Source organism: Brachycentrus maculatus, unplaced genomic scaffold (genome assembly GCF_059751285.1).
Source record: "Brachycentrus maculatus isolate JH-2025_06_01 unplaced genomic scaffold, ASM5975128v1 h1tg000284l, whole genome shotgun sequence".
Lineage (NCBI taxonomy): Eukaryota > Metazoa > Arthropoda > Insecta > Trichoptera > Brachycentridae > Brachycentrus > Brachycentrus maculatus.
The window spans coordinates 148,661-220,749 of record NW_028281035.1 but is presented as its reverse complement, the minus strand read 5'-3'; the positions used below and the strand labels follow the sequence as shown (position 1 = coordinate 220,749).

General features: G+C 31.6%; 4 protein-coding genes across 7 annotated transcripts; 2 read left to right on the top strand and 2 right to left on the bottom strand.

Moving 5' to 3' along the window:
- Window positions 1-27,011: 27,011 nt before the first annotated feature.
- Window positions 27,012-31,560, bottom strand: FRG1 (FSHD region gene 1). 3 transcript variants are annotated; one of them, XM_088267128.1, is made up of 5 exons: window positions 31,319-31,560; window positions 31,136-31,242; window positions 29,811-30,190; window positions 28,080-28,278; window positions 27,012-27,187 (listed from the first exon to the last, which is right to left on the bottom strand). In XM_088267128.1, exons 2-5 carry the CDS (start codon window positions 31,192-31,194, stop codon window positions 27,040-27,042), a joined length of 786 nt encoding a protein of 261 aa, XP_088123254.1. In that variant the 5' UTR covers window positions 31,195-31,242; window positions 31,319-31,560; the 3' UTR covers window positions 27,012-27,039. The 3 variants fall into 3 exon arrangements, with proteins under 3 accessions (XP_088123254.1, XP_088123253.1, XP_088123252.1); XM_088267127.1 differs by having other exon boundaries at window positions 31,385-31,560; XM_088267126.1 differs by having other exon boundaries at window positions 31,512-31,560.
- A 160-nt stretch (window positions 31,561-31,720) lies between these two features.
- LOC148305160 (THAP domain-containing protein 1-like) lies at window positions 31,721-35,120 on the top strand. The gene is made up of 3 exons (XM_088267129.1): window positions 31,721-31,917; window positions 32,651-32,834; window positions 33,544-35,120. Exons 1-3 carry the CDS (start codon window positions 31,841-31,843, stop codon window positions 33,814-33,816), a joined length of 534 nt encoding a protein of 177 aa, XP_088123255.1. The 5' UTR covers window positions 31,721-31,840; the 3' UTR covers window positions 33,817-35,120.
- A 67-nt stretch (window positions 35,121-35,187) lies between these two features.
- Window positions 35,188-41,687, bottom strand: LOC148305159 (uncharacterized). The gene is made up of 4 exons (XM_088267125.1): window positions 41,530-41,687; window positions 41,173-41,389; window positions 38,603-38,719; window positions 35,188-37,366 (listed from the first exon to the last, which is right to left on the bottom strand). Exons 1-4 carry the CDS (start codon window positions 41,598-41,600, stop codon window positions 36,881-36,883), a joined length of 891 nt encoding a protein of 296 aa, XP_088123251.1. The 5' UTR covers window positions 41,601-41,687; the 3' UTR covers window positions 35,188-36,880.
- Window positions 38,588-43,787, top strand: LOC148305158 (uncharacterized). 2 transcript variants are annotated; one of them, XM_088267124.1, is made up of 2 exons: window positions 38,588-38,690; window positions 42,279-43,787. In XM_088267124.1, the coding sequence occupies exon 2, from the start codon at window positions 42,312-42,314 to the stop codon at window positions 43,164-43,166; it is 855 nt and encodes a 284-aa protein (XP_088123250.1). In that variant the 5' UTR covers window positions 38,588-38,690; window positions 42,279-42,311; the 3' UTR covers window positions 43,167-43,787. The 2 variants fall into 2 exon arrangements, with proteins under 2 accessions (XP_088123250.1, XP_088123249.1); XM_088267123.1 differs by lacking the exon at window positions 38,588-38,690 and adding an exon at window positions 41,983-42,121.
- Window positions 43,788-72,089: the final 28,302 nt, after the last annotated feature.

The following is a 72,089-nucleotide window of genomic DNA, read 5'->3' as shown; positions in this document are numbered from 1 at the left end:
CATGTTTCCTTGTGTTAGTGACTGCTCGAGCTGATTTATTACAAGATAAGCATTCTTTACAGCTTGTAAAATTAAAAATTAAAACTCTTAAAACAGTTTAATGTAATATTTAATATATTTTATGTTCTTTCTTCTTTGTGGGGTATAATAATATTACTCCCTTAAACTATTAAGTCTTAAGTCTTAAGCTATCTTAAGTGTAAGTTCGTGCGAGTGTAAAGTTATGGCGGTTTCTTCACGTTCCTTGCATGTCGGTTCTCAGCTTAAGCCGAACACGTTTGATCAGCAGTAAGCGTGGCGGGAAATCTCATTACTTGTTCATAAATCTTTAAGCTTCCCTAACACAAATATGCGTACGTGTGTGCATAGTGCGCGTATTTCCAAAATATGCAGTGTCAGACCGCATGCGATAGTTGCGATCGAATTAACACTGTGAAGTTAAAAAACGGCAATGAGGGTAGCCTGTAATGACTGATTGTGATCGGTAGTCTGGAGAGGAAAAGAGAGAGAGGAAGATCCCCACATGATGGACCGATCAAATTAAGGCAGCAGCAGGCACCTCGGTAGTTAAAGCGCCACGTGCAGTGCAGTCAAGGGATAACTGGAGAAGAGTTATTGCGGTTGTCAATCATGGGTAGAATTGGTGAATGTTTCTCGTGTGTAAAGTGATCACTTAAACCAGTCTATGACCACATTCTTCTTCATCTATGTTGATATGTAAAAAAATACATTTCGTTGTACATTGTATAGTTCACAGTGCTACAATACTTGAGCGCGTTCTAAGCTCGTATATTTTGGAAATACTTGTACTGTACAGCAATATCAGCGTGTCCTACCCTCCGTGCTTAGCGCTTATTGTCAGCCGCTGTCACTGCCGTCGGTTCCATTATAACGACGGGACGCGTTTTTTAATTCCAACTAAGGACAAAAAAGTTTCAATTGGACAGCATCATTTATGTATCCGAGGAAGGAGAGAGAAAAAAGTTTCAAGGAAGTGTCAAACATTTTAAGAGATTTTTACTTTCTTTCATTTCGCAGCTTAGAACGATATTCGTGAAAATTTATCCACAAATTATTTTGCGGATCTGAGTTTCATTTTTTGACAGGTACTTCTATGAATATCTTACAGTAAAGTTAAATAAAACAATTAATTTTTTTTAAACATTGCAAAATTTGTGATTTAAAATGAAGATTGGTTTTTAACGCTTATAGTCTGGCGATACAGTGAGTAATTTATACATTTTTTAAATTGAGGAAAAATCTTCGTTGTTCAAGTGCACTGACTTGGATTCTTTTCGTATGTTAGTCGTTATTTTGGGAATCTTAATTTATGCTCTCAAACCTTTCGTATGAAAACGATAAATGCCTTTTCTACAGTTGAGACACCTTTAATATACATATATTAATGTACTTATTTTTTTGTATTTATTAAAAGTAAAATACTGTTGGTTATTTGGTAGTAACAATAACTATACCAAGACATTTACAATAGGGGCTTTGGCAGTAACGAAAAGGGTTATTTACTAATCTTAGACGAATATTTTTTTTATTCCTTTCACTCATATTTGCACTGTCACGTGTATAAGAAAAATCAAAGCATATAGCTGTTGCAATTTTGCTCTTTTATCGTAAACCAAAAATCAGTAAATCAGTCCTGTCCTGGTATAAAATAGCGTTGTGAACAAATGCTTTCTTATTCATCTAACCAGACTGAGCCACAGCAATACTTGGCCGAAGACAGCTAGTAAAACTATAAGTGATAAAAGTGGACAATTCGCTTGGGGCACATATGCGTATGTCGTGTACGGTACAACAAGTGTATGTGTGTGAATATTGTGTACGAGAAAACATGCTTAGTTGTTTAGATACTTTGAGTATGTTTTACCCAGTTACAAATGCTATGAGTTTTTGGTTCAAGTATGTTTTATGTACGCACAAACGTGGTTTGTTTAATTGTAACTAAAGGTGGTTTGGTATTTGTAATTAACCTACAAATTCATGTGTATATTATAACATTGTACTACATATGTTGGAAAATCCCAGTAAACTCTAGTTTGTACTAATTAAACCTTTTCCGACCTAAATGATCTCTAGGATGTATTGCTTAAAACGATTCTAATTTCTCACTTTCTACTTTTATAATAATAAGTACATATTGGATAGGTCCGATGTTTTCATTACACGGTTAACTTACGTTTAAACTCATAGAGATTAAAAATATTTTTCATATTCTAGGAAACAACTATGGAAGTTATTTATTAGATTTTTGTTTTGTACTGGCTTATCATAGTGAAACTGTATTTTATGTAATAAAACAACAACTCCGTAGCTTTCTTTTGTTTTATTCATTATTTAAACAAGGATAGGTTTATCGTTACCGATATCATGAATTTTTTAGGAGACTAGACATAATTCTGTGTTTAATATTTTACATAAACAGGTAGGGTTTAAAATTAGGTCTAAAAAAATTAAAATAAAGGTTGAGTTTTAAATAGGATATGATGTAAATTATATTACAGAAATGGTTTTTTACAACTGAATTTAAATAATATACGAATATGCAATGAAAATAGGAAGCCGCTGGTTAATATAACAGTTCTCTCTACCGCGCTATACTTTTTTTAATCAATCCAGTGTACTCTAAAATTTAAATGTGTTAATGTACCAACTTTGTGCCTATTAAATATTAAGAGTACTTGAATTGAGATGCAGTGACCTGGGATCAGGAACTGTGTGAACGAACAAACAAAATCTCTCATCTCGCTGCGGTTCCATAGTAGAATGCCACGCTCTCGTTTAACATACTGTCATCATATAATAAAACATAAGTACCAATCGCTTGCACCATTTCTAATAAAAATACTTCATTCTCATAAACAAACTCCATAGAAATAAATAATATTTCCAATGAAATTGCAAACGAAAATGAAAACATATTGTATTTTTCCACGCATTTAATGCTAAGTGTTCATTGCGCTTCTTTTTTATGAAGATTTGTTAGTTTAAGTATGTGAAATTTTGCGGTTCGGAAAAATAGGTGAAGCTAATGGTTTCCTAAACAGTTATAATCAAAGAAATATTACCATTCTTTTTTTTTAAGTGAGTAATTTTTGTTAGTGAATAACGATATTTACCTATTTTAAAAGGTTATCTGATCATACCTTTATTAAAAATCCCGTGCTATATAAATAGATAAAAAATATGTTTAAAATTAGGAAAACTATAGAACATTAATAAAAGTAAGAAAATTAATATATTTTTTTTATTATTAGAAAAAATCAAATTAATATCAAATATACTGCAATCCTTAAAGTTTGGATATATTTTATTTGTCTAGTAAATGTTTAAAGGTGAAAGAACCTACTTGCGTAAAATTTTCTCAGATCGATCAAACATATGTTATTTATTTTGTAAGTCAACACAATAAAATGTTATACACTTTAAAATATAATATTAAACAAAATCTTCGATATCATGTATTAGTATTTAAAATAATCCTCAACGGTGCTCTGATATATCAATGTATTACTTTTATCAAATCATCATTAATGTAGGTTTTCTTTTTACTTTTAATTTTACGATTTGAATGAAAAATACAAAATTTATGTCAACTTAAATAAAATTCAATTAGATCTCACTAAAAGGAAATCCAAATATCAAGTACACAAAAACAAAACTTTAACATTATAATCTAAATCAAGAGGGTAAAATATATAAAGATTTATTTTCAAATCTTGATTTAAAAAAATCTATCTTTTGTCATGTCCATTTATTATAAAATAAAAATAGAGAAACTAAAAATATTGTTCAATATCGAAATAATAATAGATAAGGCATATAGCTAAAAATAGAATAGGGTGAAAAGAGTAGAGAAGTAAGTGTTCTCAAAACAGCAGTAGGTATTCTTCAGTAATGGAAAATAAGCGTCTTGTAGCAGTAGTGAACTTCACAGAGAATATTAAATGAATTTCTCTGGAGAAGACATTCTCCTATATCAAAAGGTGATCCCAACCAAAGTAAAGAGTATTTCCATTATACTTGCCTCCCTTAGACTTCTGAATAGGCGAAAAGATTTCATTTAAAAGCGAAAGCGTAATTTTAAATGTAACGTTAAGAAACGTAATGCGTAATTTTCCAGTAAATTTATTTTCACTGAAATATATATTTTTTCATTCAATTTTCGTAAGTATTCAAAGGGGCTTAATTCTAAAGTTATTTAGCACTTTTTAAATCTGATTTTCTTTTTAAAAATTGTTTGAAAAATGAGAATATAAAGAAGATGAATAAGAAGGAAAAAAGATAAAGAGCGGAGAACATTTAAATTAATTTAGTAGTGATAAAAGATTAATATTAAGAGAAGAATTATTATTGAATAGCACAGACATAATAAAAATATATCATATTATAAACTTATTGAAATGATGAAATTAATTTAAAAATAACAAACTATAACTAATAACATTTGAATCCTATTACATTTAAGATTTGTAATCTGTAATAAAACAACAACTTTATAGCTTTTTTGTCAATTGTTAAGGATTATACAGTGTATAAAATAATCGCAAAGTATTAAATGGTTGCAGTTTCACTTTAATCTACGTTCGACCTGATGATGGAATGCTTATTCCGAAACCAGCAGTCATGAAGTAGTGTTTTTATGGTAAGTGTTATAGGACTGGTACCTGAAGCGGAGGGCTAATCACCTTTCCTTCATGTGTAAACGATCAAGATAACACTGCGTTTATATGACGCAGTGCCCTACGCACCATTGGGGTGCGGATAAGGGTTTTTTTTATTATTATTATTATAAACAAAATATGTTAAATGATCACTTAAACCACTCAATGACAGGTCGTAAGCCATGTCAATACCCAAAATTTCATATTCCTATCTCAATTGACTTCTTTATCTATGTTCACATATTTTTTTTAATCTGGAGAACTCATTAATTTCGTAAATAAATAAACATTAGTCGTATAATTTTATAATATTAAACAAAGATAACTGAAATCAGAGTTAATTATTGAAAATAATAAGATATCTTTCTTTTAATTTCTGATCATATTGAATTTGTTTTTCTAACAAAATATTTTTCTCATAAAAATATTAATTTACTAATTAAAATCTAGAATTCACAGGCTTCAGACTCTAGGGAAATTTAACGCTAGCCGATATTTTATTTCAAATAATTAATGATTTCTCTCAAGATCAAAGAAACTGTTCCCATTTAATAAGAATTATTTTTTGAAATAGCGTATAATGTTACTTGAACGTAAATATTTGACGTATGATGTCATTAAAAAAAATGAAATATTTTGAGTGTGTCCAAATCTTAGTTGACAATTTTTGAGTTTCTTTAGGATACAATGCCATAGGATTTATTGACAGCCACAGTGGCATAGTTGGGTAGACGCTAAACTCGCAAACAAGCGTCGCAGGTTCAATTCCTGCAAGTGTAAAATAAAATCAAAAAAGATTTGTTTTAAATTAGTCTGGGTGTTTTTTATTTATTTTTCACATTAAACTTCTCTATTCTTACTATACTACCGACAGACAAGCCTCTGAAAGTAGAGGTTTTGCGAGTTATTCCAAAAATAATATGATTGATATAAAAAAGGTAAATTGATATCTGAACCTATAAGTGAAAGAATATGCATAATTTATGCTGAGATATCAATAAAAATCTTAGTGGAGACAAACCCAGAAATTGTGAACAAATGTTTAGATACGCTTATAATATTGTGAATAAATAACTGGTCAAAATACAAGTAAATAAAAAAATAACGATATTTTTAAACGTCTTTTATGTGAAATAAGGTCTGTGAGGCTTTCACATCAGTAGAATGATTTAAAAAAACCCACGTTAGTGAAAAGATAAAAAAATACCACTCTCTCAGGGTTTTCTCTTCAATATCTTCGGTATTCTTTTGCCGAGACGGAGAAATGAAATAAGTACCTAATTAATTTAGAGACTCGCGTATCTTTCAATATTCCTGTATGACTTTGTTAAGAAAGCACTATTGAATATTACAGAGATGCTTCGGAAAATTCAATTTTCTCTTTTCACTATAAAATTACTTTCCCCATCGAGAATTGATGAATTCTGCCCCACTTTTTCAGACAACTAAGGGCTAAAAAAATAAATACCAAGCGTGACTCGTTCGTTAGATGCCCGCCATGTGTACGATCGTTGAGTGAATGTCGTGCGGCAGTCGCTTATCATGTGTACGGGGATTGAATGTAATGAAGGAAGCTGGAAAGATTTTTTTTTAAATCGTTTAAAAGTAACTAAAAAATAAACTTAAAAAAGTAAGTAAAATAAACTTAATCCTTACTCGAAACTATGTAGAAATTTTAATAAAATATGGTAATTTCAAAATAAAAATAAAAATATTTTTAAAATTACAATTGTACATATGTAAAGGAGTTATGTCTGTTTAAAACTTAAGTGTTTTACTGAATTCTACATATTTTTATTCAAATTTTCCTTTCCAATGTTTTTTTCAGAAAATTTCGTCATCCTACTCCTTCTGTGCGTTTTTTATTTTTCATGAAATATATTTCCCTCCTAGATCCAAAAATTTAAATCATAGTTCTGATCAGATTTTCTCAGATTTCAGATTTAAAATAATAATCAAATCAGAAAAATGTGCGAGGTAATTTTTTAAAAGTATTTTAATAATACATACTTTTAAATAATTTTAGTAATACTTAGTTTTATGTTAACGATACGTTATATTCTACTTAACCACTAGAAACATCATACAATCACATAAATGTAAATACAATATTATGTGAATCTAACATACATTTATTCTACCTAAGCGTAAGCGATATTTAATTGTGTGTTAATTTATGAATGTAAATATATTGAAATCGTTTTGGGGAACTATTTACGTTTATGCTAATATTGGAACATTTCTTTTATTACTGTTTAAAGTTATTAAAAAAATAAACGTTTTTTTTATTATTATGGAATTACGTTCCATTACGTTTTACGTCAAATATTTATTATGATGAGAATGTTATTTGGAGCACGGATGTATGAGGGAAATCGAACTAAAAATAACCATTTATCAATGTTAAACTACAAAAGAAACCCCTATAATAGCTCCTAATATATCTCCATAGAATCTAGACCCATAAATAGACATCGATTCAGGGCTATGAAAGATTAAATATTTTTTTACGAAAGATCCCAAGAACGTTTAATGTGATGCTATAAATGTCAAGAACATGTTATATTTTATTACACTATAATTTTTACTTTAGTGATAAAAAATTTACAAAATATGTAAACAATATATCAAACAACGGAAAAACTTACCTCCGGTTAGTCTAATTCAGATATCACAGTATCTCAGTAATATTATAATAAATACTTATTATTTATATAATAATATACCAATGTTTAAAATAAATACACTCAATATCCAGGGAAAAACGAATGGAAAACGGGGCAAAGGAACACACGACTCAACGGAGTCAAGGAGCAAAGGAACTCAAATTGACAGACTGGAACGGGTGTAGGATTACAGTTTTTTGCAACTATTAACAAGAGAAAAGGAGACAACTTCCGACATAAGATACAAAAGAAGTTGTTGGAAGTTGAGGAATGAGTAATGGGGAAAGTAGTTTAACTTTAAGAATACAAAGACAATAGAGGAGATGTTTTTGACTTTGTCATAATAGTACGGTCGGTACATTAAGTTATGTAAAATAAATCAAAATGAAAACAGTAAGGCATTAAATTTTATGACGCGATGGTTATCAAGAGTCATTCATTAACCTGCATTGAATCTCTTCTTATTGTTTACGTTCTAGATACAATTATTACGACAAAGATCGCAGTTCCAATAAAAGGAAAAAAGTCAAATAAATATCAACGGAGCGTTTGGAAATATTAAACTGTAATCTACAGGTTAATGTAAAATCAATTTGTGACCATAGATAATAAAATGTAGATACTTCAACGGAGCGTTGGTCAATGTTTAACCGTAACCCCATAGTTAAAAAAAGATTTATTGCAATGGATAAAAAATTACATACTTCAGTCGGAATAGCCATCACATTAGCCAAAGAGTGATGAGAGGGCACCAAAAGGGTGAAAACTGTTTTGTCGGCTGAGAATAGATGGTTAATGTCTTTTTTCACGATGTTCAAAGTTATAAACAATTTTTAAAAATTTAAAATTTTTTTCCATCAGACTTACTCACTCTTTTTTCCGAATAAATAAAAAAATATTTAATACCGACTCTTTTAATGATTCTTAAATGAGGATGTAATCGGCTTTGTGTGTGTATGTATTTTTATAATTAAAATCCATTTTTATTTATAGAATCAGCGTTTAATCTGTAGAACTTCATTTTAATTTATTTATTAAAAATTTAAATCAAACACTGATATTTGAAAGTATACTTAATTGTATTTTATTGTTAAAAACATACAAAAATACATTTTTAGACGATTGTTTCGCCTTGTTATGGCATTTTCAAACTCATGTGTTTTGAACAATTTTTTTAATAGACTTAAAAATCTGTGTGTTGATTTAAACATTTCAAATATGAAAAATTTTTTTTTTTGAAAAGGGATTTTAACTAACCACTCTTACCCAAATTATAACATTGTTTTTGCTTTTGTAAATTATATAAAATGATTTTATTGCAGCTGATTTTAAAATATTCATTATTTTTAAAATATCTTTTAATAAAATTCACATTTATAAGTGTAATCGTTAATAATTACCGAAACATTTTTAGTCCGTATATAATAATTATTTTAATAATGCAATTAAAAGGCCATCGAGCGCAAAAGCGCCTGGCGTCTAGGCAATTAGCACAGCTTGGTTGTGAAACTAGATTTTATTCACGTTTCCGATTGTTTAAGTCTAGAACGACTTACCATTGGTACTTACTAAATAAAAAAAGTGTATTTGGAATGAATAGTGTTATAAGGTCATTCTGTAAAGTTTAAATGCAGTGTAATTATCACGTTTAAAGTTGTAACAACTCAATTGCTAACATAAAGCTAAAATAATAATAAAAAAATGAAAAGGATTTTTTCTATCATTTCTCATGTATGTGAATATAATCCAGAATAAGAACCTCACACACAAATGAAAGACTTTCTGCTCAATAAAAAGCATCTTTCATCACACCATAAATGAATTTCTTTAGTGAAATTCTAGTAAATCCAAGCAATATGTTTCGAATTTGAACGAAATATATAGAAGTTCGATGAATTTGAGCAGTGCGGTTGTCAATCATGGGTAGAATTGGTGAATATTACACGAGATCACTTAAACCAGCCTGTGATGGCCGTAATTCCCATGAATGCGTAGAATTGGTGAAGGTTACACGTGTGTAAAGTGATCACTTAAACCAGCCCATGACGGCCGAAAGCCCCATAAATGCGCTAATTCCATATACTACTTCTTTTATGTTGAGATATATAATAATACATGTAATACAAAAAAATAGAAGGCTTTTAATTAGTTTTGTGATTTCTATTTTATTAAAATAAAATAATTATTTTCTCTTTGTTCGAAAAATCCTTTTTGGGTAAGCCTGATTAAGTCAGTATGGTGACACCGCACTAACTAATAATTGATCAACCGTATTAATCAATGGATTTAATACCCGAGAAAATCCAATATATTTTTTTCTGGACACTTAGATAACAAAAGAGCAACGGAGTGTCCATTCGGCCACTCCTAAAATACATCCTATCGTTTTCCTTATTAATTTTTCCAACAGAATAGATTGCGTAGCGGGTGGGTTGTATGAATAAATAATTAAATGGCGATATGTCTAGTAGTGGTGGACGGGATAATGGGGGTCATCTATGGGGGGAAAGTAATTAATTAACAACGAATTAAAATTGATGGGGTTTTTTTAATGAAGGAATATAAGGTGTAGCATTAAAATTGTACGTTTAAATAAATATTAACATTTAATTGTCTTCATAAAGAAAACTGATGTAATCGAAGATAAATAAGAAATAAAAATCTATTCACTTTTTTGTAAAGGGATTAATGAGTTTGGCTACTGAACGTAAAATTTTGACATCGATTTTTGAAGGGTTTATAAATAATGTGAAATATTATCGATTTTCCAGAATATTATGCGTATAATATACTTTATATCAAGAGTATAAAATCTGCGGTAATTTTAAAGTCGCATTCGGTTTTTTGCTACCCTGATGCAAAGTACTTATTATGCCAATTAAAAAATATATCTTTATTCATTAAAATCCAGCTTCCGTGTGTTTTTTCCGCAGAACTTAAAAAGTAGTTGATAGATTGACTATTTTTTACAAACGCGGCCTTACGTTGAATTAAATAAATGAATGTGGAATGAAAGGGTTCTCTACCCCTGTTCTAGACTGGTCCCTGATGGTCAGAACTGATGACGTTCCACTTATGTAATAAAGATCAAGTTCACACTGTATCAATGCAATGCAGTGCGCTATATCATGTATATCAATGTATTCGGATGAGGTGTAAAAGACAAAGAATGTGTAAAAATACTTTTCAAAAATTAATTTCAGTACTTTTAGTACTTTTAGTACATGCTTTACTCGTTTATTCTGTTAATACAGCCATCCCTAATGTTAAATGTATACATATACGTTTGTTTGCAACAATAAAAACTCAATTGATTTTCATGTGGCATAAACGCTTTGTCTTCAATGTATTATGCTGATACATATAAGGCACAAACAAGGACCACTATCACAGACATGTTTCTGGTTTATTGGAACATATTTCTTCACATAAATAGCCCACTTATAAACGTTTATACGCATTTTATTATCTTTACAGAGTTTAACATATCGTTTACTCCTTTCAAGAACGTCATAAATAAAAAAACTTGATTTTTCACGAGAACGTTTTTAAAGTTTAAAAATATAATGCAATGTTTTAAAAATAAATATCAAGCCACTTATTAAACTTTTTACTGTGCAACAGATCTTTTGAGGTAAAACCTGAAGGTTTTTTCTCTATTTGAAAATTTTTGAGTATATTAAAAAAATAATTAAACAATACCTTTTCTTCAAAATGCAAAAACAACACTTTCGCCCTGTAGCGGGTAAATATTAAGTTTTCCCGCTTTTCCTGGGATATAGTACATTTTATGGGCATTCCAAAAACATGTACAACTGAAAATTGACGATTTTTGATTTATGACGTTCTTGAAAGGAGTGAGCGACATGTTTTATGTGATGGAGCAAAACGGCGATTTCATTACTGAATCACTAAATTGCGTATCTTGTAAATATAAGGTATGATGAAACTTATTACAACTTACATCATTTCTGAAGAAGTGCGGTGACCTCCATTTCCCGATGACCGCCGATTCCCCATTCTCCCCTACACCTGTTTTCTACAATGTGTGAGTACATGTTTATATAATATTGTATGGAGCTATACCGGACAAAAGGTATTCATATTCAATCATGTCACGCCGAAACTACAGACCCAGGATTATTATAAACAAACCCTATGACGTCATTCCACCGTTACAAAATCCAATTCATTTTCGTTCTTTTTCCATTCTTTAAGGACACAGTGAAACTTAAAAACTGCACTAATAAATAATTTTAAATGCATCCATGTTGTCGATGTTGCCGCCTCCGTAGTGTAATGGTCAGCACGCTCGGCTACCGTGCTGGAGGTACCGGGTTCGACTCCCAGGGGGAGGGGTTAAATAATTTTGTTATTTTTCACTGTAATATTTATTTAATATTAGCTGTATATATATAGATCACCTTTCCTACATTTTTTAACGATCAAGATAACACTGTCTCAAATGTTGCAGTGCCTATGCAACATTAAAGGTAGATAAGCGTTAGAATTGTCGATTAAAAGAAAACAAAAAAACACTTTTTAAACAAAAAATGGATTTTCTGTTCATTCCCTTTGTCACGTTGTTAATAATAATGATTTTTTTTTAAAAATAACATCAGTTAGGTAAGGTAAGTCAAACAATAATGAAAGACTTTGTGATTTCTATTTTATAACTTTCAACATTATTTTGTTTAATAATAACTATATACCTTAGTAAAACTTAATTAAAATTAAAATTTCGGCGCTTAGTAGTCTTAAGGAAGACCCTGTTTTACAAAGAAACCTGCCAAAATCATAGCTAAATTATAATGAGTTCTAATTTAATTTTATGTGATGTAAACAGAATAAGCATATTATAAAACATACAACACGGTTTATAATAACGATTTCACAAAGTTATTTTTTGAGTTATATACTTACTGTTAAATATTCAATCATTTTCAAATTGGCATATACGATATTATTCCACTCCAATATCCAAGTAAATCTTCCTTTCTACAATTAGCCGCAAAGGAATTATTTCTTAGCCCAATTTAATTCATTGGAGATTTTTGGTGTAAAATGCTTCATCTCCAATTTGTCAATTTCATCCCTTATTGAGTAGGGACGTCCACACTTATAGTAATCATCCCTGCTTGTATTTTGAGACCCACTTATTGCTTTCGTGCCTCTGCATAATTGAGAACGCAAAATTCAAGTACGTTACCTGCTATTTTTATTCATAAAAATAATTGTTACGAATCGAGAATGTAATGTAATGAATCGAGACTTCCTTTGGCGGGTTTCCATCTACAGAAGTGCGAAACCTGCGCAGGTTGAGGGGATCACACCGCTTCGAGATGTGCTTGTACCTGCGTAGCCTGGTCCTCAACACTTTGTCTCCCATTATGACGTCAGCCCAGACGGGATCTACTTTGGATGCAGAGAACAGAGATTTGCCATCTAGTTTCCTGGAACAATAAAAACAATTAGGATTAGTAAAGAGAAAATGACGAATAAAAACAAAAAAAGTAAGGCCGTAGTAATCTTTTACAAGATTCAAGATGTATCAACATACCTGAATATGATTGAAGCAATCTCGATTGGTAGTCTAGTCACCAAATCTACGTAACCAGTGATTACACGGGAAGCTCCCATGACGCACAGCAGAGAATAAAACGTATCCATTGTTCGTAATATATATATCACACTCGGTAATTAATATTCGAAAGCTATGGTTTGTTTTTGTATTTTAAGGATTTTTACTTGTTGGGCCTTGAATTTTTAGGTACCGTGTCTCAAACACCTAAATCGTTATTTGAGTCACTCCATTTCCTGAAGGGTTTCACATTAAAAAAAAAACAAATTAGGAACATTGAACATGAAAAATACAATAAGTCCTACATATTTATATCTGGCATTCACCTAGTTATGTTTAAAATAAATTACAATATTGTATTTTTTACTCGAATCCAAATTTCTCGTTATTTTTTATATTTTTTTTATCTACCGCGTCATAATAAGAAAAAAACATATGGACTTAACATAACTCGTAAAAATATGAATTTTCATCTCGTTCCACATAAAAGATGGCGAATGAGTTCTGTATCGGTTTTCGAAACATAAGTGTTGAACGCCGGTAATTTTTATGGAGTCTGATGATTTTAACTGGATGAGATTAACAGACAATGTAAACACTGATACAATCTACAATAAAAGATAAATTTAAAGTGACAAATGACTTGAATTAAATCATTATATATTGTATTATATTATCTCTTATGATGATGCTACAATATTTGTTGTGTTTAAGTATTTCTTTGAAGAAACTGAGATGAAAACAATTTTCTTCGTGGCAATTTAAATTTCCCATTTTGCAGAACGCATGGCGGGTACTGCTTACTAAATTCCCATCATGTGAAATTCTTATCGTTCTCGAGAGTGTCATATTGATTTTCAAGTATACTATCTGCTTTCTGTAGCACTATGGTTTTATAGGTCCGTAGGAGGAAACGCGAAGCGAGATAGTACACGCATGTTGAGTGATGATGAAGTAGAAGACCTGAGAGATATGAGGAAATCACTCTTGCGAGATACGACAGACATTACCAGAGTTGCCAGGTCTTTAAAAAAAAGTTTTAACCATTTATTTATATTATTAACTTAAAATACAAAGTACCATTGGACAAGAGCAACTAGCTAACGTAACTTATATTTTTTCTCACTAATGCACGCTTCCAGCAATGTCTCATTTGCTTTAACTGCCTCATGTGCATTTCACGACATGTAAGACTGAAATTACATCATTTACATAATTCAGCCCTCACCATGTCCACACTTAATTTATTACGGCCGTCTTGCACTTTAAAATCCACTTTTTTCATTAGCAACGAAGTACTAGAAAATCTTATTGGATTAATTTTTAACCCTTTTCACGAAAATATCTTTCAATGGCATTCTAATCAAGCAACAGCCTTTCCACACCTGGAAACAAAGTTGCCCATCAAACTGTTATATCGCGAAGTGCAGCATGTAATTATTAATTAACAAAAGCATCGTTTATAAGGGAGAAAAATAAAATTACCGAACCACCCATACTTCGGTATTTTTGTCATACCAAACACAGAATACGGTACTAAAATACCGAACGGTTCGGTAGAATACCGAACACCTGGCAACACTGGACATTACCTTATAATATACGTAATAGAAATATTAGGTGAACGGTTACATTATGACGTCATTTTGGAAAACTTTGATCGTTTTGATTCAATCAAAGCGAAGATTTTATATTTTCACTCGTATTTATATTTCAGGATAAAGTTTTTTTTTACCTATGTCAACAACCTTTCGTCATAAAATAAGTACGCATAGCGTATTTATTTGTTTATTTTATATTTGAATAACAAAACCTTTAATTATATGTATAACATACTATGATTGAGTGTAAAAAATACATGTTTGTCCTTGAATTTCATTTATAAAATCTTTAATTAATAACCTATTTTTTCACCCTGAAAATCATCAATCAAAATCGGGAATAAATATTTATATTTCCTATTGCTGGAATATATTTGGTTGTAATATACTGAGTATTATGATATGAAGATAAAATAAAACTAGATATATATATATATATATATATATATATATATATATATATATATATATATATATATATATATATACAATATATATATACATACACGCGAGTAAAAAATATGCCAAACTAGTTTTAAATTAATGTTCCTTTCATATAGAAATCACATGGGAAAATATATTTATTTTATTACGACTCTCTTTTAAAGAGAATTTTTTAGTCATTACATTCGATAAAGTGATAGGTTTTCGTAATATTTACATATATTTTGAGAAGTATCATTATTTACGATAAAACGATATTTAGCGGACGATCAATATTACTATCATGAATCCTACAATATACTAGAAAAATCGAAATATATTTTTTTAGAAATCAAAAGAATCGAAATATATTTTTTGTTATTTTTTTTTTCATTTTCATCTTTTTGTTTTTTAGTTTTTTGATAAAATCTATTACATCAGTCAATAATATGTATTAACTTTTAAAAACGTCTGAGACATTACTATCTGTCATTAGAATCCTAACTGTCGATCAAACCTCCTCCCTCTACCTCCTTCCCTAAACTCCCTTCATCCTTTGCCCTCCTTATTATCGTCTTTTGTCAATTGGTAATTGGTATATTAGTATGTAATTTATGTTTTTTTTTAAATGTCAATTTGTAATTTATGTTTTTTAAATGTTCAAGTACTATCTACCCTCTGATTGCAAACGGCTAAATATGGTATCAAACGTTTTGATCAATATCACTAGTCCGTCTTTGGTCGGTTGGAAGATATTGCTTTTTAGCAATAAGCCCGCCAATGTACTTTTTATTCTCTGTACATGAAGTTTAAATAAATAAATAAATAAAAAGAAGCTCTTTGATATTTTATAAAAAAGGAGTTTCTCGGTTTTATTTTGATCTTCAATGATTTTTCCAGATTTTATTTCGCAATACTTATGAAAGTAGTAAAAGAAACCTCAGACGAATTCTCAGAGGTTCAACATTTTCCACGGATTAATCTTTAAGATGTCCGGGCGGATTTACGATCCTGTCATATATTGAGAGCGAATAAAAGCAAGTGGAAGGAATGGACGCTATTACTAGCAATGGCAAAAAATTGTGACCCTTGTTAACTTTTCGCGGGCGCTTTTAGGCAACGACCGTTTTTTTTATAGAAAAAGGTAGCCCACCCGATTGACCCACCTTTTAGGGAAAATTAAACCTCCCGTGAAACTAATTAATCGCATGAATACATATTTTCGGGGTTTTTATTGCGTACTTTAGTAAATTGAATTACCCGACGGAAATAACTTTGGTTAACGTGCGTAGTAAAAACGAAAACAGCCTAATTTGCTATCGAAGTATTTAACTTTTGAAAGCAATATAATATCAGTATTTCAGTAAAATGTGGCTGCACGAATACACCTCAAATTTCAGATCATAAGAAATTTATTTATATTATTTTATTTTAGGTACATATATACATTTTTTAAAATATTTTAATAATTATTAATGTATTATGGCTCTTTAGGCATGGCCTCGGTTTAATTAAAATACTTAACATGTGTTAAATACAATATAGGGTTTACAATATTTATAAAAAATAAGTTTTGTACTAACATATCTTGGTGGAACTGCATTTATGTAATAAAATAACAACTGTGTATTTTTTTTCTATATTGGAAGATGGTCAGAAATAACTCGCTAGTACTTTAACTTTAGTTTATCATAAATAAGTTTAACTTTAAGTGATCACTTTACACACGTGTAACATTCACCAGTTCTACCCATTACTGAGAACCGCTTTACTCAAATTCTTGGAAGTTTTATACATATGAACCAATTTCGAAACGTTGTTGAATCACTGGAACCTCACTAGAGACATCTATTGGTGAGATGAAAACCAGTCTATGACGGTCGTCAGTCCGCACACGATTGCGGCTATATCGTTTTCACCCATGTGTCACCAACTTACCCTTATTCATTGCATTAAATAATCGCTATACAACAGCACTGAAACCTTAATGATAATAAGATATAATCTTTGTACTTGTTTTTTTTTTATTTACAAGGCTTACAAACTTGTTATTTGCTGGTTTGTGTGATCACAATCACTCTTGAAACTTAAATATCTGTTCTTTGATTACGATACTTTTGAGAAACATCTTTTAAAAGAAGTTCGTTGACTTATGGACATTGTAATCGATATCAAAGAGAGATAAACTTGTTTATACATTATCCTTTGTTATAAACCCACTTTTATTTATAAAGTCCACATATTATTTAATCAATAAAAATATTTATCAGTATAAGGGTGTCTTAATAATATAATAAACTGACTTATCTCGTGCATATCTCACACCAATAAGAAAGCATTACATATTTATAAGGATGGCAGTATAAAATTTGTTGATCATAAAAAACAGGATTCTGCAAAAGGGTTGTATTATCTTTTTGAGGCTGCTTATATAAATATTATCAAAGGATGGATACAATCGAGGACAAAATGATCTATAGTTAAAGGTTTATTTTTTTTCAGTAACGAAAGGATTAAATTGAAGAAAAAAAAAGTTAGATGACTTCATATTTTCAGTGTATCCAGATACTTTAGAATGGTGTATGTTGCACGTGTGTAAAGAGATCACTGAACCAGCTTATGACAAGTTATAAGCCCTGTAAATTCCCAGAGTTCCATATTCTCTTCATCTTTGTTGAAATATTTTTCCTTGTTTAATATGTGTTTACATACACACACACACACACATATATATATATATATATATATATATATATATATATATATATATATATATATATATATATATATATATGTATATATTTATATATATATATATATATATATATATATATATATATATATATATATATATATATATATATATACACATATATTGCGTTCAAAGTAATCAAATCAACTTACTAATATCAGCTAGTTGTTGATTTTCATATTTCCATCTCATTCCTATTACTTTTCACCTTGTGATCTTAGATGTAGTATTTGTATAAAAGGACAAACACATTTTTAAAAAACCCATTGTGTCCCGAATTTCGTTCGCGATTGTACCTACTTATACGTGGTTTCCCTGATAAAAAATAAGGTTGAGTAAGTTTGCGAACACACTCAGCTTCTTTTTTATACCAATGTACATATAATTTATATTATCCTCGTCTTTGACTGTTTAACTAAAGAAGAATATTTTTTTTATTTTACGCATAAAAAAGTGATCTTTTAGTATTGAGAATATAATGCAAAAAGACTGTTATTTTTATATTTTTACTCTCGTAAAATTAGAGTGCTGAATAAAATATTTTTGCCATGGGAATGAAATGACATCGACGCCTCAAGCTTTATATCGTGGGGGCGGATAATTTATTTTATTTTATGATTTGATACAGTCAGTAACATGTGCTACCTGAAAGCTAATGCATACTTAAAAAAATATAGCGTATTCTGGACGAAAATCAAATTATTACACTTCTGTTATATGTTATTAATTAATCTGTAATTTCATCAATATATGTGGGTGTACCAAACATGACCCAGATTTTCATTTTAATTTTTTTCAATTACATACAAAAAGGGAGGTACGTTGAATTTTCATACAAGGTATGCTGATTTCTGAATGCATTTTTTTCCAACAAAGTTTTTTGGTACCATCATCGAACAACAACAAAAAAAATTCCGTTGCCAACAGTTTATAGCACACAGTTTAGATATTGATGTAAAACAATGATTCCTCATTTATTTCTAACAACACGTGAAAATACAAAGGAAATTTACTGGACACGACTGGAACATCCAAACTATCATAAAAATTATAAACTGTTCATCAGACATTTCACTCACGAGCACAATTTTTTTTAAATCTTTCTTATATGTTTTTGTTTGTTTCCGACATGGTACAAAAAGCGCTGGTATTCTCTAAAATTGGGTACTAGTTGTCATATGACATCTATTATCACTAATCGAACATCCGAAATAAGTTAAAAACCATATATAGTATACGTTAAAAAGTTATTAATGACAGGAGTAGTAAAGATGAAGAAACGTTTAGTAAAACGTTATCTGAAGCTTTAACATCAAGCAAAGCATAAAATAAATACGAGTAGTGTGAATAATTGAAGTCCTTAGCCTATGATTATTAAATAAAGTTAGTTAATTGTAGTAACTTGTAATTACAAATATGTTGTTCAAAGGAATAAATATTAGAATATTTTTAAGACATATTATTTCAATACTTGATTTCCCCTCTCAATAAATATTTTATATGATTTATTATGCTCAACGATTTCGGATGTTCAAATTAATGGATTGAGTAGCTAAACTATGAAGCAGAAAGTAAAAACAAATATTATCCGATGAAAACATTTAGTTTGTTTTCTTCTTCCTAATAAAATCTGTATTTTGTGATAACTACCACAATCAACCCCTAGAGAAGTAATACTAAAGGAAATCCTTTAAACAATACAAATGTAAATTATACTTGTATCTTCACATTGAATATATGTATTATGTGTCCTCGCATTCATCCCTTATTTAATTAGCAATGTTTAAAAAGGAAGCTATCGATCTGTTTAGTTTTCTCTGCACGTTCAGACTGAATTAAATAAAAGTAGATTCCCATATAAACAAAACGCCGAAAATGACGGGGACGATTTTTAACGACTTTTCGTGCTGTTGGCATAAAAAATCTCATAACGTAATAGCGAAGATTCATGGCCATAAACGCTTTATTGAAAAGTCGCGTTCTAATAAAACATAAGTATTATAAATATTAAGAAGGCAGTCGACACAAGAAATCCCACAAATTTTATCTTATTTTATTTTTTTGGTGCGTTAGCAGTGATTTTTCACTAATTGAACATTGCATTAAGTTTTTATTTAAGGCCATCAATGGGATTGAAAAAAAAATATTACTGTTGTAGACAGTAAATACTTTTTATTAATACAATAGATTGATGTTAAAGGATTTTTTTTAATAATATAAATATTTATTTATTTTAATTTTACTTTTAAAAAAATGTGTGTTTTTATTATTTACAAAAATACTTCAATTTCATATTATTTATGTGAGCCTAAGCGGCTCATTATAAGAAATAGGTATCAAATTATGGTAGAGTGGGTATTCAGACTAAGGATGTCAAAAGTCCAAATATTTTTGGTAAAAATATCTTTGTTAAACGATTAAATTGAGTCGAATTGATGAGTCGGGTGTTCTGTATCCCGTGTGCTCAAAATCAGTATATACGTATCCCGTTGCATTTTTTAACGCAATTTCCAACGTCAGTAAGTAATATTTTTCTAGTCTTTAATTTTAGCATTTTATCCATGCATGCGTTGCAAAAAGTTGGTTTGAAAAACGCAGCTTTAACAGGTAGTTTTATTATTATACAAATAATTACATTTATTCAAATAAAAAAAACATTATTTAATAAACAAGAATATTTGAAATACCCATACTAAAATGTATAAAACTTGATGGCATTTAGAGGGTCGAGGTCGTAATGCACCAGGTAGCTATATGAAATGGGAATCCCTATCTCATATGGTAATGAAAGCGCTCTAACATTTTCGACACTAAAGGTGTTTTGAAAACTTTGAATAAACTGAACAAATTTTTCCCATTCGCTAACAAAAAAAAATGAGGTTCTGAAAGTCTATAAAAAAAGAATGGCGCTAATTCTCCACCCTCTCCGTCGACGCGGATTTTACGAGTCTTAAAAGTTCTAAAAATATATAAAAGTGAAAACAAATTGAAGCAAAAATACCCTCCCTCGACAATATTTTGCTCCTTTAAAAATCTCAGTAACCTGAAAAAATCTGACTCATTTCTCTCCCCCCCCCCCAACGGTGACATTTATTATTGGATCCAGAAAATTTTTGAACAACCCTGGTAAGCTGTTACTTTTTTTAAATCTCCCCCGAAAGTTTTATATTTAAACTATTCGACAGAAACCTTTCCCATTTTACGTACATTACGTATTTTATATGATTAAATAACAATGAAATAGTTTTTTTTTACAAAAATTAATCTTTATATATTATTAGATTAAAACCAATATTTTTAGCTTTTCCACTTTATTTTTATTTGACCAGCGACCGGGTTTCATCGTTACCGACATCATCAGACTGGTCCAGTCTGATGATGTCGGTAACGACGAAACCCGGTCGCTGGTCAAATAAAAATAAAGTGGAAAAGCTAAAAATATTGGATTTAATCTAATAATATATTAAAAATGCAATTCCATCACGAAGTGTCAGTGGATAATATAAATCTATTAAATTAATCTAATTTTTTCCAAATGAATGTGCAAAAAACTATATTGTTATTTATTTTATTTATTTAAATGCAGTTCCATCAAGAAATGTCTGTACAAAACTTAAATTTTAACGTTTTTTAGTGCTCCCATCTGTATGTTGAAATTTAACAAATAATTTCAAAGTAATCATTTTTTTTTTCTTGTTTAATTGATTTCTTTCTTTTTTCTTCTGGTCTTAAATTAAATCACTGTGTTGTTTTCTGAAAATAAATATGGACGACTTATTAATATTACACGCATCGCTTTTTCATGTCGAAATAAACATGCGTTATTATTATAATTAAATAAATCAACGACAGGTCTTACCTTACAGGTCAACCCAGAGTACCACATTTCAATTACTTCGTATCTGTCGAGATATCATTAAAAAATCTTCATACCAATCTCGTATGACGATTGTCCAATGTTTGCGAGCAAATAATTAAACATACTCAAAATAATTTTACAAATACTCGCACACATTCATGTTCCATGATCGCATACTCACCTCTTACGATCGCCTTATCGTAAGGAAGGTTTAACACGTAATATGTATGTAAGGTTTTTACCGGAGCTAATGTTTTACGATAACCGAAAATTAAGTACTCTGTGTAAACAAGATGCCACAAGATATGGTGGCATATAAATCACTCCGACACTTTGCGGCCGAATAAACCTAATCCATGGACTTAGGCGTGTCCGGATAAACCTTTACGAGTCGATTTTGAAGTCCATTACATTCGAATTATTGACGGTCGGCCGCCAACTGATTTAAACGAGCGTATAAAGAAACCATTATAAAATATTTACACATTCTGAATCCAGATATGAAAAATGTCTGGAATCGATTTTTTGGTTATTTCAATAAACTTGTGATGCCGTGAAAAAACTTGATTGAGATTTTAAAATATTTTCAGGCAGACTCGAATTTTATTTCAAAATCAGCGAGAATGATAAGGACATATTTTTTTGGGTGAAATAATTTCTTTTATTTGTGACCGTAACAATCTACTTGAATTTTATAGATTTCACAAGATTTATACAAGTCCATAATTTAAAAAAAATATTGTATTGTTTTTTTTCCTTTTTTTGTGAAATATATATTTTTAAAATTATAGTCCTCTTAAAAATGAATATAAGGAAAACGCTAATGTCATAAATCTGTTAAATATGTACGTACATGTACATTTATTCATAAATTTATATACAATAGACTAATTTTATTGATAATACACATCTGAGCCTTGCATTCATTGCTCATTCACCAATCGAACATCTATCATATGTCGTTCTGAGAGATCGCATTTCAACTGCATTCATAATAATATTTCATTATTTAGAAAATAAAACTAGAACTTTATTTTTAACCGCCTTTACTTTTGCTACTTTTCTCCAACCGGTTTCGACAAGTACCTTGTCATCTTCAGGGATGGGCATGTACATATTTAATAAAATGTGCCACAAATTATCTGCCAAAAGGATTAAAGAAAATATTTCATTCATTTATGTATAATAATTATACTATCAACAAACATAAACAATAAATAATAAGTGTAAGTCTCTCTCCAAGCACAAGAGCTTAGTTTCTTTATTTGAGAGAACTGCGTTTAAATTTTGAAGATTGTTAAAGTAGAAATGCTTAGAAAATTAATTAAAATTATAAGAAAAACTTTTATTACCATTTAAATAATAGAAAAATAATTTCCAAAAAAAATTGTTATTTATACATTTCTTGGGAGAACTGCAATTTAAAAAAAAAAAAAACAAAAAGTATGTAAGTATATAGTTTTTTTTAAGTTTTATTTTATTTGGCTAGTGACAGGATTTTACCAAGATCATCAAATAGGTGGGAGGCTAGACAAAAATCTTTGTTGTATTACACAACAAGGCAGGGGTTGACAACCACGATTTATAATTATTTTGTTCTGAAATTATGAAATTAAATTGAGTCAATTTAAGTAGTGTGGTGTTATTTGTTATTTGTTAGGTGACGTGACCTATCGTTTCGCATAAGTGGTGACCTTCATTGCTTTAGCTAATTAGATTGAACACGTAAGAGAGATATGGGTTAATTACATCGCGTGCGTGAAACTCCATCCAAAAATAGGCAATTATTTTTATCAGACTCAAAATAGCTAACTATCAGATACCTCGCCCTGTGAAATAATTTCAAACTGTAAAATATTACGCAACGATACTTAAAAGGTTAACTCACCGTTGTTATTATGAACTTAAATGACTGCCGATAACGTTCCTACTTTTTACTAAAAAAATAATTAAAATTTCAGAACAAAATTGGATTTGAAAATGACAATACATTTACATCTTTTACGTCTCAAAATAGATGGAGAAGAATATTGAAGTAAATCCCCACACCTCCATATTCTTCATCTTTGTTAAGTTGTCAAAAATGTAACCTTATTTAAATTTATTGGCATGCCTTGATAAATCAATTTCCTTTGAACGCGGTGAACTTACATAATGGTTTCGTATGCTGATTTGTATGCAAGAATAAATTATTATAATACAGCAGAGTCTCGATTATCCGACCCAAACCGGCCGCGGCAGGGTCGGATAAGTGAAAAAAATCGGATAACATGGAAAATGATAAAAACGACATTGAAATGTGTTAATTTTATATGTACATGTAACATAACTGAATGTAACGAACTAAAACATCAAAATGCACTTACGGCAAAGTAATAAAACATGTTTTACATTAGGTACATACTCACATACAATGTAGTGAACTACGAAACTAAACTTCAGCTTGGGTAAAAAAAAGTCCGTGATTGTCTTACGGGTAGGTCGGATAACCGAAGGTCGGATAACCGATACTCTACTGTGTTATAATAATATATTCTTGCATATTCCATATTCTTCATCATTTATGTTGAGATGTCAAAAATAATGTAATATTTGTAGTGTGTTTTGATTTTAAATTAATGAAGCGGAAAATGGTTGTACAGGGGCCGAGCTTTTGGAGCTTATTTGCCCTTTACCCGTCTATACACACAAAGCTAAAACGGATATTACAACCACAAGCTATTACACCAACTTCTCCCGCTGCGACTAATCAAAACATTTGTTCAGTAAACCTCCATTCTTCGGAAATTAAATCCTACTGTACTCGCTAATCCCACGAACCAACAAATACAAATCTCTTTTAACGTCAATCCGTCATTTTATGTCCTCGGCTTCCGGTTTATAAAATTACAATATGTGTACACGATGGTACCAATATTTTAGGAAGTCACAAAATGATATAAGCGCCTAGGTTTGGTATTACGTATAACATACTCGTAGTATAATACTAGGGCTTTTTTTAAAACATAAAAGGTCCTGGAACTCACTTCATATCAAGCTTTTTACTATTTATTTATTTTAGGTACATAAATAAATATTTTTTAAAAATATTTTTTGAATTATATGTATTGCGGCTCTTTTGGCATAGCCTAAATAAATAATACAATAAAGATTTTTTAAACTACTAAAATTTATAAAATTTTAAAAATAACCTCCAGAACAGAAGTCAAACCCCTTTACCACCACACTACGGAAGCGGACAAGAATAATAAAAACAAATTAAAATGAAATATTTCTACATTACTTTATACTTCTTTTGCCACGCACTGAAGTCGTGCACAGAACACCGCGTGAACTTGATAATATGAAGGTGATGATCAGTTCTGTGCTCTGGATACATGGATACAGGAATGGAATATATTTTATAGGATGCAGATGAACTTTACTGCTGCATATTAAAAAAATGGAGGAGGAATAGTAGGTAATATATGAGAGAATAATGTGAATAGCTAGAGTACTGTGTAATATATACGACGCCATTGAAGATTAGTAATTTTGAAGAACAATATATAAATCATGTCAAGAATAGACTAACTAACCATCAAGAACGCCACACCATTCTATCTTTGCAAACATTCTTCGCCTCTTCCACGTTCATGCATCTCCTGATACATACCCGCCGATTGTTTCGACCTGACCGCTTTCGAGTATTTGGCATATCTGATTGTGCCAAGTTTTAAGAATAGGGATGACGAAAAGTGCAATGTTTAAGCTTGAAAAATCGTCAAGTTGAACATTATGTCATAGTATTTTTTCTGTATTATCTGATAAAATAAAAATAATTTTCCAAAAAAAAAGAAAATACCCTACTTGAATTACGAGCTTAAGTCACAGAATGCATTAAACTCGTGGTATGTTTGAATTATCACTATGATGAAAAATTCCGGTGGTCCTAATTTCGTAGTCTTTCCTGTTAAAACAGCCACAACTCATTAAAAAAAACTGTTTCATCATTTTCGTAAATAGTCGCGTATATTTTATAACAACGTTTTCCATTGACCTCAAATATATTATTACTTTTTTAAAAATGTATAGAAAACGTTTTATATATTTTTACCTTCGTGTGGTTGAAGGTTGCATCATATTGCCATCTATTGTTGAAATATCCTTACATTTCATTTCAAATGAAACAAAATATATGGATTGGCGATTATAAATGCCAACAGATGGCAGTAAAGTAAAAACGAAACCATACACGTTATCATCCATATCCATGTGTTAAAATAATGAACGTAATATTGATGCTAAGAACTGTGCGTTTGAATATTTAACATTACTTCTAGACTTCTCTTTTCTAGCGACTTAGACAATTTGAAACCCATTTTCGATGAAACCAACTTTCAGGATTAGATCTCGGAATGAATGCAATCTTTTTATATGTGAAATCCTTCGTTTGTAAATTCCATTACACCTGAATTTTCTGCAGGTATATTTATTGTGGAATAAATCAACATTTTTCAGAGTTAACAATATTCTGTGTATGTCTAAATGTTTGTATGCTAATTGACCCTTCCTTTGAATATTATTATAATCCATAAAAAGAAATCAATCAGAAAAAAAAACATTGAATTGTATTTTGCTTAGTATACTTGTACCGAGTTGCCCAAGTTTTACATCTAAGAAATATTTTTCTTTTTGGAAATTTTAATACAATGAAATACATGTGAAATATATAAACCTATTAACCTCAAATTGACAATTAGTGCCTTATAATCGCATAGGGCAATTGTCCACTACCCGGAATTTGAGCGTCCGGCGTCCGGTTTTGAAAAATGAAAGCGACTACGACAGTTTAGCTTGATCGAATGTACGCGCAACGTATTCACGCACCGATTATGAGCATCGTTCCGAAAAAATATGGACAAAAGCACTTGCCAATCCAATCGTCGTTTTAAAACGCTAACTGACGTGCCGGACGGTAACATTCCGTGTAGTGGACAATCGCTCTAAATGTATGTTCTTCTGTGTGTCATGTCAGGTCCCCCTGGCGTCTACTATCACTTTAAAGTAATTTTCCTTGTCTTGAGCAGCTCTGAACAGCACCTCGACAGTTCTGATCCCCATCCAATTTTTTATATTCCAGATATATCTCCTAGCGGAGATCTTTTTATGACCACACCGCGTCGATATTCTATTTTGCCTTTTATGATAAGGTGCAATAGCTTGTACTTCTCTCCTCTAAGCACATGCCTCAGATAGGACATCTTTCGGACTTTGCAATCAGTTAGAAACTGTATTCCTGCTCTTGCTGTTTGGAGCACATTCACATTACTGACCATATCGGTCTATGGAATCCGTAGCATTCTACAATGTAGCCTCATTTCGATTGCTTCTAATACATTATGTTACCATTAAATGTTCACAAGAAAATGGTTAATACTTTCAAAAGAAAAGAAAAAAAACATGTTTAAAAAAAAATGTTTTATTAATTTATGCAAATTATTTACAATATCTATCAGCTTTCATTTTGCTTCTTCTATCCAATAAAGTTTCGTGAAGGTTTCCTTCATCCTGGGCTTTTTTCAAATCCTTTCGGTCGTCGGAATTAACTCGCAGCTTCTTATCTTGAAACTTCTGGAACTTCTTCCTAAAATAGTTAAAGCAAACATGAAAATTTTATAAAAAAGATAAAGCAAACATGAATATTTCGTAAAAAAAGATAAAGTCAACATGAATGACTTGTAAAATAGATCAGGCAAACATGAACATTTAAAAAATGTTGTGTAAAATATCATTTTTATCTTCGCAGTGTTGCCATGTTAATAGCATGAAGGCAAGGTGATCAGTCCTGCGCTTCAGGTTCTAGTAAAGAGTGATATGAAAAAATATAAGAGTGAAAAATCACATATATTTATTCTGACCTTAGAGAATTGGAACAGGGACCTCCAGCACACTAGCCAAACGGACTAACCCCTATATTTCAGAGGTGTACAAATACACTCATACGGACAACAATTCATCATTCATACCCTAATACGCACCCGATGATGCATAGGGCACTGCATCATATAAACGCAGAGTTATCTTGACCGTTAACACATGAAGGAAAGGTGATCAGCCCTCCGCTTTAAAAACCGGTCCAATTGAATAAATACCACAATGAAAAAATCACATATATTTAGCGAGTGTTTTTGTCTAGAATTTTCACTCATGAATTACATAAAATTATAGTAACTTTAAACATAAAGAGTAAATCACTCACGAGTAGGCATAGGCTATGAGACTTTAAAAGTTGAAGCCTGAGTAGGGTCATGATAAGCGGTGTTGCATAAGCCGTAGCTAGATTTCAGAGTTACTTGGACGTTAGGTAATTTAAAAAAAATCACTTATATTTATTTGACCTCCCCCTGGTAATCGAACCCGGGACATCCAGTACAGTAGCCGAGCGTGCTGACCATTACACTACGGAGGCAGATACTTAATTATTCAACTACGACTAAATAAAACTTCTGAATGCATATTTAAATATTTGAACGTACACATAGTTGATTTCAATTTCATCTATATTTCCTTGTTCTTCTACAGGAACAAGAGGCATGGTATCCACTTCTCGGCTGGCTAAAGACCTGATGGAACAATGTTCTTCCGGGGTAACTTTGTCTCTCACAGCAACCAGTGAATCCTCATCCAAGGTGACTGACATAAACTTTCCCAAAGAGCTTAAGATGGCCATTTTACCTGAAAAAACAATACATTACAATAATTTATAAATATCCTTCTAAAACACTTTACAATTATACTTCTACAATACTTTACGCTAGAACTAAGTCAATACGGATGTTCGATTATGGGCAGAATGGTGAATATTACAGTGTACCGCAGAACGGGGCTACTTGAACTTATGTGTTACTTGAGCCCAGTACAAAAAAAATATTTAGATCGATGTATCGATCGAAGTATCGTGACAATAAGTGTCACCTGTCAGGGAAACAATGAATCATGTCGATACGTTCATTATTGTAGACCAAATACAGATTTAATAAAAAAAAATTGTAGTGGGCTCAAGTAACACGTCAAAGTTCAAGTAGCCCCGTTCTACGGTACTTAAACCATTTCACAATAAAGCTCTATAACTTACATCTATTATCCATAAAATCATAAACCAACAGAACTTTTTAAAAAGAGATATTAATAACTGGATAATGGAGGTGGATATGAAATATATTGCGTCAATCGGCCATATCACCCAAGAGTGTATGATTCATGGAAAGGTAAAATGTAACAAATACTCATGAAATACATAGAATAGAATTTGTCTACAAAAAAACATCAATTGTAAAACAACTGATTTCAGATTTCCAGGATTCCACTATTATTATATTATTTGCGTACAATATTGATTTAGGTTTTATTTTGATAAATTATACTTTTTTATAAATCATGGTGTATGTTACGTTGTAAATAAATAACATGAATTATTAATAAAAGACAATTTTAGCGCGTAAGCTCAGTTGAAAAGACGTGTGGAGGATAGAGACGGGTGAAGTCTGACCATGAAGAACGCAAACCAATCGTCACACAGATTGTAACCCACAAAGAAAAAAAGATAATTGATAAGATAGGTGCTGTGGCGTGGTTGGGTAGACTCTCAACTGTAAAACTGGCATCGCGGGTTCGATTCCCGCCAATTTTAAAATAAATTTATTTTCTTTACAACATATTGAGTGTGAAGAAGAATATGGAAGTCTGGGCATTTACGGGGCTGACGACCGTTATAGGCTGGTTTAAGTGATGACTTTATACACGTGTAACATTCACCAATTCTACCCATTATTGACAACCACACTACTCAAATTCTTGGAAGTTCTATATACATGAACCAATTTTGAAACATTGTTCTTGAATCACTAGAAATTACTAGAAACATCTATATAATTTCTATATAATATATATAGAACTTCCAAGAATTTGAGCCAGCCAGCCTATGACGGTCAGCCAGCCTATGACCAGCCAGCCTATGACCAGCCAGCCTATGACCAGCCAGGCTTAAACCAGCCTATGACGGTCGTCAGCCCCACAAATGCCCAGACTTCGATATTCTTCTTCGTCTTTGATGAGATGTAAAAAATAATATGAAATTTATTTTCAATTGGTTTGAGTATGTGTGAGGTGTTTTTCACATATACCTTCCCTATCCTTACTTTTCTACCTGCAGGCAAGCCTTGGAGTCTTTGCGGGTTATTCCATTGAAGAAAAAAAAGGTAACTTACCATCTTCCCAAATTGGTTCCCATTGCTCCAACGCCCCTACAGCGTCTGCTCTTCCAGTCACCACTCCATCCACATTGACGCTCAAATACTTCCCGTATCCGGACTTCAGCGCCACTTTGGTTTCACCGACACCGAAAGCGGTGAATATCTCTTCAGGCGCTGGGCCGTCGCCCTCGTTGTGCGGGGCACCGAGGGTGAAGAGACCATTGTCCAGGGAAGTGATATAGGTCCTGTTTCCGAACTCTATGGCAATGTTGCCAGTGACATCTTCAAGCCGCTCCACTTTCCACCACCCGCCGTGAGTAGTAGTGTCAGGATTCTGAACGGGAGTTTCAGATTCCCGATCACGTTTAGATTTCTTATGTTTCCTTTTCTTTGACCTAAAACAACATTACACAATAAGCTGAATTTACAAATGCCATAAATTCACCCAAGCGTAGGGTTTACTCTAGTCCCTTATAAAAACTTTTTTTTTAAATGGAAAAAAGAAATATTTGTGATTTTATTTACAAAAATACTTCATTTTCATACTATTTCTGTGAGACTATGTGGCTCATTATTAGAAATAGGTATCAAATTGTGGTAGAGTGGGCTCGAACCGAGAAACTCTGACTCAAGAGTCCGCGACACTGACCACAACCCGACACATTCATTCATATTTTATATTATTTATTGATTCGGCATTAACTTTGTGGAATGACATGATTATTTTAATAAAAATTAAACACTTGAATAATCCACTTAATTGAGTTTTATTTTTATTTACGACTTGTTTCGAAAACGACAATTGTTTTCATCTTCTGAAAAATTATGAAAACAATTGTCGTTTTCGAAACAAGTCGTAAATAAAAATAAAACTCAATTAAGTGGATTATTCAAGTGTTTAATTTTAATTAAAACATTCTTATTTTGGTTTCTAGCCTATGCCACAAATCCAGCTCTCATTATGTTTTATCAACAGTGGTGGGATGTTAAATGGTAATGTTAACACATTATTGTCGGGCGAATCTAAAGGGTAATTAGTGCCAGAAGTCGGCATTTTTTACGTATTTTGAAATTTGTTCATAAATTGTCACACGTCAGAAAATATTTGATATATAATGATGAATGTTTCTGGGTAATATTCACCATACCCAGTAGCGTAAAACAGATGTTTTGTTGGATACATATATTTTTTATGGAAAATTTATTCATAAAATACAAATATATTTTATAGTTTTATAACACACTCTCATAGTTTATCAAATTTAAACAAAACTATTCCTTAAAAATATGTAGTCAGAAAAATAACAGAAGCAGTGTCAAACAATATATCCAATGCTTACTTTGATTCATGGCCCTTCAAAACCAATTTTCCTCTTTTTACAGTGTCATACTCTGACATTTTGAGTTATTTCCAAAATACAATATATTGTAGTTTATATCTGTAGATCTGCAAAAATATATATAATTATTAACAGGGATATTGTTGTTTTCCAATGGAAGTAGTTCGAAAATGTTTAAATAACCGTCAAAGTACTCTTGAGGTTAGTGTTTGTAAAGATGCTTGCAAATTTCAAGCACACATTACTAACAATATATTAAAGCTTGTCATTAAGACATGAGGTTGGTTGTTCAGTGGATATTAGGCAAATACGAACTTTCTGCTTTAGAAAGATAAAACCAAGAGATAAGTTGAAAATAAATCAAAACAAACTTCACCAAAAAATAGCAGAAAGCTCCAAACAATAACATAAACTGTATAAACTATAAATCTCTCATTATGTAGAAAATGACAGGTGATAGAATAAGCATAGCGTTCGGAAACTAAATACGATCTTTTAGCGAGTGAGAAATACACACTTTTTTTAAAATAGTCTATGGCATATATTTTTGACGACTGACAGCACACAACAAATGTTTGACGTTTTGACTTGTTTTTCTGTTTTGACAGCAGAAAACTGATAACTATTTGAGTCGTTGAGTATATTATATTTGATCATACGGTTTGTGTCAAATGATAAAAATCACCTCTTTACCTGCGAATTACAATGGTATCTTGCTCTGTGACTTCATGTGAAAATACATCAACGGTGGTAAAGCACAAGAATGGTGTGTCATTTCACAGGTGAGTAAATTGAGTAGGTAGAAAAGAGTTTAATCATTTTACCAACGATAATCGGTCATTATTATTCTTTGTTTTCTGGGATATGTTTTTCCTTATTGAGGATTATTTAAACAATATATGATAAGATTATTGACTCTGTTATAGGATATTTTGAATTGTTCTGGGGTGGTATTACAAACAAGTTAACTATCCAGTGTTGATAAATTGAACTTTCTTGTACTTTATTTCTGACTGTTGACCATTTTAAAATAGGACATTCAGTATCGTCAGGATGAGATTGCCTTAAAAAATCCTATTTATTTTTTGGCAAATAGAAAAAATATACTACACCGCATATCGCTCATTTGGTGCAACAATGGCGTAGTGACATGTTTTTAAAACAAGTTAAATATGTCAAAATACGTGGAAAAACTATTTACATCGGGAGAAACATCGACAGAATTGATTTTCTGGTGAAATGCTGCGAGATGGCGCGAGTGTCATTGTAGAATTGAGTAAAATAGCACCATTTCTGTTGCTATGACATCTCCTGTTATATTTCCATAAGTCTAATTACGCCGTTGTTGCACTAAATGAGCGATATATAAAAGGTTGGTAATTGAGGCCTTAGTTTGTTAAATACATTTTTTATCTTGGCTCGAATAAACAGTAATAAAAAATCCTCAAAAGAGATGTAAAATTTAAATATTTGTATTTATGTTTTATCTATTTACTTTTGTCTTTTTCGTTTCAGATTTCCTAGAGATATTTCACAAAGATTGGCTTGGCTGAAAGGAATAAACAGAAGAGATTGGAAACCAAGTAAATTTAGCGTTATTTGTTCTGAACATTTTGACGAGTCCTGTTTTAAACTTACTCCCACTGGTCTTAAGATATTGAAGAAATATGCAGTGCCATTCATTCCACCTGATGAAAATGTAAATGTTTATTTTTATTCCATAATATTTATTCTCTGTACCATATACATACATAGATTTTTTATTTTATTTTTACCAAGTAAATATCACTATTTCTTAAAATCTATTGTGACACGTGTTTCCATGCATTCTGCGGTATCTTTCATCATTTTCAAACACTGTACTGTTTGAAAATGATGCGGAAAACATCGAAACATGTCGATCACTCCTTTCAAGAACGTCATAAATCAAAAATCGTCAATTTTCAGTTGTGCATGTTTTCGGAATGCCCAGAAAATGTACTATATCCCAGCAAAAGAGGTATATTTTTAACTTAATATTTACCCGCTACAGGGCAGAAAATGTTGTTTTTGCATTTTGAAGAAAATGTATTGTTTAATTATTTTTTTAAATATACTAAATATGTTTCAAATGGAGAAAAACCTTAAGGTTTTACCTAAAAAGATCTGTTGCACAGTAAGAAGTTCAATAAGTGGCATGATATTTATTATTAATAGATTGTGTTACATTTTTAAACTTTAAAAACGTTCTCCTGAAAAATCAAGTTTTTTGATTTATGACGTTCTTGAAAGGAGTGAGCGATGTGTCACAATAGATTTAAGGAAATAGTGGTATTTACTTAGCAAAACTTAAATTAAAAATTGATAGATTTTACCACAAAGTAACTGCTGAATTAGATTTTTTAACTTGTGATATTTTTACATTTTAGGAAAACACGGTCGATATTGATATGTCTAACGATGAAGCGTTTGGATCGGACGTTGATGATTTTATAACAAATTATGCTATCCGTGAACGAAACCTTCAGAGCAAAATAAAAGCTCTAGAAGAAATTTGTGCAGAATTAAAGAAAAAGGTTAAAAACTTAACGCAAACTAAACGACGGTACCAAAGAACTTGCGTATGCAGTAAACGAGTGATTTTAAAAAAAGAAGCAAAAGAAACTAAAACAAAGAGTAATAAATACGAGTATTTTGATTAAAATTTTCTAGAATTTAGAGGATATTTCTCAAATTTCATCCCCTCAAGGAAAACACCTTTATGTTAGGAGTGTGAATGACCCTGTCGATAGTAGTCAAGACCCAGTTTTTGATATTTCAATGATGTTCGCATGAAAATATTTTATGAACTTTTTTCTTATTTGGCAAAAATGTGATGAAAATTAAATGCTAGTACAAACTCACCATTTTCAATGCCAGGATTATTAAAAAGAATTTCAATAAAATGACTCATAAGAAATTAATTAAAAATCTTGTGAAGATTGGAAATTATTTTAATTTTATTTTAGCACAATATCCGATATGGATTTATTAAATCATTGACTCATATTCAATCATTCTATGAGGCAATTTTGTGTGGAGGGAACCTGGAGGATTTCCTGCTTCTGAATGCATCAATCACTAAATCTTGGAAAATAATACTGCCAATCCGATATTTTGTGCTATTGTTATAATTTGTATTGAGAATATTGATGTGATGTGATTACTTATGACCATACGATAAATAAATGTGGCAATTTGACAAGAATTAATTAATGATAACAATTGATTCACATGAAAATGTGCAATAATATAAAATGCACACTTATGCTCTCTGAATGATATAATAATATAAAATGCACACGATGCACAGAAACCAACGTAATTTTGAAGGATTGAGAAATTCATTCCACAGATTACGCAAGGACCAATGTGATTATGTATAGGTTTTGGACCACAGTGCAAAAGTTTTCAGCCAATTTTGATACTTATTTGAAAATACAGTCCCAAGTTGAATATGTTAAATATAATTTACTTTATTTCCAAGAAATAAATAAATAGCTATTAAAACGATGAGATTGATTTTATTTCTACTGTAAGATTGCACATTTTGTATGTTTCAAGTGTTGAACTACAAATAGATATATATCTTCTTTTTTTTTTTTCTGGTTCACTCCACTCCACTCCTAAGTGGAGCATATGACAAATATAAGAGGTCTCCAAGTGAATATCACGCGCCATCTCATTTGCTTCCTTCCAGGTCAGTCCAGCATCCCGAAGTTCCGAGTATAGTCGGTGAATTGTCTTAAGCATTCTTCTGAGGCGCTGGAATTCTCGGGGTAGGAAAAAGAGACATGAGGTGTTAATGGTCACAGGTTGCATATCTAATATTTATTTAATATTACCCTGGACTGGTAATAATAATATCACCTTTCCTGAATGTGTAAAAGATCAAGAAAACACTGGGTTTATATGATGTAGTGCCCTATGCACTATCGGGTGCTTATAAGGGTTTGAAGAAAAAAAAGCCATATTTATGAGATTTTTATAAATTGTCCATAGAAGCGTCATTCTCATGAAACTAGTTGTGTAAATTGAATAAAGAGTTTATTTTGTATGTTAAAAGCATAAGCATTAATGAATGATAAGGATGATTAATGAATGAATGAATGATCGATTATTATGATTGCCCATTAATGAATGAATGATAAAGAGTTTATCAGAGATCTGATAACACACTAAGGACGGTTTTTTACGCCTGTGGACTGCTGGTGACGGGATGTGATAATTGTGCGCATATAGTACAGACCTTAACAAAGAGATTGGTACATAATATTTGTTACAACTAATGGTACTGGAACTTGATGATGAGGAAGACGGAAAAGCACAATCAGAAACAAATATTTATTTTGGCAAATTATGAGGGTGATTCTGAGAAATTGGTTTCGTTAATTCTTAGAAATAAGATGCATACAATAATACAAAAAGATTTTAATCACCCCTGAAATATAAGACAATGTCTATCCACTGCCTAGGCCAAGTTGTGTTCTCAGTATCGAAATGAAAATAATATATAAAATAATACATTTGGTTAAATCCGAGAAGGCACATGTGTGAGCTATGAAGGAAAGAACATGTCACAACTCGTGTAAAGAAATCCATAAAATATGTGAATATCTCCAAGAATCTGTAAAGATGATAAACGATTGCTCCATATATTAAACAAAACTACGCAGCTGAATGATAGACACTGGGAAACGGGATTATTTTGGAAGGAGGAAAATAATTTTCTGCCCGATAATTTGCAGATGTCTATAGATAGACTTATTACTTTGGAAAAACAGATGTAGCTAGTAAACAGATGTAACAGATGAAATTTATAACTATCTCTTTCAACCATGTCGAAAGAAAACATAAAAAAGGTTGATTGAAAATGCGTCTGTCTTTGTCTGTTATCCACAGTGCCTTGAATCTCTGCGGTAATTTATTTACTAGCAAAGATAATAGCTCTGGATTTAACGATCTTAGTAAAACTAAATTTTTTTACTTTGCAGCAAAATTTAATAATAGTATCAGACCCGGCCTTTTCCTCTAATTTATTCAAATTCAGTATTTCAAATAATGTGCTCTCTGTCACCGAAAATGTTATCTTATGTTGTTACTATTTCGTACACATTACTCGGCGACATCAGTAGTGATGACACAGCTTCGCGAGCTTCCCCTTTAAAGATTCTGCAGATGGCACAAGTTTTCTTCGTTAGATAGATATTTTATAGATTGAGGTTGTATTGTTAAAAATCCCTTTATATACTATCCATTCCATTGGATTTCCGGTAAATATCGGTAGATCAGACGATAACCTTGGCCCAGGCGACTAAAATGACAATGCCTTACCTATATACAATTTAGTGAGACGATCTTCATTGATATGAAGCTTTGGAATATTGGGTGATGACTGCAGCTTGTAATGTGTTGGCTGAGGTGGGCAGCACTGCTCTGGAAGTTGGAAAGACGGTATCCATGGCTGCCCAGATGGCGGCAGCAGAGATTGCGGCCCCAAGGGTGGCATCACATATTGCGTTCCCAACGGCGGCAATACAGATTGCGGCCCCAACAGCGGCATTACAGGTTGCTATCCCAACGGTGGCAGCACAGATTGGCAGCAACAGGAAAGGTAAAAATACCCTTCCCGTCCTTAAGCATCAATCGACCAAACGGGTAGAAATACCTTTGCCATCCATAGTGTGTCAAGTTATATAAGCATATAAAAAAGTAAAACTAGCAAATTTATTGATTAGATGTATATTTGTCATTTATACATTGCTTAGTGCTTGGTTTCCTTAATAATGATCTGAAATGGGGTAATTGTAGGTAATTCCTAACAAACTTGTATGCAGTTGGAGAGTATAAATATAATTTAATAGAAAACTTCTTCATGGCGTCACTATATCGTCTCTGTTTTGGTTTCACTTTGTTATTTTTGTATTGATGTCTGAAAAGTTCTGCAGAAAATCCATTGAAATTCTCCTTGAGCACATGTTTTATTTTGTCAGATCTCTTATTCTCACTTTTGAGTTTACAAATAAGCTTTCTCATTTTTAACATTTTTTCATTTCGCCTTTTTAATTTTTGTTGGAGTAGTTTGACTTTTCGACGCCATGATTCTTTGGTTACCAATAAGTCAGGAATATCAAACAGTATTGTTTGGGTAGACATTGTTTTAACATCCAGCTTGCATCCCTTTCCTTGGCTTTGTAAGACTTGTAATGATTCCTAAAATATGATAAAGTTGAAGTTAGTAGGGTTAAAGTCAGTAAATCACAGTAAAAATATTAATTATGTAAAAAATTATAGTATAGAATACAGAAATTTTTTTAAAATTTTTTCTTTATTTTAAATTCTTTTGCAACATAATATAAAATGCAAATACAAAAAATTTATATAAAATATAAATACAAAAAAAGATCCCACAAAGGCATTGCCTGTGTGTGGGTATACAATATAATTTAGGTCATAGTAAAGAGCACTGGCAAGAATACAATAGATATTATAAGATGCAGAACTAGAATAATAGTGTTTATATAAAATACAAAATACTTGACAAATAGAAAACAATAATAAAATTTAAAAAAACTAAAAAATAAATTTAAAATCTTAAAAAATAAAAAAGGTGAAAACGTAAAAAGTTAAGTAAAATGATGATACGTCAACAAGAAAAAAGAGCTTAAACTTCCTGAAATAATTGGTTGGAAGGAAAAGATGAAGTTCTTTTAAGCATGATTTTAATAATTAGTTTTTAAAATAATAATAAATATTTTAATGCATGCTATTCTTCTTCTTTTAACCCTTAACCGCACCCTATGGTGTATAGAGCACTACATCATATTGACACAGCGTTATATTGATTGTTACTGACATGAACGCAAGGTAATCACTCCTGCGCTTTAGTGAACAGTCCAGGGTAGTATTAAATAAATATTACGGTGTAAAATCCAACATTTATTTTCATCCCTCCCTTGGAAGTCTGCATAGGGGGAGCAAATCTCAGGAGAAAAAAAACAGTTGAACATAAATTAGTATTTATGTAAAAGCCCTTTAATATAATTCAAAATACCCTTTAATCTCTTTGTTCTTTATTTTTTTTTATTTTATAATTTTCTTTTAATAAAAAAGGGAAATATTTGTATTTTTATTATTTACACCAATATTTAAATTTCTCTGAGCCTAAGCAGCTCATTATTAGAAATAGGTATCAAATTATGGTAGAGTGGGTTCGAACCGAGAAACTCTGACTTAAGAGTTCGCGACATTAACCACGGGACCACAACCCGACTATTGACATGAAAAATATTAATTAAAACAAGAATGTTGCTAAACGGAAGTTTAACCATGGTGGTATTTAATAGCCTTGTGAGTTTATAAAAAAAATATATATATTTATATGAGAAGTAGGTATTTCAAATTTGTGACAATTATCAAAATCGACTCGAGATGAAAAAATTGTCTAACCTTTCTTTTCTCTCCGGGACTTGCCTCGAGCATGTCGTGTTTGAGATTTTCGGATTCTGTCGATATTATTTTATTGCAGTAACGATGGGTGAGTCTTGATTCTGTTATAACATTATCCTGAAATAACATTTAGGAGTAATTATTTTGTGCATTATTAACCCTAGATTACAGGACATTTCGCTCACTCCTTTCAAGAACGTCATAAATCAAAAATCGTCAATTTTCAGTTGTGCATGTTTTCGGAATGCCCAGAAAATGTACAATATCCCAGCAAAAGAGGCATATTTTTAACTTAATATTTACCCGCTACAGGGCAGAAAATGTTCTTTTGCACTTTGAAGAAAAGGTATTGTTTGATTATTTTTTTTAAATATACTAAATATTTTTCAAATTGAGAAAAAACCTTCAGGTTTTGCCTAAAAAGATCTGTTGCACAGTAAAAAGTTCAATAAGTGGCTTGATATTTATTTTTAATACATTGTGTTATATTTTTAAACTTTAAAAACGTTCTCCTGAAAAATCAAGTTTTTTGATTTATGACGTTCTTGAAAGGAGTGAGCGATGTGTGAAATTTATGACAAACATACAATTTGTGGGGAGCACGAGGCAACACATGTACAGAATGAAGTGATAACAAACATGTATCTTAGTTTTTTACCAGTATTTTATGTTTGAATTTTATATAAAGTTCTCAAAAAACATGTTGCATTTATTTTAAATTTTGTAGTAAACATTTTTCATAAAATCTAGTGAGTCTTGATTCTGTTATAATATTATCCTGAAATAACATCTAGGAATAATTATTTTGTGCATTATTAACCCTAGATTACAGGACATTTGTGAAATTTATGACAAACATACAATTTGTGGGGAACACGAGGTAACACATGTACAAAATCTAGTGATAAAAACATGTATTTTAGTTTTTACATGCATTTTATGTTCGTATTTTATATAGAGTTCTCGAAAAACATGTTGCATTTATTTTAAATTTTGTAGTAAACATTTTTGATAAAATCTAGTGAGTCTTGATTCTGTTATAATATTATCCTGAAATAACATCTAGGAATAATTATTTTGTGCATTATTAACCCAAGATTACAGGACATTTGTGAAATTTATGACAAACATACAATTTGTGGGGAACACGAGGTAACACATGTACAAAATCTAGTGATAAAAACATGTATTTTAGTTTTTACATGCATTTTATGTTCGTATTTTATATAGAGTTCTCGAAAAACATGTTGCATTTATTTTTAAATTTTGTAGTAAACATTTTTGATAAAATATAGTGAGTCTTGATTCTGTTATAATATTATCCTGAAATAACATCTAGGAATAATTATTTTGTGCATTATTAACCCTAGATTACAGGACATTTGTGAAATTTATGACAAACATACAATTTGTAGGGAACACGAGGCAACACATGTACAAAATCTAGTGATAAAAACATGTATCTTAGTTTTTACATGCATTTTATGTTCGTATTTTATATAGAGTTCTCGAAAAACATGTTGCATTTATTTTAAAATTTTGTAGTAAACATTTTTGATAAAATATAGTGAGTCTTGATTCTGTTATAATATTATCCTGAAATAGCATGTAATAATTATTTTGTGCATTATTAACCCTAGATTACAGGACATTTGTAAAATTTATGACAAACATACAATTTGTGGGGAACACGAGGTAACACATGTACAAAATCCAGTGATAAAAAAATGTATCTTAGTTTTTACATGCATTTTATGTTCGTATTTTATATAGAGTTCTCGAAAAACATGTTGCATTTATTTAAAAATTTTGTAGTAAACATTTTTGATAAAATATAGTGAGTCTTGATTCTTTTATAATATTATCCTGAAATAACATCCAGGAATAATTATTTTGTGCATTATTAACCCTAGATTACAGGACATTTGTGAAATTTATGACAAACATACAATTTGTGGGGAGCACGAGGCAACACGTGTAAAGAATGTAGTCATAACAAACATGTTTCTTAGTTTTTACATCTATTTTATGTTCGTATTTTATAAAGAGTTCTCGAAAAACATGTTGCATTTATTTTTAAATGTTTGTAGTCAACATTTTTGATAAAATATAGTTTTTTCTTATGGTCGTACATTTTACGATAGTCCCATATTAAGGTAGATGGAAACGAGTACTGTAGTCTAGGGTTAACATAAATATTAGCTTGTAAGAATGAGAAACAGGTGAAGAATACGGCTGTCCAAATTTAAAACACAGTAAGGGATATTTTTTTGTAGTAGTTTTTTTTTGCATTTTTGGACTAAGTAGAGTCTACTTAGTCTATAAATACAAAAAAAACTACTACAAAAAAATGTCCCTTACTGTGTTTTAAATTTGGACAGCCGCATAGTGATAGCGAGATGATCTGTAGAAAAAAACTAAAAACACATTTATTTGCTTATCTTCCGCAATTCATTCACAGTGAAGCGCCCTTGAGGAAGTATTTTACGGAAATGGCGCTTTATAAATTATCTAAATATATTATTTTTATTAAGAATAGTTTCAATAAATAATATACAGTAATACAATACCTCTTTAATGCTATTTGAATTCATTCCTGCAATTATCAGTTTACTTGGAAATGCATTCGGTTTAAGTAGCGTTTTTTTCCCCGGTACATCAGAATTATAATAGTCATCCTCAACAAAATGAGCACTGCATATTCGGGAGTGTGTTTTTGGGGTAAAGTCTTTTAGTGCTAAGGCTTTTAACCATTTTCCAAGTAACTTGCTATTAGTTAGAGGAAATCTGTAAAAAAAATACAATAGTGCTTCATTTATTAAGCGGGTAATTTAAACAATGTTGCTCTTCATTCATTCGTGTCAAGTGGGTATTTCGAAAATTTATTAAATATTATTGGTGTATTTCAAAATTATTATTTATATAACCTATGAAAACGTAAATCAGTTAGCGGTCTCCAGTCGTTAGAACAACCTCGTACGCAGCAACAAACAACCATACTTAAACAATATTTTTCGTAAAATTTTAACGTTTTTAATTTAAACGTCAACTTGACGTTTCTCTCATAGAAAATTATAGAATGGCAACTGTGGCAACTACTAAAGGAACAAACACACGATTTGGTAGCAAACGCACACGCATTATTCGCTTTCGTAATGTTAATTTATTTCCATATATTAGATTCCAAGGATTCCGTGGAATCCTAAAAGAAATCTTCTTTCATTTTCATAAATATTTTTTTTAATGCAGAGCATATTTTACCTGGTATAATTCATGAAAAATAATGGCCGAAGTCGAATACAACAAATCCGAAAGCGCACAAATTTTTGTGCTTGCAGACATATATGACTGAGTCTATAAAAAAAATATATATTGTCTACGAATCTTTGTTGTCATTCTGTTTTGACAGGTCACAATAAAAGCATAGTATTGTTATTCAAAAATTTAAATCCTTGGTTCTTTTTATCAATTGAATACCTCCTTATTTAATATTTAATGGACAATTCTCCCTTGAATGCGGTAATTTTCTTAATCAAATTATTATTTGTTACGATGTATAATATGTAATTGAATTAACCATATTGTCCTTGCTAAAAATACTGCGTTTTAATTTATTTTGTTTCTTAACTTATTTGACAATTTATATGTTATATCTATATTCGCGTTATTTTTTCAGGCACATCAACAACACAGGCGAGCTGAAGCTAGTATGAGATATCGCCGTTATGATGAAGCAATTGAATGTCACGAAAAAGCCGCTCAGTATTTGAAAGAAGCTTTAAATCTAACGACATCACTCAAGGCTATTGAATCCATCAATCTTCAGTGCGAATACCATAAAAAGCAAAAGGAATTAGCAGTTTTCAAGAAAGAGCAGTACGAGAACCTGAAGAAGAATATTGAAAAGCAGAAGCAGAGAATGTCTGCGAAGACTAACCAAACCGATTCGAAGGATATGAACACTGGCAGCTTGCAAACTGCTATCCACAAAACAATGGACGAAGCTGATTCTATTTTAGAGCTTTTAGTCAAAAGGAATGCTAAGAATGATGAGTTGGTAGATAATGATTGCATCGACAATGGAGTGGTGCAGTGTCATTTGAGCGACACGTTGCTTGTGTCGGGGCTTAAAGAGCCTAAAAACGACAATGTTGTCATTGAGGAGTTACAGGTTGTCAACCAGCAACTGAGGAAGTTCGTCAACCAGCTTCTAACGCAGCTCGAAACCAGCAATCAGGAAGTCTTGTCGCTGAAAAATAAGGTGGCGAGTTTGGAGAGCGAGAGAAACAAGCTGTTGGATTTGCAGCACAACTCTCAGCCCAGTCCGCAGCTGATTCCGATGCCCACTACTCCCGTAGAAGTAATCAGTGACTCCTTGGAAGACGACTCATCTCCGTTTATCTTCTCTCCTTGCAGCGATCTCAGCCCCGGGATAGGCGAGGACCGTGAACTTCCAGCGTTACCGCCTCTGGAAATGCCGGACTTCGATTTTGAATCTTTAATCGGACAGTTCAAACAGAAGTCTGAAATTTCACAGGAAGCACAGAGTCTTTTTAGAAAGTAATGTTCTGTATTCTAATTCTCAGATCAATCATGATTTTAATGTAATTTTCATTAGTATAAATTGAAATTAATTTTAATGTTTTTATTATTAAATTGATTTTTGTAATGCCCAATATACACACAAATGATTTTCAGACTATTCCGTCATCTCTGACTTCCGGTATTGGTCAAGTCCTATCTCTCTATCTCGATGTTTACTTTTTATTTGCGTTCATAATTGATGTTATAATCTTACAGTGTGAATCTAACAAACATAAAAATTAAACTTAATATACTTACAGAGATTAGATTTTACCCGCTCTGAGAAACATAGATAAACTGGATAGTCTGCCATATGCATTTGCAAAAACATTTGCCTGTGTATAGAAGCAATAAGGAATGATTGTAACTTCCAATTTTAAAATATTTTAATTTGATTGACTTATGTTTAATTTTCAGAATGATAATTTTTATGTTGACAATAATAATACATTATTTTTTCAGGATTTTTAATTATAGTAAATGAAGTATTCTTTTTAGATTATGGTGACCAATATTGTATTAGCTTAGGTATTCCATGTAATTGTATTAATTTTGAATCATGTATTGTTGATTATTGAAAAATAAAGGAACTTGAACAATATTTTTGTTTATTTAAATATTTTTTTTAAATTCCTCCAGACTTGCTTAGTTTATCATCTAAGTTATAATTAATATTGGTTTTATTACAATTTACTACATTTTTTCCTGAGGTAAATATCTTCTTCTTCTTCTTTTTAATGGCTTTTCACCCATCTTGGGTGTTTTAGCCAGTGTCGAGTTATTCTGAGGTAAATATATGACAATGAAACAAAAAAAATCAACCGCTTTTTTACTGCCATCTGCACAATATTTTGCGAAGAAATACGGTAAAGGTAGAAATCCTTACTCAATATTTTCATTACTTTGTGGTTTGACACATAGAGGACGCTAAGCTGTCTAAAATAAAGTAGATAAGTATAATAAAATAAATTTGAATTTTTTATTTAGTAAAATAAATGGATTTAATATTATTCATTCTTTTAAATGAAATTTCATTTGATTTTTTAATGCTAAAAGGTCGTTAAATTAGTTCTACTTCTTTTGAAAAATTCTTGAAGTATTTTACTTTATTTTTTTCATTTCAATAATAAAATTAAAATATAGTGCAAAAAAATAAATGTTTTACTAAAATAGTTGAAAAAACCCACAAAGGCATGGCCTGTGTGTGGGTATACATTTTATTTTAAGTTACAATAAAGGGTATTGGAAATAATACAATAGATTTCAAAAATATAAATAGATTAACAGCGCTTATATAAAATACAAATATTTGCTGCATTTGTGAACAAGCATTTGGACTAACTCAAAATGTTGTATACAAACATTTGATTTTAACAGAAAAGGAAAAATCTATAAAAATAAAATGAAAAAAGTTGACAATAAGTATGCACTACATGAGTGATAAGTTAAATAATTTCAGCAAAATTTTAAATCGAAACATATTTAGATTATTAGTGTCTATCATATAGTGTTTGTGGAATGAATTAAACACTTTAGGAGCTATGAAAAATGAGTGTGTTTGCGCGAGTTTATAATAGATTATAATATGATATACTTATTGGAACAGGTAGATGATTTCGTGTATTTGGGTAGTATGTTTTCTAGGGATGGAAAGATTGATAAAGACATAGAAAGGAGAGTTAATGCTGGGAACAAAGTGAATGGTGCACTGAAATCAGTTATAGCAAATAAAAACCTATCAGCGAAAGCTAAACTGGCAGTGCACAACGGAGTCCTGGTTCCAACTCTAATTTATGGAAGTGAAGCTTGGAGTTGGCAAAAGAAGGATGAAAGTAGACTAAATGCAGTCGAAATGCGATCTCTCAGAAGAATGTGCGACAAAACGATGTATGATAGATGTACGAATAGTGAAATAAGGAAGGAATGCAAAGCTGAGATAAGCATTATCGATAGAATTAAGAAAGGTGTGTTGAGATGGTTTGGACATGCAGAACGAATGAGTGAGGAAAGAACGGTAAAACAAATTTATGAGGCGAATGTTAGCGGGAAAAGAAGCAGAGGAAGACCGAGGAAAACATGGCACGATCAGGTATGCCAAATACTTGAAAGTGGTCAGGTTAGGAGTCGTAACAATCGGCGGGTATGTATGAGGAGATGCATGAACGTGGAAGAGGCGAAGAATGTTTGCAAGGACAGAGTGGTGTGGCGCTCTATTCTCTCTGCCTACCCCTGCGGGGAAGCGGCGTGATGGTTAGTTAGTTAGTTAGTTAGAGATAGAGCATATTTAGGAATGAATACGGTGTGTCAAACTTTACTCATACGCATATTCGACATTCTACACGACAAAAATACATTTTTATGTGTATCGTAACATCATGCTCCAGCCCAAGAAGACCGAGAAGAAGGCGCGATAACGATACGACGTTTTTCTTTAATATTTGTTTAAATCTATCATTACCATTTTCATATCATAATCTATATTTGTATAAGTGCCTTTGAGGTAGTATTTTACGAAAATGTCGCTACATAAATAATTCAAGATTATTCTTATTATATTAATTTTTAGACATCTCATCAGAAATGAAGAAAAAAATGAAAGTATGGGCATTTACGGACCTCACGTACTGATAAAAGAGTTTCTGCTCAATAAAAAGGTTATTTTTATCTCACCAATAGATGTCTTTAGAGAAGTTCTAGTGATTCAAGAACAATGTTTCGAAATTTGGTTAATATATATATAGAACTTCCGAGAATTTGAGTAGTGTGGTAGCGAGTTTTGATGCAAAAAAATAATATGAAAAATAACTCCTATAATTGGATATAATCCAGATGTGTGAATAAGTATTTGGACACACTCAAATGTTGTAATATTAATATTATTATGAAGGCCCAAGAGTATGTTCACCGAGTGACAGATAAGTTAATACAATCAGAGATGTCAACTTGGGTATATTCAAAGCAAGTTGACGGTAATATCGAGATACAAAAATGCATATAAACAATGCGACAAAAAGTAGTGTCATTAATGTTTAATATATTCTTGACGAATCAAGGACCCTCCCCATTGCGTGTACGCACCTCACTCGGCCATATGGCGACAATAAAGTAAGTTTGAGATAAGGGTGTGTTCGGCGTGTGGGAGACGCATGGAGAATTGTTTGAAATGCACTGTAAATTATAAAGTAATCGTATACAAGCGTACAATGTACAGACTATACTACTTTCAACTCAGAATTGGGTACAGTAAAACTTAGATATAATGGACTAATCGGTGGGAGGGGGTATCCGTTAAAGCCGAAATTCCGTTATATAGATATAGGTCTAAATTAAATAATAATAAAAATTAAAAATATGAATATTTCGATAAAAATAAACAATACAAACCCCAAAAAATCAATTAATTGTCTTCGGACACTCGTCGTGAAGTGACGTTGCTGTTTGATAACGACGAACTTGCTTCTGTAATCCTGCTTTAAATCAAGTTTAGTTTGGACTTTTGAAGTTTTGAGACATAATCTGTAACTATCATGGCAGATATTTTTTTTACATGCGTCGTCACTTGATTTTAACCATGTGTAATATAAATAGGACGTTTTAATTTTTTCTTTAATCTGATCGGACTTTTTGTCCGTTATATCCGAAGTTCGTTGAATAGAGGTCCGTTATATCGCGGTTTTACTGTACTTTGAATGAAGGGTATCGATGAATGAAGTCTAGAGTCTAGAAGTCTGGACCAGGAAAGGAACACATTTGAGCCATTTTGTAAATTAAGTTTAACTCGCATAATAAATATTATTTATCCGATAAAACTCACTTTGTATTTTAATGTTACAATTTAAAATGTGGACTCACCTCTTTAAGATTCCTTGAAAACTATCACCATACAATGTACCTTATATTAATTAATATTATTAAATTTCTGAATCCTTTTAAAAATATCCGCGTGCTCATCAACATTTTGAATAAAATATTTATGATAAATATTTGCATATTTGTGAAAAGCGTAAGACATTTTTTGTTTGTTTTGTAATTACATTATAAATAGTATATAATTAATATTTTTTTTTTGAACTAGTACCTGAAGCGCAAGACTGATCATTTTGCCTTAAATTAATCGGCGATCAAGATAACACAACATCGGTCCGATATGGTATCTTTGAGTTCAGAACATTAATAATTTTGAACAGAACAATTATTCGTATTTACATATCGCTCACTCCTTTCAAAAACGTCATAAATCAAAAATCGTTAATTTTCAGTTGTGCATGTTTTCAGAATGCCCAGAAAATGTACTTTATCCCAGCAAAAGAGGTATATTTTTAACTTAATATTTATCCGCTACAGGGCAGAATGTGCTGTTTTTGCATTTTGAAGAAAAGGTTTTGTTTTATTATTTTTTAAAAAATACTAAATATTTTTCAAATGGAGAAAAAATCTTCAGGTTTTACCTAAAAAGATCTGTTGCGCATTAAAAAGTTCAATAAGTGGCTTGATATTTATTTTTAATATATTGTATATTATTTTTAAACTTTAAAAATGTTCTCCTGAAAAATCTAGTTTTTTGATTTATGACGTTCTTGAAAGGAGTGAGTAAAAATAATTTTAAAAGAATGAAGAATTATAATAAAATCTAGCCCGGGCATATGATACCCATTTTTACGGAGTTCATAATTAATTTAAAATTAATGTGACCTTGAAGTGAAGTTGTATACCATAAACCCTAGTATGCGTCGTGGCATTTAAAAACAAAGCAATTCCGCGCATCTATCGCTCCTGGGATGATTCTAGGGAACTCGAGCTAGTTGTCATGGAAACGACGCCTTTATTTTGTGTTAAGTCTCTGAATCGACTGGGAGAAGTCTGTTCAGACACCTGTAGCTTAATATTCCAGCTTTACTTCCTTATACCCCAAAAACCTTAAGTTTGACTTTGTATTTATTTATTTTTAAAACGTATTACACACAAAAGTCATGTCTAATATTTTTGATGAGTAATTTACATTTCTCAATTTGGGATATGGGATTAAAATTAAAAAGACTGAAACACAAATAAAAAATATAAAAAAGCTTTTCAATAAAAGCCTCTCTCTATAAATTAGTTTTATTCTCCTATATTCATTCATTCGACTCAAATGCCCAAATCGTCTCCAACACACCTATCTTAATTTTATCGATAATGCATATCTCCCTTTCTTTACTTCGTTATACCACTATTCGATTATCTATCTAAGGGATTGCATTTCGAATGCATTCATTCTCATCCTTCTTTTGCCAACTCCATGCTTCACCTCCATATATTAGGGTTGGAACTGTTTCTGATTTAAATTATAACAATTAGGTTCACACTACAGTTATATTGTATACCCACGTAAAAGCTTTACAACTAAATTTTTCGTTTATGTTATATGAATGCATGTACCATGAAATTATGGTGAAAAGTAAATATAAATACACAAATAAATAACCGAAATTTTGTCGTTAGACCCAGAGGGGGTAAAAAATATATGAGAGATCTCCTAGCTCCAGAATATACGAGATTGAACGGGGATCAGGACCCTCGAGGCGCTGTTTAGAGCTGCCCGAGACAAGGATAATTACTAACTAACTAACTAACTAACTAACCAACTAACGGTAGGCAGAGAGAATAGAACGCCACACCACTCTGTCTTTGCAAACATTCTTCACCTCTTCCACGTTCATGCATCTCCTCATACATACCCGCCGATTATTACGACTCCTAACCAGACCACTTTCAAGTATTTGGCATACCTGATCGTGCCATGTTTTTCTCGGTCTTCCTCTGCTCCTTTTTCCAATTATATTCGCCTCATAAATTTGTTTTATCGTTCTTTCCTCACTCATTCGTTTTACATGTCCAAACCATCTCAACACACCTTTCTTAATTTTATCGATAATGCTTATCTCAGCTTTGCATTCCTTCCTTATTTCACGATTCGAACATCTAACATACATCGCTTTGTCACACATTCTTCTGAGAGATCGTATTTCAACTGCATTCAGTCTACTTTCATCCTTCTTTTGCCAACCCCATGTTTTACTTCCATACATTATTGTTGGAACCAGGACTCCGTTGTGTACTGCCAGTTTAGCTTACGCTGATAGGGTTTTATTTGCTATAACTGATTTCGGACATTCGGATTACAAGGACAATTACTCTCAAGTGATAGTCGACGTCAGAGGGCCTGACATATTACGCACAGAAGAAAAATTTGATTTATCACCCTCGTTATTTAATCGACTTCCACCCTTCTCAGAGCCAACAGGAGGAAAAAAAACATTTTTTTAAAAATACACATAAGTATTTTAACAAAACAAATTGTCTCATTCACGTTTGCACAAAGAATACGTGATTATTTACTGAATAGGATGCTTTCTTTATAAAACAAATTTGACCTTTATTCTCTTAAACTAAATAATTAGTCTAAAGAAATATGTATAATAGTACGCTATTATGGTGCCGGACGCACGTGGGCTGTCGACAATTAAGAAAAATCGGACACGCGCCGACGACGAAAGAATGTTTCTGGTTACGATATTTCCGGTTCTGTGTCTGACTTTCGTTTTGCGTAATTTTGTTTTGTTTTTTAATTCATGGACACGCTCTTCTGTGGACAAGTTGTTTATTCAATCAAAACTAACGACAGTGTACCTTGCGGCTTCTTGACGCCGTGTACGTACTGTGTTTGAATGAATTATCAATACCTACCTAAGTATATTCAGGTAGGTACCTAGTACATTTTTGTCCGCCTCTGAGGTTGTAATCGCGTTTGACAATCGTACTGGTACCGGGTTCGATTTCCAGGGTGTTTCAAGTGGTTTCAATTATCCTATTGATTAAATATCACCCGACTCGTCAACTTGATTCTTGCTTCATTCACACTGAATATCAAGTCCAAACCATTGGAAGTCGATATGGGAGGAGTACGGTGTGAAAAACTACGAACTGGTTACTCTGCCACACCAGGACATTACAGGGTTCAATCTTTCGAAGAGACTGTGGACTGCGTTAAATAGGATCCGCATCAAACAAGGACGGAACAACTTCTTGCTCCACAGATGGAGGCTGGCGTCATCTCAAAGATGCGACTGTGGGATGGAGAATCAGACTGTATGGCGCATAGTAGAAGAGTGCCCTACTTACTAGAAGACAAGACTTGCCTAAAAGACCTTCTACCAGGAGCGGTCAAGTTGAAGGAGAGTCTGGACCTGAAGAACCACCTAGAGAACTCAGTCCTTTTTTTACATCTCCTTCTTCTTTTCTATGAGCCCTCTGTCTTCCACTGCTGGATATAGGCCTCTTCTCTTCTTTCCATTTTTTTCGGTAGGTTGCTGCCTGCAGATAGTTTTTACCCCCCACTGCGACTACTATGTCCAGTCTTCAGACCATTTCTTTTGGGGTCTTCCAACACCTTTTGTTCTCCCAAGGTGTCCATCCTCAAATTCTTGGTGTCCATATTGTGGGGTCCTGTCTTGCAATATGTCCTTCCCATAACCATTTGAGTTTTGCCACGCGATCCATGATATCGTCTATTTTGGTTCTTTTCCTAGTATCTACATTTAAAAAAAAAAATATCCATCAGCTTCATCCTTTTTTATATACGCCATGTAAAAATAAAAATAAAAACTGAAAGAAGAAGAGAAATCCAAACGTATTGAAGGCGTTGCAAGAAAGATACCGGCATATAAATTATTGTATTTTTTGAAAATCAATTCCAGTAGTAGGTCGCGTGGGTAGCGGCCCACTGAGCGCGTGCGGACGGCCCACTCAATTAGTGCCACTAAATGTATCCGATATATTCAAAAGAGTATTATTATCGTGTACATTAATATACTTTGTTGAGAGAACGAATAGGATTTTTTTATGACGTGACGGTGGCGTTTTGGATGAACTAGGAATAGCGGACGTCACGGTAAATCAAGATTATTTTCCATTTTGACAGACCAGTACTTACTTTGCGCAGAACTTGGAAGTGTGCGAAGGAATAAATAATATTTTATTACGTACTTTGCCGAGAGTCCTGTACACTATATACATGTGTAGTTTTGTACATATTTAATTTGACTTTTTTAGATTTGAAAAAGTATGCACGATCACGCTAAACTGTCGTAGTCGCTTTTATTTAAAAAAACCGGACTGCTGGACGGTAAAATTCCGTGTAGTGCACAAGCGCTGTAAGACCACTTTTTCATCGAACAGTTCATTCACAAATCATACAAAGATGATTATATCTAACAAACTAACCATCACACCAGCCACACACCAATCTGTCTTTGCAAATATTCCTCGCCTATTCCACATTCATGCATCTCCAATATATCCACCAAATATTTAGTCATCGACTTTATGTAACGTTCATTGATAGATCAATAATGTGCGATGTTATCTTGATAACTTGGATATTAACATCATATTCTCAAAACATTGCTAGTGTAAATGTGGACGTCCTCAACAAAACGTTACATTTCCATTATAAATTATTTTAAGTATTAAGGAATTCTTGTAAAATTGTTACATTTTGGTACGATTTAAGGATTTTATATTGGTTAAACATAGAATTGGTCACCTTTTGTTGTAACTTTAATTGAGATTTCGATAGAATATAGTAAATAGAACAAATTTGCATTTAAAGGATTTTTGTGCAATATTGGAAATGTAACTTTTTGATAGGGACCTCCACAAATATATTATTTAAACGAGAATTTCAAGTCATAGCTTATATGACTTACTAAACCAAGTATTGTTATCCAAATGAAATGCGTTAAATTATTTTAAGGACATTACATATTTATTACATTGAGCAATGCACTGGGTTTGCAGGAAGCATGACACGATGTGAATTATTGGTAATGACTGTTGAAATTGAACTACTGAGCTTGGGAACTCAGTGAAACTTGAGTTCTGGAGATATTGCTTATTATAATATATTATGGACATGAACAATTGTGTCGCCTACTTTCAAAATCCACCAGATCCAATTTTATAAGATTTTAAAATAAATACTCAACTGTGGGTTTTATTGTTTAAAATATTTATATACTCGAAAACCCTGCTAAAAATACTTAAAAACAACGTTGTTTTTCAAGTTCCGATATATTCATGAAACTTGCCTTCTGACCCATATCGGCCAATCAGAGAGCGGCGATAGGTCAAAAATTAAGATGACGTCATTTTCGATTTGCGTCTCTTGTTTTTTTCTTAAATGCTGAAAAAAAATTAAAAAATGGGAACATTCTATATTTCATCTACAATAGACAAATCTTTGAAACATAATTGTTACCCGGAGAATTTAGCATTTTTTGTAAAATCGACTTACATGGATCTGGCGGACTTTGAAAGTAGGCGACACAATTCTGATTTACAGCTTTCTGACGCCAGGTGTCTCATTAGACATGCGCATGAACAATGGTCTCCTCGACATTATGCAGCCTGAAATTAATCACGGAAACTGCTTTCGTATAGCGTCGATGTCACTCTGAGATACATAACCATCGCAAGGATGATTCGCCATTCCAGAATCTCCCTGGAAACGTGTATAATGTCCTTAGTATATTATTTTGTGATCAGTAACTAAACGAACTCTTGTTTTACCGTTTACGTTTACGTTTCGTGTAGTTGACATTTTATTTTTTGACATCTCATCAAAGATAAAGAAGAAATATAGAAGTCTGGGCATTTACGGGGCTGACGACCGTCATTGGCTGGTTTAAGTGATCACTTTACACACGTGTAACATTCACCAATTCTACCCGTTATTGATAACCACACTACTCTAATTCTTTGAAGTTCTATATATTTAGAAACCTTGTTCTTGAATCACTTAAACTTCACTAGAGACATTTATTGGTGAGATAAAAAGAAGCTTTTTACTGAGCAGAAACTCTTATATTAGTATGTGAGGTCCGAATCCTGGATTATAATCACATACATGAGAAACGCCAGAAAATATCATTTTCATTTTTATGATTTTAGCCTATAATTTGACCAGTTAATTGATTTACAACATTTTGAGTGTTTCCAAATATTTGTGAACAAGTATTTGGACCCACTCAAAATCAACATTTTAATTGAGTCATCAACGTTATCGACCTATGTATGTATGTATAATCTAATCTGTAGAAATATTCATCAACAGTTAAATAATTAAAAATTAAAAATAAAAATACATTAAAATTAAGCAGTTCATATTACATTGCAATATTTCCATAGTTCATTATGGCATATTAAAGGTATAAATATATAAAAAGATCATATAATATTAACTTTTTTATTTTTCTAAGGTGAACATTACTTACATACGGGCAGGGGCGTGCCTTCAATATAGGCAGAAAGGCAGTGACTATCCTAACTTACCCGAGTGACATATAAAAAAGCAGCCAGTACCTACCCTACCTTACTAAGTAGTACCAGCTTACCTTACTACCTACCTCTACTGCCTACCCAAGTAAGTAGTTCCTAGCTTAGCTTAGTACCTACCTCTATTGCCTACCCTAAATAATTATTTGTGCACGCCACTGCATAAGGGTGCCATTCTTTACAAAATATCAAAGGAAGCATGTATAAAAAAAACTTCATTGGAAATTAATTTAAAAGTATAAATGTACAAAAACTATGTGGATAATTGTTAATTTTTTCCAAAGGTTTATCTTAGTCGGCAACATTAGGTATGGATGAGTATTATGAAGGTATTAACATACTTTATTATTTTTTTAAAAACATTATTGTCCGCCTCCGTAGTGTAATAGTCAGCATGCTCGCCTTCCGTTCCGGAGGTCCCGGGTTCGATTCCCAGGGGGGTTTAATAAATATAAGTGATTTTTTCACTCTAATATCTATTCAATATTACACTGGACTGGTACCTGAAGCGGAGGGCTGATCACCTTTCCTTCATGTGTAAACGATCAAGATAACACTGCGTTTATATGACGCAGTGCCCTATGCACCATTGGGGTGCGGTAAGGGATTTATTATTATTATTAATCACTTTAAAAAATCATACACCTTTTTAATTACAAGCAATAAAACAGATTACTTATATGTTTTATTTTATTTCATATTATGAAGTGTTCTGAAGGTAGGTACATACTCAAATACGTGTATGCACTTTCATGACACTTCATTATACGAAATAAAATAAAACATACAATCTCTTTTATTGCTCGTAATTAAAAAAGGCGGACGAAGAAAACGATTTAAAAAAAATATTAATAAAGTTTTTTTTAAAGATGTTCCTTTTGATATTTTGTAAAGAATGGTGTTGTATACATTACGAATCGTTATAATATCATTTTGATTTGTGATACTTAGTGGCTGTGTTACAAAGTTAACGTTACCTGCATGAAGCGCCTTGTTCTAATGGCCGTTTCAACACCTTAGGTGTTCTTTGTAAATTGAACAAATTTATTAGCGGTTAAAGTGGGCAATCATGCCGTGCATTCTTTTTGGAATAACATGTCTTTTATGTGGAACCATGCTGTCATGTATCAAAGGAAGCCGTCAACAACCAAAAATGGAGATTACCCATCTACTGATCATATCAAGAGTGCTCGAATCTCTAAGAGGGGAGTCTTGAAACTAAGGACAAGCATTTCGAGTTTTTGTTTCTAACGTTTCCGTATGGTATTGTGTAATTTAATACATGTAGCTTTATTCCAGTTGATTTTGTTCAGAAATAGCTGCAATACGACCAACCAGCATTGCTTTAAGTAATAATCGTTGCAAATATTTAATTTTCGGTTATGAGAAGTAATCATTTATCAAAATTGACATATCAATAAAGATAAAGAAGTATATGGAGGACTGGGTATTTACAAGGCTTTTATGTGTCAAAGGCTGGTTTTAACATTCAACACCCTACAAAAATATTGAAAATTGAGTGGTTGCCATCCATGAGTACGTTTTTATTTTTTTCCAATTTTATTTTATTTGACAAGCGATCGGGTCTCGTCGTTGACTGGCGACTGGTGATGGTCTGATGATGTCGATAACGAGGAAACCCGGTCGCTGGTCAAATAAAATAAAATTGTAAAAAAATATACATATTGTTTTATTGTATAATTAGGAGGATGTTTAAATTGTTTTTATGCAAGTTATGCAAAAAGTCTATTGTTGGTTAAATTTTATTCAGAAACTCACTTTTCTAATTAACACATATCGGTAGTGTAAAGGCAAAGGGATAGACCAAATTTTACAGGGAAGCAAAACAAAAACTTGTGAAATTAAATAACTCATTTGTTTTATGTATTTTTATATGTGCATATGTTAATAAAACTAAATAAGTATTGCAACTGCTATATCCTTTTGCCAGATTATGGAATACACTATTTTAGACATTTTGAACAAACTTAGAAAATGAAAAATTTGACAGATATACCCATTTGCCATTACACTACCGATATGTAACACAATTTTTACTATGAACGTTAATGCTACGATTTAAAATGTGGACTCACCTCTTTGAGATTCCTTGAAAACGTCATTTTACCATGTACCTTATATCAATTAATATTATAATATTTCTGATTCTTTTTGAAAATGTCCGCGTGTTCATTAACATTATGAGAAAAATATTGTAGATTAAGATTTGGATATTAGTGTAAAGCGTAAGGCATTAATTTTGTTGTGTAATTACGTTTTATATTGTGTATTTTGAATATAACTTTAAATGACGAAAAAGATCTTTTAACCAGTCACGTGATAAAATAGTCATATTAGAAAATATAAAATCATATGGTGAGATAACGTAGACAGTGTTGAAAAATTAATTATTACTATTCTACATATATATCATGGTCACAACTGTCGTTAAGAAAAGGCGATTCAGTTTGATTGGCCATGTACTCCACATGCTTCCCGAGAGCCTTAATTTTTTTAAATTACCTAACGTTCAAGTGACTCTGAAATCTAGCTACGGCTTATGCAACACCGCTTGTCATAACTTTTTAAGTTTCATAGCCTTTGCCTACTCGTGAGTGGATTTACTCTTTATGTTTAAAGTTACTATAATTTCATGTAATTCATGAGTGAAAATTATAGGTAAAAACACTTGCTCGAGAGCCTTAATCAAGCTTGCCTCTTTTACAAGGCATCAGGTTCACGCCGCCTAGGATAACCACTGCTGACAATTCGTCGGCAATTCTCGTCTGAACTTCAGAACGCTGACCTGACTTGGGAGGATTTACCGACAGAAAATCCCGGAGACAGTTTGTGGACTTCATATGCCCACATAGGAAGCGGATATACCAGTAAATGAAGAAGAATTCTCCATATATGTTGCTCAAAAGAGTAAGAGCAGGGAGACAATTGCTGACTGATATCAAAGTCCGGAAGGTTCAATTTATTCAATTTCAATTTCAATTTATTTATTTTCAATTAACATACACATTACAAACTAAAATAATTAAAGCGTATACATTAAAATACATTAAAATCGAAAATATGCAAGAATACTATTGCTAAAGGTGTAGAAGAATCCCGCTTCGGAAAACTCCTTCAGACACATGGAACAGATCAATATCCAATGAGATATTGTTCAACATAGCGGAAGCTCTTCCTACAAGCATAACCATCGGCAGGTTGGTCCTTTGCATAGGAATGTGAAACAATCTATGCCGACGCAGTCTTAGGTAACTATCGGAAACATACTGACCAATGCTCCGGATAATTTCAGGATTATCGGTCATACCGCGCAATTATCGATAAAAATGAGTAATCAAATACGCATTCCTTCAAGTCTTTAAACTATTGTAGCCAAGCATACCCAGGAGAAACTCGATCATGTAGAGCTAAGGATAATAGCCGTACTCTCTCATGTAGAGATACCTCAGAAACTTCTTTTGGACTTTCTCGACCATAAGGTGTCCTATCTGGGACATGTGCTTAAAAGAGAGAAGTACGAGATATTGCACCTAATCATGAAAGGTAAAATAGAGGGTAGACGAGGTGTGGGCAGAAGACATACGAGTTCCTGGTTCTGGAATATACGAGATTGGACGGGGATCAGGACCGTCGAGATGCTGTTTAGAGCTGTCAGAGACAATGACAATTATTATTCTCAAGTGATAGTCGACGTCAGGGGGACCTGACATGATACGCACAGAAGAAAAAAATGATTTATCACCCTCGTTAGTTAATCACTTCTCAGAGCCAACAGGAGGCAAAAAACTGTTATTAAAATACAATTAAATATTTTGAATAAGTATATGTTTTTAAACAAAAAAAATTGTCTCATTCACGTTTACACAAATAATACGTGATTATTTACTGAATATGATGCTTTCTTTATAAAACAAAATTGACCTTTACTCTCTTAAACTAAATAATTAGTCTGAAGAAAGTTATTAAATGTTTTTCGCAGATGCTTTGTGGAACATTTTATAAACTTTATAAAATTAAACACCTTTGTTTTAACCACTTTTTTATTATTAGTACACTTTAACTACCAATGCACAATAAAAATAGCATTTAGGATTTTTTACGGAGTGTGTAGATGTTATTGGGAAAGGATGTAATTAATTATGAGTATTTTAATGTTTTTGATGTTTTAGAATTTAATATACCCTGATGATGACAAGGTTCTTGTCGAAGCCGGTAGGATAAAGTGTACTAATAATAAAAAAGTGTTTAAAACAAAGGTGTTTCACTTTATAAAGAAGATATATTTAATAAATAATATTTATTTACTATGGCAAAATTGAAAAATAAATATAAGTAGATTTTTATCCGCCTCCGTAATGTTTTGGTTAATTTGTTTGACTACCGTGCTGAAGGTCCTGGGCTCGATTCAAATGTTATTTTTCACTACAATATATGAATATTAAATATTATAGTAGACCGGTACCTGAAGCGTAGGACTCACCTTGATTCAAAGCAAAAAAAGCTTTCTAACAAACCATTACGCCCCTTCTCTGCAGGGGTAAGCAGTGAGAAGAGAAAGCTATATCAATTAAACACCAAATGCGTTCTCTCAGACTAATGTGTGACAAAATATGTGCGGCGTTGTATGATAAATTTTCTTTTGGTGATATATGGAAAGAATGTGAGAAAAAAAAATATTTCTACATGGTTTGGGCATGCTAATCGAATGAGTGATGAGAGAATAGTAAAACAAATTTATTAGGCCCATGTGTTTGGTAAAAGAAGCAGAGGAAGACCGAGAAAAAATTGCCATTATCAAGTATTTCAAATACTAAAATGTGGTCAGGTCAAGAGTAAGAATAAGAAGGGAAGATTCTTTGCTGTGGCGTTCCAATCTCTCTGCGTATACCTGTGAGGAACAGGAGTGTTGGTTTGTTAGTTTTTGAATAATATGTACGTGTAGGTCTAAGTTAAAGTAGTAGCTCAACCCAACATTGTTAGCAAGAAATTTTATTGATAGGTTTACAAAAATAATCGTTTAGGTAAATTTTTTCGTCGTAAATTTAATTTGTAAAAACATTTTCCTAAATTGGGTTCTGACAACCTTTTTTATGTGCAATATATCACTCGACATTATCTGTCATGCCTAATGGTAACAAGATTTGAAAATGCTTTTTGGTATTTGACACTTTATGGTTGTTTGCTTTGCCTGGAGTTAATAGGATTCATAAAAGCATAATAACCACAATCCCCTTTTAAAGAAAGATAAATAACATTGATTTGATGACACGTTATATAATTACAAGCGCATTACGACAGAATAAATTATGAAAAGGTTAGCCAATTTCAGAGATTAAGCATTAACTTTTTTTTCATTTTAGAATAAAAAGTAATACAAATCGAGGTTTGAATCTTTCATATATATCAAAATAAAGGATCTCTACTAAATAAAAGATTTTTAATCCAATATAGATAGCTATTGTGAACTCATATGTAACTCTGTCATGAGATTAAACGTAATCCGTAAATCCAGAATTCCATATTCTTCTTCATCTATGTTGAGATGTCAAATTGTGAATCGATTTTGATTCAGTTACAATACAGTTATAAAACAATACAAAACACAAACAAAAACAATTTTTATTGTCTTCGGACACTCTTCGTTAACTGACTTTGCTGTTTGATATCGACGTGCTTGCTTTCGATAATCCTGCATTAAAAATGGAATCAAGTTTTGTTTGCACTCTTAATGTTTTCTGTTTTATTTTATTTTTGTAATCAACTCTCTAAAATTAGGAAAATGCGAATAATAATTTACATAGTTGAACTTCGTTATTTGACGAATAGTCAATAAATGCTATTAGATCGCCGAGATGTGATCTAACCACTGATAATTTAATTTTTGGTAGGGTTGTTCATTCCCATTTCGTAGGTTTATAATTTCATAATTTTCAGTCATGATATTATACCCAGGTTTTCCTTCGTCTACTTGGATTTTTTGTTCGTTATATCCAAAATTAGTTGAACAGAGGTCCATTATATCGAAAAAACACATGAGGCGAACGTTGTTGAGAAAAGGAGCAGAGGAAGACTGAGAAAAACATGATATTATCAGGCATGTCAAACACTTGAAAGTCGTAAGGTTAGGAATTGAAATAATCCGAGGGTATGTATGAGGAGATTCATGAACGTGGAAGACCGAAGAATGTTTGCAAAGACAGAGTGGTGTGGCGTTCTATTCTTTCTGACTTCTCCTGCGGGGAAGCGGCGTGGTGGTTAGATTGTTAGTTTCCGTTGTATCGAGGTTTTACTGTACTCGTGTATGGCGAGCAACCTGTACCCTAAAAATGTTACCAACAATGAACCATATAAAAAATGACTTTCAATTAAAATTCCAGTAGACGATACAATGATAATTGAATAATTCCTAAAGAATAGCATTCAGAAAGCATTGTGACATCTACAAACGAGGTATTTGAATAATAATTATTCAAAACGGTTACAGAAGCTCCCGCTTCGACCAGCGCTCAGTAGTAAGGCTAGGCTTCGAGTAGGCCACGCATTGCGACTTGAATGGAACCACTTGATGAGACGTTTTGCCTCTGGCACGTTGCATCATCAGACATCAGCCATCTTGTTCAAGTACTGTTCATTCAAAGATTAAAAAAAAATAGAATGTAACAAAAAACTCGCCGTTTCTTTGCATATAAAGTCCTATTGGTACCTACTCGTACCCTCCGATAAGCAATGCTTGCATGCTGATTTATTTATTTATATCTAAATACATATGGCTCACTCCTTTCAAGAACGTCAAAAATCAAAAAACTTTCAGGAGAACGTTTTTAAAGTCTACAAATATAATACAATGCATTAAAAATAAATGTTGAAAGGAGTGAGCGACATATGTACATATCAACCCTTAGCATCGCTACATACATAGATACAACAGTAACATTTGAGGTACAAAGTATCGGAAATATTAACTGTACTGGCATTCGATAGAAAACAAATAATGGTTAATACCATTTAACCTTTACTTGGTAAATACGAGTACCAAGTAAAAGTTAAATAAATATAACCAACAGTTGAAAACATTATTATTTAATTTTTCATTCAAAGCCTTTTCCGCACCCCAATGGTGCATAGGGCACTGCTTTATAAACACAGTGTTATCTTGATCGTTAACACACGAAGGAAAGGTGATCAGCCTTCCGCTTCAGGTACCAGTCCAGGGTAATATTGAATAAATATTAGAGTGAAAAATTACTTATATTTATTTGACCCCCCCTGGGAATCGAACCCGGGACCTCCAGAACGGTAGCCGAGCGTGCCGACCATTACACTACTGAGGCGGACATTAAATATTTTTTTCATTTTAACTTTCATTTTAAATTTCACTACATTTTAATATTTTTTTCAAAAAGATATTAAAATATCTGTTTTTTTTTCATTTCGATTGTCAAAAATAATTCCTTATTCATATTCTACTTTTGATTGTTACTCAAGTTCCTTAATCCCTGATTCTTTGATCAAGAAATTCTGAGTACTTAACTATTTCCAGTTATCCGTGACACGTTTATGGGCTTTAAAGGCTCTTCTGAACATTCTATACAACCTGCAAACTCATCGGCCAATGCATAGAATATAAATATAATGCTTTATAATGTGTCCACTTCCTGTTAGGTCATTATTATTCGTAGATATTCCATCTTATGTTACGTCTTAGTTCATTATTACCATGGATAAGCTGATCTTCTTAAAATTATAATAATATTGTCATGTTTTATAGATACAGCTGCAGATAAAAGTTTTTCTTGCCTTGGCCTTTACAGGCAAATTGTTTGTTGCAATGATTTTTTAATACCCAATTATCGAACAATTATAAATTAAAGTATTTTTCTTGGAATGTATTTGAAAGGAGAAATAAAATATTTTTTATTACTTGTTTTTTTTTTTAAATTTATTGTTCCGCATTCTTATATTATTTTTCGCCTCGAGCAATCAATTATAAAGTCATAATTATTATTGAGAATTGAATATTGATTTCACAAATATATGCATATTTTTTATTGTTTATTAACAAATTAGCTTTGTAATAATTTTAGAAACTAAAAAAATATCATAAATTACAATATTTAAAAATAAAAATAAAAATATTCGTATTTTTCTTTCTACAATTCCTATCCAATATTCCATATTGTACCAGTTGTATCGATCACGCTCCGCTTCTTCGTCATTATACCCTGTGAAATATATTTCAGCCATACATCCTAGAATCAGGAGCACAGGTACTGACCTTCATTTTATTATCCTATGTTTTTAATTATATATATTTTTTATATTATTTTTTGACATCTCATCAAAGATGAAGAATAATATGGAGGTCTGGGCATTTACGGGGTTGACTACCGTCATAGGCTGGTTTAAATGATTGCTTTACAAACGTGTAACATTCACCAATTCTACCCATTATTGACAACCACACTACTCAAATTCTTGGAACTTCTATGTATATGAACCAATTTTAAAACGTTGTTCTTGAATCACTAGAACTTCACTAGAGACATATTGGTGAGATGAAAGTAAGCTTTTTATTGAGCAGAAACTTTTTTATTTGTATGTGAAGTCCGAATCCTGGATTATAATTATGAGAAACGCCAGAAAATATAAAAAATACTCGTATAATTGGAGAAAGTCTAGATTTCTGAACAAGTGTTTGGACACACCCAAAATGTTGTAAATATATATTTTTTGTGTTATGGTTTATAGAATGTTTACGCCATTTGAACCTTAGAGGCTTGGATACTATTATTCTAGGTTTGGGATAAATAAAAATAAGTTTGAAAAACACAAATCAAAAGATTTTACGTTCTTTCAGTACATTACATTGTAATATAATACAATGTCTTAAACACGGAAAACAATTTATTTATTATTTTTAACGAATGTTATTATTTTGCTGCAGGGTAAAAAACGATATAGTTATTTCGGTGATTTATGTGTAGCGCTAATAATCGGATAGCTCAAAATTACTATCCATAATTTTTCATACAATTTATATGATGTGTTTATTTAACATAATAATACATACATGACATGTAGGCAACCTGTCATTTTTTATTCTATGCATGTTTATTTCTTACACCGATGTCCGTCATGGTCGCGTTTTAAGAGATCTTGTTTTTTTCTAACCTGATTCAACCATTACAATCAGGTTTTGAGGATCTATTGTATTAACTTTTGTTTTGAATCTAAAAAAATATTGATAGGAGAAGGCTTTTAAATTTGCCTTCTATGAAAATGTTGACTGTCACGATGATCTATTATATCATCATACGTATACTACATCCATAGAGATCCGTGCAAGATGAAAGTCATTGTGAGATTCATTCAACAAAATACCGGTTCTTAGCACTTTGTCTCTTGAAAAAATGTTGCTTATCTAAAAAAAATCGTTTAATCTATTTTTTTTCAAGGATAAAGACAATATTTTATTATTTTATTTTAATTAAGAACTCGAAAGAATGATTTTTGCAAAAATTCTTGTCTGCGAAGATTATCATGTTAGGAAAAAAAATATCTCCAATTATACGAGTTATTTTTCATACAATTTTTTGACATCTCAACAAAGATGAAGAAGAAAATAAAAGTCTGGACATTTACGTTGCTTACAATCGTCATACACTGGTTTAAGTGATCTCTTTACACACGTGCAATTATTACCAATTCTACCCATAATTGATAACATAATTGATACTCAAATTCTTGGAATTTCTATATATATTGTTCAAATTCAAAACAAAGTGCATGAATCACTAAAATTTCACTAGAGACATCTATAGTGAGATGAAAAGCTTCTTTCATGTTTGATACGGGTAAACCTATTGAGGCAGATGCAGCTATTTGTTTAAACATATATTTAATAGGAAATTAACTTTTTACACAAATTTTTATACACATGTACCTACATTAATTGATTCGAGATTACTTAATCAATTGTGAAAGGACCATGGAAAATCACTGAAGAGATGCGAACGCATAATCATGATTCCTCATTAAATAAGATATTATTTTTAATCAGTAAAATAATATGGATATTTTAGCAAACTATTTTAATCGACGTATTTTTATCATTCCTCCGATGGATTTCATGATATGTACAAAAACGAAATGTGCATACATATTTGAGATTCCTTTCCACGATAAAATACTTGCAATTTCATTGTTATCTACAATCATCAATTTGGAAACTAATTTTAAGATTGATAAAAAATTGGGCGTTTTATGAGACGTTTATAATATCTTAATTTATTAATAAATCATTAAAATTGATTTCAAAATTACACGCTTCAGATATGTTTACTTACATACTTCGAACGCCCAATAAAGGCGTTTTTTAATACAGCTGTTAAACGTTAATTTTCCTTAAACTAAACCTGTATTGTATTAATAAAATATATTTTGGCCTCACCTCATAGCGAATGCCATCATTAATATTTTTTGTGATGCCTCATAAACATAATTATTTTAATGATTATACTCGTACTAAAAAAAATATTTTTTCCGCTAAACCTTCAATATTCCATATTGCGCACGTAACATTTCAACACCTGACTGAATAATAGGCGAATTCTTAAATAATGTTTAACGATAAATTGTCAATATTACGAAATACTTATAGATACGTCCTTGTGCATAATGTCATTCGATCCTAGCTTTCTGAAGATCTGTCATATTTTTATATATCGCTCACTCCTTTCAAGAACGTCATAAATATAAAAAAAAACTAGATTTTTCAGGAGAACGTTTTTAAAGTTTAAAAATATAATACAATTTATTAAAAATATATATCACGCCACTTATTGATATTTTTACTGTGCAACAGATCTTTTTAGGTAAAACTTGAAGGTTTTTTCTCCATTTGAATAATATTTAGTATATTTTTAAAATAATCAAACATTACCTTTTCTTCAAAATGCAAAAACAACACTTTCTGCCCTGTAGCGGGTAAATATTAAGATAAAAATATGCTGCTTTTGCTGGGATATAGTACAACTGAAATTTGACGATTTTTGATATACTTATATTATGACGTTCTTGAAAGGAGTGAGCGATATGTGTTTTTGTTTTTATTGTTTTTAATATCACGATATTTGTGAATGTTCGATGTACTGAAACATTAAAACCATCATAAAATATCAATGTTCATTTTCTTCTTCTTCTCCCTTCTTATAGATCAAAAGAACTGTCAGTTATCCGTCTCTTGTGATGTTGACTACCAGCTGTCATGCCACCGCTTTGGAGGTCTTCCAGGTAGTTCTCATATGTCTGGGATTACTTGAAGAGCGATTTAGGCCAGTCTATTTTCTTGCATTTTATTGACATTGGCATTCCAGAATCGTCTTTTCTGTCTTCCCCATCTGACTATATCCTCCGTACTACACATTTTCTGAATTATCATGTTCCAGTTATGCGCCTCAATGTCCTCATTTCTGAAGTTCTTAGAAGAGATTTGGTTCTCGCTGTATCTTCTCTAGTCCCTTTTATCAAAATAATAATACGGGTAAATATAATTTTATTATATATGCACGCCATATTCTCCAGTTTTGACAGATACGTTTACTTAAATTACGTCAAGGTAGGTTACTCTATACGTTTAGTGACTTAACAGATCAAAAATAAAACACATAGACAAAGAGAAAATATATTGGATTTATTTAGGTAAGCACTCGTCAAAATGATATTTGAAAACATTTTTTGGTCATCCGTTTGTAAAATAATGATTTAAAACGGATACAGGTGAGGATCCGTTTTTTTTATGAACTCTACGTTAAAATTGTCAAGTTTTAACATGTTCAGAGAATACGCGCATATATCTGTTCCTATTCATCGGAAGAGCGCTGTACGTAAAAAAATCTAAAAATGTTAAATGTTCCATCAGATTTATGGCCTTGCCAGACCGCAACTTTTTCTAACGATAGGCTCTTGAATGGTTATTGTTATAAATCAAATATTAATTGATAGTTCCTGGCACCAAAATTATATGTTTCGGGCTGGTATTGTCATGCGTCGCGTCTTAACCACAAGATGATAGACCTATTCACAGTCTTAAAGCTTTAGATTCAGGGGTCTGTTTAACCTCTGCGTGTGAAAAAGCCATCTCATTTCGTAGTATCAAAAAACGAGTCTGTTTATATGATCAAGCTTTTTTGTAAAGTCACAATGAAAAAGGTTTATACCTGTTTGGTAATTCACTATGACTAGCGAGGTAAAAAGTCGTGTGGCGTCTTCAGAGACATTACGAAGGAGGAGGTGCTTATTTCGTGGTGCGCGCTTTTTTTATTTGTTTTTTTTTTCTATCCATTTTTTATGGTGATGTATAGCATATCATTATCTCGTGTAGACGTATTCTTCAGGGCTCCGGGGAATGTGTTCAACGTAACCTATTGTTTTATTCAATTAACTAGCATTCATAGTAAATTCGTCCTTTGTTTTGAATGAAGAAATCAAGACAATGAATAAGATGTTAGCTAGGTTTTATAAAAAAAGTAATGCATCGCTAACCTGGCAACGCTTTGAACATATTTACCTTGGGCAGATTGCAAAATCTATTTCGTCTAAACTCAAATTATAGTTAAACATTTTATAATAACAAAAATTAGAAAATGACTTATATATTTTTGATTAAACCTATTTTAACAATATTTTGAGCGTAGTATTCGAATCATTGTTCACAATGCATGATTGAACATTATAGGGAACATAACATTGATATCAATATATTATTGATAGCTACGTATCTGTTGCGTTTGTTTTCTGTTTTATTTGTTTACTGTTTTTTTTTACTTATTACTTAGCACTTATTTTTACTTTATCGTTCTTCTCAACTGTTTATTTATTTTTTAATTATAATTTTTACTTTAGCTTTTTGTCCGCCTCCGTAGTGTAATGGTCAGCACGCTCGGCTACCGTTCTGGAGGTCCCGGGTTCGATTCCTAAGGGGGGTAAAATAAATATAAGTGATTTTTTCACTGTCATATTTATTCAATATTACCCATGACTGGTACCTGAAGCGGAGGGCTGATCACCTTTCCTTCATATGTAAACGATCAAGATAACACTGCGTTTATATGACGCAGTGCCATATGCACCATTGGGGTGCGGATAAGGGTTTTATTTATTATTATTACTTTTGCTATATTTTATTCTTGATGTTTACTTTTAACTCATCTAACATTTGTAAAATTTTGTAATTGGAATGTTACAATTACCTGTTTTATTTGTTATTCATTATTGTAAATGTATTTATGTTATTTATGTAGAAAGAAATGTAAGGCTGAACGAGGAATAATTGAAAAGGTTAGGAAGAGTTCTTTACGGTGGTATGGACATGTGGAGCGAATGGATAACGAGAGAATGACTAAGAAAATATATATGGCGAATGTGAGAGGGAAAACGTGTCGATCGTGTCAAGTCTTTTTCGGTCGTCCTCGTTCTGTTTTCCGTCTCATATATTGCACACACCGCTTATTCAAGCTATAAAAAATATTTTAAAAATTATTATACAATCATTAATGCATTATAATGTCTGCTTGTTTTTTAAATTATATTTCTTTGTTTGCATAGGTCAAACATTTGGATAGGAATCGATAAGAAAACCACGTTTGATTATACAAATACTCTTGTTCAAATAAATTATTTTGCGACGCGAGTCAACAAGTCGCGACATGGCGACTGTGGACACGTCAGTCAAGTATTCAAATTGGCATGTCAAATAAAAACATGTTATCTTCCATATATGGCCTTTTTTATACTCAGTGTGATTCACGCAGGAAATGGCAATAGCAAAAACAGAATTAATTAGTAAGGTAGAAATACTTTTCTGACACTCGAATTTATTCATAGGTATAATCGATGATTAATATAGCTTCTTTTGAAGTCCATCATATTATATTTTTCCGTCTATATTTACCAATATATTTTAAATTAAAGAGGAATTAATAATCTCGACATTAACATACAAGCAAGGATGGTAAGTTGTGATATTTTTCACGATACGTGCAATTATTATTTATTTATTTCAAAACATATTACATACATAAGTCATATTATCACATAATATTCCCGATGAGTAATTTCTATTCCTCATTTTGTGACATGGGATTATGGTTAACAAGACTGGAACACAAATAATAAAGTATCAAAAAAGATTTTTTTATAAATAACCGAAACTAATACTAATACATGGCAAAATATAAAAACAATAAACAGGTGTAATAAATAGGCACAAGAAGCATATTTAAAAGAAATAAATGATAAAAACATAAGGTAAGAAGCATACTTAAAATAAACAAATGAGATAATATGAAAAAAACATAAGGTAAAAACAAAAAAAGAAAATATTACTAATCACTTCATATAAGATATATATGAAGTGATTAGTAAAGTACCTTCTCAGATCATTTATTTTGGATCCCCAAATGAAATCGAACCCGGGACCTCCAGCACGGCAGCTGAGCGTGCTGACCATTACACTACGGAAGCGGATAATAATTATTACGATTAAATAATTTTTCGATGGTCAATAGAGCTTTTGGTGTGCCGCGGAATGCTAGGAAGAATATAAGTGTGTCGTAGGTGAGAAAAGGTTGCAGATCACTGTTCTAAAGCATCGAGAGCAAACATGGGATGATAACAAACTTGACCTTACAAACACTAATTTTATAAATTCACATAAAAAGACCCAAGAGATGATAACATTACACAATAAATATTACAATTGGCATACAAGCAATGCGTTTATATCTTCAAATCGACTCTGATGGAAGCTCCTGTACCCGTTTTAAAAATCGCTCACTCCTTTAAACAACGTCATATATCATAATTCATCAATTTTCAGTTGTGCGTGTTTTCGGAATACACAAAAAGTATACTATATCCCAGCAAAAGTGGCATATTTTTAACTTAATATTTACCCGCTACAGGGCAGAAAGTGTAGTTTTTTCATTTTTAAGAAAAGGTATTGATTATTATTATTTTTAATATACTAAATGTTTTTCAAATGGAGAAAAAACCTTCAGGTTTAACCTAAAAAGACCTGTTGCATTATAAAAAGTTCAATAAGTGGCTTGATACTTATTTTAAATACATTTATTTATATTCTTAAACTTTAAAAACGTTCTCCTGAAAAATCAAGTTTTTTGATACATGACGTTGTTGAAAGGAGTGAGTGATACATATGTGCAGCGTGCCAAAAAGCGCAGAGCGTTGAGTATATTTTGTACGTAGGCATGTATGTTTTACAATAATCTCTTATCCGGCATGTCCCGTATGTAGGTAATAATAATATGAATGGGCAATATCCCCCCCCCTCGCCACTAGAAGTCCATTCATTCTTTCTCACTTCGCAGAGGTTACGTCCATTCATAATAGCGCTTTAGGAAAGCTGGTGACCTCAAATCAACCAGCGCGTGGGCCGAAGTCATTTGAATGGAGCTCATTTGAAACGTTACTGCGAATGCAATGCCAAATGGAGGGGGTAATAAAGAAGAAGCTGATGAAAATGTTGTATTTTCATCGATAGTACATATTTGAATGGCAAACTGTAAAATGATCAATCTTCCATGCATATTTGAATTTTGAACTGTAAAATGATTAATATTTAAAGTATATTCGAATTTTGAACTGTAAAATGAACAATCTTTTATGCGTATTTGAAATTTTAATTATGAAATTATCAATATTTCATGCATATTTGAATCTTTAACTATAAAATGATCAATCTTTCATGCATATTTGAATTTCGAACTGTAAAATGAACAATTTTTCATGCATATTTGAATTTCGAACTGTTAAATCATCAATATTTCATGCATATTTGAATACTTTACATCACCTGTGAATTTAAGAAATTGTAACTGTTTTCACTAAAAACTAACTAACTTCAAGCCGCTTCACCGCAGGGGTAGGCAGAGTATAATGCCACAACAATTTGTCTGAAAAGTAATTAGCCCGGCGTTTCATGTACCAGTCCAGGGTAACATTAATAAGGTATTTGATTGAAATCTTGTTTATTTATATTTTATCCTCACTAATATTGTTGTAATTTTTTGTTCATTCATACAGCAAATTAAAAGTAATTTATATTTTTTTAGATAACATTTATATATGGCAATATTTGCCTTCTAAATTTTAACAGCTTTATAAGGTTTAAATTTTGACCAGTGTCATTAATCTGTTTTTCGTTGGTTGGAAGATATTGCTACTCAGTAATAAACCAGCTAATGTACAAGAATTAAAGTAAATATTGTTTTTTTAAATGTGTGTTGCTAATTTGATGAATGTTATATGTAGTTAATAATAAATAGTCATTACCAGCTAACAGAACATATTTCGACTACATTCAGTCTACTTTCACGATTTTTGCCAACTCCATGCGTCACTTCCATATAAAAGTGTTGGTACCTGCACTCCGTTGTACACTACCAGTTTAGCTTTCGCTAATTTTATCTTTTTTGTTAAAAGGAAATTGTTTTCAACGTATTTTTCGAAAGGCAATGTTGTAAAAAATACTTGCAAGACTTAGTGAAAGGTTTATTTGTTTTGTAAACATTAAGTATGAAAGTTATCTTTAAGAACCCGTATCAAATATCTAGGTTTTATGGTTTTAGTGTTTATTTTACAGCTAAAATAAACATACGATAACATATACTTTTTTATGGGCTAATTATATTTTAAAAATCAGTACTGAATAAGCAAGCAAATAAAATTTCCCTTCTTGTAATTTCGGTTCATTGTTTTGTCTTGTACAAGATGCGGATTTGCATAAAGTTCTCAAATTTCATTGACCAAAATAAAGCTGTTACCTTAACAGTCAATAAATTGTTATTTGTTTAAACCGAACGACAAGAATAAACATTATCTTACAATAATTGGTGTTAACTTTAAACGATATTTAAACTTTCAATGATAGTTGAAACTTGATCTTATATTTTTTCTAGTTTTATTGGTTTACGAGATTTTATTTGGGAGGTAAACGAAGTGATTTAATTCATTATCAATATGTGATAAAATAGCAAAATTATGTTTTATAATTGAGTGAAAGAAGATCTTGAATAATTCAAAAATGTTCAAAGTACCCAAAATACGAGAACATTTTATGGTTTTTGCCAATCGCTCCAAACTTTTTGTACTATAAATATATATACTTATATTTCCATTTTTTAAAAAAATAAATTTTTCGTAAATATAAATACATTTGAATATGTATTTATAAACTCTTATACAATTTTTTTAGGAGATTACATCACCTAACGTATCTTGTCGGTGGAGTTCTTTTTACAAAAAAAAAATTATAAACATAATTTACACACAAAAGCAAAATTAAGCATTGTATTAATTGCATAAATTTTGTATAATTTAGTTAAATGTAATGTAAAATTTTTTGAACATTTATCAAAATAAAGCTTACAATTGTCATAAATTGAAAGCAATCTATTACGTAATCAGACAAATACAGATATGAAATTAAAAATCTTTGAAAGTTTGTTAACTTAACTAGAAAAAAAAATCTTTTGCTTATACTGGGAGTATGTTCATGTCATTGAATTGGGATACTGAATTTGAATTGAATGTGTTTCAGATCAAATTTTATTTTTCTTTGAGCATAGTAAGTATTGTAAAAAACTGTGAGTAGGAGAGGAGGGTGGTAAAAATATCCCTTCTTATAACTTTAGTTACTTTACGCTTCATTGCAAAATGATCGTAGAAGTTCCTTCGAGATTAGACGTCGGACGATCAATATTTATGTTATTTTATATGAACTTGATTACTGTAAGTTGTGAGGTACTTCCTTTTAATATCAGTCGCCGATAGTACTGACTCGTGTTAAAATTTATCCTTACATATGGCGATCAACATCGAGACAACGTTGATTTACTAAAGCCATGTCTCGCAAAAATCCATCGTCTCTCGGTCTATTACGAAGGTATTAAGACTGTTATAGAACGCCAAGATTAATAGTATCTCTCGGAAAACAAGTTCTTGATACGAACGGACATTATAATATGCAAACGGCTGGTCTTAGAAAATTGATCTCTTACGAATAACCCCGCGGCTAAACGTACACACTAGAGAGAGTAGGGAAAGGCAATACTCCTCTAGGGGCAACGTTGTTTTTACAACACAGAGTCCCTAAATTAAATTTTTAAAACCTTTATCCGCACTCAATGGTGCATAGGGCACTGAATCATATAGACGCCGTGTTATCTTGATTGTTAACACATGAAGGAAAGGTGATCAGCCCTCCGCTTTAGGCTTTGGATACTAGTCCAGGGTAATATTGAATAAATATAAGCATAAAAAAATCACTTATATTTATTTGACCCCCCCTGAGAACCGAACCCGGGACCTTCAGTACAGTAGCCCAGTGTGTTGACCATAACACTATGGAGTCGGCCTAAATACTAGTTCGCCAATCTGGGTTTTATCCACTAAGGGTGTGTGCTAAATAAAAGCTTTCGCAATCCAA

What these genes read in the sequence shown, in the direction of transcription:
- LOC148305160 (XM_088267129.1), top strand. Translation starts at nt 31,841, where the DNA reads ATGGTATCTTGCTCTGTGACTTCATGTGAAAATACATCAACGGTGGTA. An exon ending in AATGGTGTGTCATTTCACAG is followed by an intron (nt 31,918 to 32,650) that starts GTGAGTAAATTG and finishes TTTTCGTTTCAG; the next exon opens with ATTTCCTAGAGATATTTCAC. An exon ending in TCATTCCACCTGATGAAAAT is followed by an intron (nt 32,835 to 33,543) that starts GTAAATGTTTAT and finishes TTTACATTTTAG; the next exon opens with GAAAACACGGTCGATATTGA.
- LOC148305158 (XM_088267123.1), top strand. Translation starts at nt 42,098, where the DNA reads ATGGACAATTCTCCCTTGAATGCG. An exon ending in ACAATTCTCCCTTGAATGCG is followed by an intron (nt 42,122 to 42,278) that starts GTAATTTTCTTA and finishes TTATTTTTTCAG; the next exon opens with GCACATCAACAACACAGGCG.
- LOC148305159 (XM_088267125.1), bottom strand. Translation starts at nt 41,600, where the DNA reads ATGGTTGTTTGTTGCTGCGTACGAGGTTGTTCTAACGACTGGAGACCG. An exon ending in ATTCAAATAGCATTAAAGAG is followed by an intron (nt 38,720 to 41,172) that starts GTATTGTATTAC and finishes ATGTTATTTCAG; the next exon opens with GATAATGTTATAACAGAATC. An exon ending in GTCCCGGAGAGAAAAGAAAG is followed by an intron (nt 37,367 to 38,602) that starts GTTAGACAATTT and finishes ATCATATTTTAG; the next exon opens with GAATCATTACAAGTCTTACA.
- FRG1 (XM_088267128.1), bottom strand. Translation starts at nt 31,194, where the DNA reads ATGTCAGAGTATGACACTGTAAAAAGAGGAAAATTGGTTTTGAAGGGC. An exon ending in TTGAAGGGCCATGAATCAAA is followed by an intron (nt 30,191 to 31,135) that starts GTAAGCATTGGA and finishes ATGTTGTTTTAG; the next exon opens with GTCAAAGAAAAGGAAACATA. An exon ending in GAAATTGAAATCAACTATGT is followed by an intron (nt 27,188 to 28,079) that starts GTACGTTCAAAT and finishes TAACTATTTTAG; the next exon opens with GAAGAAGTTCCAGAAGTTTC.